The sequence below is a fragment of the Anomaloglossus baeobatrachus genome, chromosome 12 (genome assembly GCF_048569485.1).
Source record: "Anomaloglossus baeobatrachus isolate aAnoBae1 chromosome 12, aAnoBae1.hap1, whole genome shotgun sequence".
Classification (NCBI taxonomy): domain Eukaryota; kingdom Metazoa; phylum Chordata; class Amphibia; order Anura; family Aromobatidae; genus Anomaloglossus; species Anomaloglossus baeobatrachus.
In genome coordinates this window covers 127,127,567-127,199,238 of record NC_134364.1, presented here as the reverse complement: position 1 = coordinate 127,199,238, position 71,672 = coordinate 127,127,567, and the positions used below count along the sequence as shown (strand labels likewise).

The following is a 71,672-nucleotide window of genomic DNA, read 5'->3' as shown; positions in this document are numbered from 1 at the left end:
GGGAGAGAGGGGGGGGGGCGCCCACTGTCCTGGGAGAGAGGGGGGGGGCGCCCACTGTCCTGGGAGAGAGGGGGGGGTGCCCGCTGACCTGGGGGAGAGAGGGGGGAGAGGTGCCCGCTGTCCTGGGGGGGAGAGAGAGAGAGAGAGAGAGGGGGGGGGAGGAGGAGGCGCCCGCTGTCCTGGGGGAGGGAGGGAGAGAGAGAGAGAGAGAGAGAGAGAGAGAGAGAGAGAGAGAGAGAGAGGGGGGGAGGAGGCGCCAGCTGTCCTGGGGGAGAGAGAGAGAGAGAGGGGGGGGAGGAGGCGCCAGCTGTCCTGGGGAGAGAGAGAGAGAGAGAGGGGGGGAAGAGGCGCCCGCTGTCCTGAGAGAGAGAGGGGGAAAGGAAGAGCGCCCGCTGTCCTGGGGGAGAGAGAGAGAGAGAGAGAGGGGGGGGGGGAAGGAAGAGCGCCCGCTGTCCTGAGAGAGAGGGGGGGGAGGCACCCGCTGTCCTGGGAGAGAGAGGGAGGGAGAGGCGCCCACTGTCCTGGGAGGGAGGGAGAGAGAGAGAGAGAGGAAGAGGCGCCCGCTGTCCTGGGAGAGAGAGAGAGAGAGAGAGGGGGGGAAGAGGCGCCCGCTGTCCTGAGAGAGAGAGAGAGAGAGAGGGGGAGGCGCCCGCTGTCCTGGGAGAGAGAGAGAGGGAGAGGGGGGGGAGAGGTGTCCGCTGTCCTGGGAGAGAGAGAGGGGGGGGGGGAGGAAGAGGCGCCCGCTGCCCTGGGGGAGAGAGAGAGGGGGGGGGGGAAAGAGGCGCCCGCTGTCCTGAGAGAGAGAGAGAGAGGGAGGGGGGGGGGGAAGGAAGAGCGCCCGCTGTCCTGAGAGAGAGGGGGGGGAGGCACCCGCTGTCCTGGGAGAGAGAGGGAGGGAGAGAGAGAGAGGAAGAGGCGCCCGCTGTCCTGGGAGGGAGAGAGAGAGAGAGAGAGAGAGAGAGGGGGGGGGGAAGAGGCGCCCGCTGTCCTGAGAGAGAGAGAGAGAGAGAGGGGGGGAGGCACCCGCTGTCCTGGGAGAGAGGGGGGGAGGCGCCCACTGTCCTGGGAGGGAGGGAGAGAGAGAGAGAGAGGAAGAGGCGCCCGCTGTCCTGGGAGAGAGGGAGGGGGGGGGAAGAGGCGCCCGCTGTCCTGGAAGAGGGAGAGGAAGAGGCGCCCGCTGTCCTGGGAGAGAGAGAGGGGGAGGGGGGAGAGAGGCGCCCGCTGGGAGAGAGGGGGAGGGGGGAGAGAGGCGCCCGCTGTCCTGAGAGAGAGGGAGGGGGGGGAGAGGCGCCCGCTGTCCTGGGAGAGAGAGAGAGGGGGGGGGGAGAAGAGGCGCACGCTGTCCTGGGAGAGAGAGGGGGGGGAGGTGCCCGCTGTCCTGGGAGAGAGAGGGGGGGGAGGTGCCCGCTGTCCTGGGAGAGAGAGAGGGGGGGGAGGTGCCCGCTGTCCTGGGAGAGAGAGAGAGGGGGAGAGGTGCCCGCTGTCCTGGGAGAGAGAGAGAGGGGGAGAGGTGCCCGCTGTCCTGGGAGAGAGAGAGAGGGGGAGAGGTGCCCGCTGTCCTGGGAGAGAGAGAGAGGGGGAGAGGTGCCCGCTGTCCTGGGAGAGAGAGAGAGGGGGAGAGGTGCCCGCTGTCCTGGGAGAGAGAGAGAGGGGGAGAGGTGCCCGCTGTCCTGGGAGAGAGAGAGAGAGGGGGAGAGGTGCCCGCTGTCCTGGGAGAGAGAGAGAGGGGGAGAGGTGCCCGCTGTCCTGGGAGAGAGAGAGAGGGGGAGAGGTGCCCGCTGTCCTGGGAGAGAGAGAGAGGGGGAGAGGTGCCCGCTGTCCTGGGAGAGAGAGAGAGGGGGAGAGGTGCCCGCTGTCCTGGGAGAGAGAGAGAGGGGGAGAGGTGCCTGCTGTCCTGGGAGAGAGAGAGGGGGAGAGGTGCCCGCTGTCCTGGGAGAGAGAGAGGGGGGAGAGGTGCCCGCTGTCCTGGGAGAGAGAGAGGGGGAGAGGTGCCCGCTGTCCTGGGAGAGAGAGAGGGGGAGAGGTGCCCGCTGTCCTGGGAGAGAGAGAGGGGAGAGGTGCCCGCTGTCCTGGGAGAGAGAGAGAGAGAGAGAGAGAGAGGGGGGGGGGGAAAGGAAGAGCGCCCGCTGTCCTGAGAGAGAGAGAGAGAGAGAGGGGGGAGGCACCCGCTGTCCTGGGAGAGAGAGGGGGGAGGCACCCGCTGTCCTGGGAGAGAGAGGGGGGAGGCACCCGCTGTCCTGGGAGAGAGAGGGAGGGAGAGGCGCCCACTGTCCTGGGAGGGAGAGAGAGAGAGAGGAAGAGGCGCCCGCTGCCCTGGGAGAGAGAGAGAGAGGGGGGGGGAAAGGAAGAGCGCCCGCTGTCCTGAGAGAGAGAGGGGGGGAGGCACCCGCTGTCCTGGGAGAGAGGGGGGGGGGGAGGCGCCCACTGTCCTGGGAGGGAGAGAGAGAGAGAGGAAGAGGCGCCCGCTGTCCTGGGAGAGAGGGAGGGGGGGGGAAGAGGCGCCCGCTGTCCTGGGAGAGAGGGAGGGGGGGGGAGAGGCGCCCGCTGTCCTGGAAAAGGGAGAGGAAGAGGCGCCCGCTGTCCTGGGAGAGAGGGAGGGGGGGGGAGAGGCGCCCGCTGTCCTGGGAGAGAGAGAGAGGGAGGGGGGGGGAGAGGCGCCCGCTGTCCTGGGAGAGAGAGAGAGAGAGAGGGAGGGGGGGGGGAGAGGCGCCTGCTGTCCTGGGAGAGAGAGGGAGAGGAAGAGGCGCCCGCTGTCCTGGGAGAGAGAGAGGGGGAGAGGGGGGAGAGGCGCCCGCTGTCCTGGGAGAGAGAGGGGGAGGGGGGGAGAGGCGCCCGCTGGGAGAGAGGGGGAGGGGGGGGAGAGGCGCCCGCTGGGAGAGAGGGGGAGGGGGGGAGAGGCGCCCGCTGGGAGAGAGGGGGAGGGGGGAGGGAGGCGCCCGCTGTCCTGGGAGAGAGGGAGGGGGGGGAGAGGCGCCCGCTGTCCTGGGAGAGGGAGGGGGGGGGAGAGGCGCCCGCTGTCCTGGGAGAGAGAGGGAGAGGAAGAGGCGCCCGCTGTCCTGGGAGAGAGAGGGGGGGGTGCCCGCTGTCCTGGGAGAGAGAGGGGGGAAGAGGCGCCCGCTGTCCTGGGAGAGAGAGGGGGGAGAGGCGCCGCTGTCCTGGGAGAGAGAGGGGGGGAGAGGCGCCCGCTGTCCTGGAGAGAGAGAGGGGGGGGAGAGGCGCCCGCTGTCCTGGGAGAGAGAGAGGGGGAGAGGCGCCCGCTGTCCTGGGAGAGAGAGAGAGGGGGAGAGGCGCCCGCTGTCCTGGGAGAGAGAGAGGGAGAGGCGCCCGCTGTCCTGGGAGAGAGAGAGAGGGGGAGAGGCGCCCGCTGTCCTGGGAGAGAGAGAGGGGGAGAGGCGCCCGCTGTCCTGGGAGAGAGAGAGAGCGGGGGGGAGAGGCGCCCGCTGTCCTGGGAGAGAGAGAGGGGGGGAGAGGCGCCCGCTGTCCTGGGAGAGAGAGAGGGGGAGAGGCGCCCGCTGTCCTGAGAGAGAGAGAGAGGGGGGGAGGTGCCCGCTGTCCTGGAGAGAGAGAGGGGGGGAGGTGCCCGCTGTCCTGGGAGAGAGAGAGGGGGAGAGGCGCCCGCTGTCCTGGGAGAGGGAGAGGGGGAGAGGCGCCCGCTGTCCTGGGAGAGGGAGAGGGGGAGAGGCGCCCGCTGTCCTGGGAGAGAGAGAGGGGGAGAGGCGCCCGCTGTCCTGGGAGAGAGAGAGGGGGAGAGGCGCCCGCTGTCCTGGAAGAGAGAGAGAGAGAGGAAGAGGCGCCCGCTGTCCTGGGAGAGAGAGAGGGGGTGGGGAGGCGCCCGCTGTCCTGGAGAGAGAGAGGGGGTGGGGAGGCGCCCGCTGTCCTGGGAGAGAGAGGAGGGAGAGGCGCCCGCTGTCCTGGGAGAGAGAGGGGGGGAGAGGCGCCCGCTGTCCTGGGAGAGAGAGAGAGGGGGTGGGGAGGCGCTCGCTGTCCTGGGAGAGAGAGGAGGGAGAGGCGCCCGCTGTCCTGGGAGAGAGAGAGAGAGGGGGGGGGAGGCACCCGCTGTCCTGGGAGGGAGGGGGAGAGGTGCCCGCTGTCCTGGGAGGGAGGGGGAGAGGTGCCCGCTGTCCTGGGAGGGAGGGGGGAGAGGTGCCCGCTGTCCTGGGAGGAGGGGGAGAGGTGCCCGCTGTCCTGGGGGGTGGCCTCCTCGTTTCGGCCTTTGATGCCCTTTATTTTGCAGGTGGCGGTGGACATGGAGTTCGCTAAGAACATGTACGAGCTTCACAAGAAGGTGTCGTCCACGGAGCAGATCCTGGGCTGGTGAGTGCTGGGCGGCTGCTGGGGGCGGAGTCTCAGCGCTGCCTCCCCCTGCTGACCGCTCTGTGTACTGCAGGTACGCCACCGGCAACGACATCACAGAACATTCCGTGCTCATCCACGAGTATTACAGCCGCGAGGCCACCAACCCCATCCACATGACCGTGGACACCGGCATGCAGGGGTCGCGCATGAACATCAAGGCCTATATCAGGTACCCCGCAGACTATTATATCACCGACCTCTGCAGAGCATCGCTCCTCCACTTCCTGAAGATTACACCACTGCTCTTTCTGCAGAACATCGCTCCTCCAGCTCCTGCAGCTTATTACACCACTGACCTCTGCAGAGCATCGCTCCTCCACCTCCTATACACAGTGATATATCCTGCAGATTATTACACCACTGACCTCTCTGCAGAGCTTCGCTCCTCCACCTCCTATACACAGGGATATATCCTGCAGATTATTACACCATTGACCTCTCTGCAGAGCATTGCTCCTCCAACTCCTGCAGATTACACCACTGACCTCTGCAGAACATCGCTCCTCCACCCCTATACATAGTGATCTATCCTGCAGTTTATTACACCACTGATCTCTGCAGAACATCGCTCCTCCACCCATTATACAGTGATATATCCTGCAGGTTACACCACTGACCTCTGCAGAGCATCGGTCCTCCACTTCCTGAAGATTACACCACTGCTCTTTCTGCAGAACATCGCTCCTCCACCTCCTGCAGCTTATTACACCACTGACCTCTGCAGAGCATCGCTCCTCCTCCTGACAGATACACAGTGATATATCTGCAAATTATTCCTCCTCTGCAGAGTGTTGCTCCTCCGGGTACAGACCTGTGTGCCCTTTCCTTTGCAGCTCTTCGATGGGTGTCCCCGGTAAGACGATGGGAGTGATGTTCACGCCACTGACGGTGCAGTTCATATATTATGACACGGAGCGGATTGGAGGTGAGTGGGGATTGGGGCCAGGCTTGGGGTCTGTGCTGTGGTGGGATGGGAGGGGGGGGGGGCTAAAGGCCCCGTCACACACAGAGATAAATCTTTGTTGGCAGGTCTGTGGTAGATCTGTGGTAGATCTGTGGTAGATCTGTGGTAGATCTGTGGTAGATCTGTGGTAGATCTGTGGTAGATCTGTGGTAGATCTGTGGCAGATCTGTGGCAGATCTGTGGTTGCAGTGAAATCGTGGACAATCAGTGGCAGGTTTGTGGCTGTGCACAAATGGAACAATATGTCCATGATTTCACTCCAACCACAGATCTGCCAAAGATTTATCTGTGTGTGTGACGGGGCCATTAGACCCGGTCTGGGGCCAGTGATGGGGGATTCGGACCTGGGCTGCTGGGGCCAGGGTGCTCGGGATCTGAGCAGGGGCTGGTGCTGGGAGGTGGCTCGGACTTAAGCTTGTGTGTGTGTGTGTGTGTGTGTGTGTGTGTGGCTTGGGATTTAGGCAGGGGCACGTGCTGGGTGGGGGCTTGTACCTGGGCTGGTGCTGGGGGGCTTGGGATTTAGGCAGGGGCACGTGCTGGGTGGGGGCTTGTACCTGGGCTGGTGCTGGGGGGCTTGGGATCTTAGCAGAGGCCGGTGCTGGGAGGGGGCTCTGACCTGGGCTAGGACCTGTGCCTGGGGGCTCGGGATCTGAGCAGGGGCCGGTGCTGGGAGGGGGGCTTGTACTTGGGCTGTTGTCGGGGGGCTCGGGATCTGGCCTGGAGCCGGAGCTCTTGTCTGATCTGTGGTATGGGGTTACACTGCCCTCCTGTGGTCGCTCTCTGCACTGCGTCTGATCCTTTTCTCCTCCCATAGTTGACCTGATCACCAAGACCTGCTTTAACCCTAACCGCTCCATCGGTCTGACCAGCGACCTGCAGCAGGTGGGCTCGGCCGCTGTGCGCCTGCAGGACTCTCTGAGCACCGTGCTGCAGTATGCGGAGGACGTGCTGGTGAGCGGCTGCGCTGTTGGGGGGGATGCTGCGCCCCCTCCTTCTTTGTACTCATTGTCTCTTCCTCTTTCAGTCGGGTAAGTCTCTGCCGACAACAACGTGGGCCGCTTCCTGATGGACCTGGTGAACCAAGTGCCGAAAATCTCCCCCCGAGGACTTCGAGGCCATGCTGAACAGCAACATCAACGTGAGTGCCAGCGTTAACCCCTCAGAGGCCGCAGCGAGCGGTCTCACACCCCTGCATGGTGGTGCTCATTACATTAACTTACCTCTGCTCTCTCCTCAGGACCTGCTGATGGTCACGTATCTCGCCAACCTCACCCAGTCGCAGATCGCTCTCAATGAGAAGCTCCTGAACCTGTGAGACCCCTGCGCTGCCCCCTTCAGGGTGTGGACTCCCGTTACTGCTCGCAGGTGTCAGCCCCCTGCACACTGTTAATAAAGCTGTATTATTGTCACTCAGACTCTGCTTCTATCAATACGTCTGCTCGCTGTCAGTGAATGGGTGCAGCTGAGGGTTTCTTACAGTGTATCCAGTCTACACAATCCTCGCTGAGGCACTGACACACGGTAACGACCCCTCAGCAGTGAGATGTGCGCCGTGTCTGACGCTTCTGGGCATCTTGGGCGTCTGTGTAGCTTTATTTCCCAGAGCCGTAATCATAATTCTGCTGCCTTCTGGCGACTGCTGTGATTTCATTCTAGCAGATATTTGGCTTTTCGTGGCCGCCTTTCCCTTGTTGCCGCCGTCGTGCACAGACTGTGTTACACAGGAGCCGGCCCACTGACGAGATCAGCTACATGTACCGCATCCCGGGGGGCAGCGAGACGTCCACACCCAGAGGAGTCACCGCATCACCCCAGCAGTATCACACAGGATGAGATACACAGCTCAGCACGGAGTATCACATGATATGTTTAGATACAGCTTGGCAGACCGTATCACACAGGATGAGATACATTGCTGCATACTTATCACACAGGATTAGATAAACAGCTCAGCAATTGGTATCACACAGGATGAGATGCTCAGCAGACATCACACAGGATTAGATACACAGCTCAGCAGACAGTATCACACAGGATTAGATACACAGCTCAGCAGACAGTATCACACAGGATTAGATACACAGCTCAGCAGACAGTATCACACAGGATTAGATACACAGCTCAGCAGACAGTATCACACAGGATTAGGTACTGGGTTCGGCAGACAGTATCACACAGGATTAGATACTGGGTTCAGCACTCAGTAATCACAGGATTAGATGCTCAGCAGACAGTATCACAGGATTAGATACACAGCTCAGCAGACAGTATCACACAGGATTAGATACACAGCTCAGCAGACAGTATCATACAGGAGAGGATTAGATACACAGCTCAGGAGATAGTGTCACAGGATAGAATTTTTTTTTTAATGAAATGTTTTTAAAAAGTTTTACAAGTTACAACCAAATAAACCTTGGAGGCTCCTCAGCCTCTCCCCTCCCCTCCCCAGCCTCTCCCCTCCCCTCCCCAACAAACATTACACAGTCCTGTAGAAAGGAGAGATAATGTAGATCTGCAGCTCCGCACATTCCTAGACAATAGTTAAGTACCATTATTACATTTATCAATTAATCAATTAGACTTTTGTTTTTCTTTGGGTTTTTTCTTTGTTTGGCATTGTACACAGTTAGATGTCATTTTTGATGAAGAATCTAACCTGTTCCCATACTGCTCCCTTCTCCCCGTGCTGCTCTCTTCTCCCCGTGCTGCTCCCTTCTCCCCGGGCTGCTCCCTTCTCCCCGTGCTGCTCTCTTCTCCCCGGGCTGCTCCCTTCTCCCCGGGCTGCTCCCTTCTCCCCGGGCTGCTCCCTTCTCCCCGGGCTGCTCTCTTCTCCCCGTGCTGCTCCCTTCTCCCCGTGCTGCTCTCTTCTCCCCGTGCTGCTCCCTTCTCCCCGGGCTGCTCCCTTCTCCCCGTGCTGCTCTCTTCTCCCCGTGCTGCTCCCTTCTCCCCGGGCTGCTCCCTTCTCCCCGGGCTGCTCTCTTCTCCCCGTGCTGCTCCCTTCTCCCCGTGCTGCTCTCTTCTCCCCGTGCTGCTCCCTTCTCCCCGGGCTGCTCCCTTCTCCCCGTGCTGCTCTCTTCTCCCCGTGCTGCTCCCTTCTCCCCGTGCTGCTCTCTTCTCCCCGTGCTGCTCTCTTCTCCCCGTGCTGCTCCCTTCTCCCCGTGCTGCTCCCTTCTCCCCGTGCTGCTCCCTTCTCCCCGTGCTGCTCCCTTCTCCCCGTGCTGCTCCCTTCTCCCCGTGCTGCTCTCTTCTCCCCGTGCTGCTCTCTTCTCCCCGTGCTGCTCTCTTCTCCCCGTGCTGCTCTCTTCTCCCCGTGCTGGTCCCTTCTCCCCGTGCTGGTCCCTTCTCCCCGTGCTGCTCTCTTCTCCCCGTGCTGCTCTCTTCTCCCCGTGCTGGTCCCTTCTCCCCGTGCTGGTCCCTTCTCCCCGTGCTGCTCCCTTCTCCCCGTGCTGCTCTCTTCTCCCCGTGCTGGTCCCTTCTCCCCGTGCTGCTCTCTTCTCCCCGTGCTGCTCTCTTCTCCCCGTGCTGCTCTCTTCTCCCCGTGCTGCTCTTCTCTCCGTGCTGCTCTTCTCCCCGTGCTGCTCTCCTCTCCCCGTGCTACTCTCTTCTCCCCGTGCTACTCTCTTCTCCCCGTGCTGCTCTCTTCTCCCCGTGCTGCTCTTCTCCCCGTGCTGCTCTTCTCCCCGTGCTGCTCTCTTCTCCCCGTGCTGCTCTCTTCTCCCCGTGCTGCTCTCCTCTCCCCGTGCTACTCTCTTCTCCCCGTGCTGCTCTCCTCTCCCCGTGCTGCTCCCTTCTCCCCGTGCTGCTCCCTTCTCCCCGTGCTGCTCCCTTCTCCCCGTGCTGCTCCCTTCTCCCCGTGCTGCTCCCTTCTCCCCGTGCTGCTCTCTTCTCCCCGTGCTGCTCTCCTCTCCCCGTGCTGCTCTCCTTCTCCCCGTGCTGCTCTCCTCTCCCCGTGCTGCTCCCTTCTCTCCATGCTGCTCCCTTTTCCCCAAACCTCCGTCATCATTATAGATAAGTTCTACAGAAATTTCTCGCCCTTTGCCTTGTTATCAATTTAGAGTAAGCCCAATCTAAACCTAATCAGTTCCCTCGAAGCCAACCCTGACCCGTCTATCCATCCGTCTATCCATCCGTCTATCCATCCGTCTATCCACCCGTCTATCCTCCTCCCGTCTATCCTCCTCCCGTCTATCCTCCTCCCGTCTATCCTCCTCCCGTCTATCCTCCTCCCGTCTATCCTCCTCCCGTCTATCCTCCTCCCGTCTATCCTCCACCCGTCTATCCTCCACCCGTCTATCCTCCACCCGTCTATCCTCCACCCGTCTATCCTCCACCCGTCTATCCTCCTCCCGTCTATCCTCCTCCCGTCTATCCTCCACCCGTCTATCCTCCACCCGTCTATCCTCCTCCCGTCTATCCTCCTCCCGTCTATCCTCCACCCGTCTATCCTCCACCCGTCTATCCTCCTCCCGTCTATCCTCCTCCCGTCTATCCTCCTCCCGTCTATCCTCCACCCGTCTATCCTCCACCCGTCTATCCTCCACCCGTCTATCCTCCACCCGTCTATCCTCCACCCGTCTATCCTCCACCCGTCTATCCTCCACCCGTCTATCCTCCACCCGTCTATCCTCCACCCGTCTATCCTCCACCCGTCTATCCTCCACCCGTCTATCCTCCACCCGTCTATCCTCCACCCGTCTATCCTCCACCCGTCTATCCTCCACCCGTCTATCCTCCACCCGTCTATCCTCCACCCGTCTATCCTCCACCCGTCTATCCTCCACCCGTCTATCCTCCACCCGTCTTTCCTCCCGTCTATATCCACCCTGCTCATATTTTTTTCATATTTGATGACGCCATTTCTTTTCCGATATATACTTTTCTCCACATTTATCACCCAATTACCGTTTTTGACCTCTTCAGATATTGTAGGAGTGTGGTCCGAGATCCAGTGTTGAGCGATCAGTTTCCTGGCAATATATAATAGTCTAGATACGGCCACTTTGCCCTCCTCCTCCTCCAGAGGTAAATCCTCCACGTATCCCAGAATACATACAAGGGGAGTTAAGCTCGTCTCTATCGTGTATACTCTATCGATTATCTCTGTCGCCTCTCTCCAGTAATGTCCAATATCAGGACACGACCGCATCATATGTAGTAGATCTGCAGAACGTATTTTGCATCGCGGCAGAAGGGGTCGGTTCTAACTCCGATATCAGACAGGAATCTAGGAGTGCGATATACGTGGTGAATAGCGCACAGGTGTGACAGTCTGTATGCCTGCCCCAGTGATAGACTAGGAATGCTTTCTAACATTTCTACCCATTGGTTGTCCTCAATAGGTCCTATAGCTCGTTCCCATTTTTATTTACTGGACAATTCCGGTGCACCAGATCTAATAGATCCCATATAGAGGAGAGATCACTCCCGCTGAGCCTCTAGAGGTTGCTATGCGTTGCATGACTGTGTTCTGCTCCAAAGCTCTGCCCGTTATAGAGGTTTCCGCCTGATAGGCAGGTCTCAGCTGCAAGTACTTATAAAACTCCGAATTCTGGATCCCAAACTCCGCTTGTAACTGAGGGAAGCCTCTGAGCTGTCCCCTCCACAATATGTGACTATTTATCCCTCTCAAAGCCCAGCTCCCAAACCCCTCTAAACCATGCACGTTAGGAAACCCTGGCGCTCTCCATAGAGAGGTGTATTGTGCGATTCCCGGAATGTCTTGCAGTTTTTGGATTAGTAAGGCTGCTTTCACACCTCCGGTTTTTGCACTGCGGCTCAATCCGGCTGTGAAACCTATGCAAAGGATGCGGCGAAAACACTGCATCCTTTGCATAAGTTTTTACATGCGGCGGCCGGATGCGTTTTTTTCCGCATCGCGCCACATCCGGCGTCCATAGGCATGCATTGAAAAATGTGCCGCAGCGGCCGGATGCGTTTTTTTTGCCGGAGCAAAAAACGTTGCAGGCAAGGTTCCATCCGGCTGCGGCATCGGCTAAATGTGCCGCATGCGGCAAAACCGGACCGAACGCAAGCCCATGCGGCACAATACGGCACTAATGTATGTCTATGCAAAAAAAAAACCGCAACCGGCGGCAAAAAAACGGTTGCAGTTTTTCTGCAGAGCGCCGTATTGTGCCGCACAGGAAAAACTGGAGATGTGAAAGTAGCCTAATAGGGTTGGGCAACTATTAGCAGCAGCTCCGAAGCCTCTACAACCTCGTACAGACTAGTGGAGTGAAAATATCGTTGTAGAGTCGTATACTGTGCGCCCCCCCCCCCCCCCCGCTCCAGGGTCACAGGATAGAATTAGATACACATCTCAGCAGAGTATCACAGAATAGGACTAGATACACAGAGCAGCAGAGTATCACATTAAAGGTTTAGATACACGGCTCAGCAGACAGTATCACACAGGATAGGCTTAGATACATGGCTCAGCAGTCAGTATCACAGGATGGGATTAGATACACAGCTCAGCAGACAGCATTGCATGATAGACTTAAATACACAGCTCAGCAGATAGTACCGTATCACACAGGGCAGGATTAGATACACAGCTCAGCAGACAGTATCACACAGGAGAGAATTAGATACACGGCTCAGCAGATACTATCACACAGGGCAGGATTAGATACACAGCTCAGCAGATAGTATTAAACAGGGCAGGATTAGATACACAGCTCAGTAGATAGTATCACACAGGATAGGATTAGATACACAGCTCAGCAGATAGTATTAAACAGGGCAGGATTAGATACACAGCTCAGCAGATAGTATCACACAGGATGGGCTTAGATACATGGCTCAGCAGTCAGTATCACAGGATGGGATTAGATACACAGCTCAGCAGTATTAAACAGGGCAGGATTAGATACACAGCTCAGTAGATAGTATCACACAGGATAGGATTAGATACACAGCTCAGCAGATAGTATCACACAGGGCAGGATTAGATACACAGCTCAGTAGATAGTATCACACAGGATAGGATTAGATACACAGCTCAGCAGATAGTATCACACAGGATAGGATTAGATACACAGCTCAGCAGATAGTATCACACAGGATAGGATTAGATACACAGCTCAGCAGATAGTATCACACAGGGCAGGATTAGATACACAGCTCTGCACACAGATTAGGCTTAGATACATGGCTCAGCAGGCAGTATCACAGATGGTGGGCTTAGCTACACAACAGTTTTGTGCACTGGTTTTATTCAGTATGTGACCAGCGCTGATGAGGATTATATGATCCATTACAATCTCCGTTATTAATGACACTGACGGTGTGCTCAGCTCGGATACGTCCTCGGTTGGTGCATCTATACTCGGTGATGCTGGAGACTTGGGAGCCTCAATCCTGAGCTGTCCCTTTAAGTGTCTCTGGTCCATCTTGTCCCACATACCATTGTACTGGCAGGAAATCTGTGATACCGGGTGTTGGCGTCACTCGTAGATGGTCTGCGGGGAGTATTCGCTGGTCCTGCTGCTGAGGCTGGACTGCCGGTACCTGCTCCCAAACATGATCCACTTCCCCAGAACCTGGGACAGGTGTCTACGAAACTTGGTTCCCACAAAGGTGTAGAAGAAAGGGTTAATGCAGCAGTGGAAGTAGGCGATGTTACGGCAAATGAAAAAAGCGTAGTCCATGGAGTCACTGCAGTCGTCTTCCCAGAGACCCCCGGAGATCTGCCTGGCCCTGATGAAAATGATGATGTTATAGGGGGTCCAGCAGACGAAGAAGGCCAGGAGGATGAGGAAGATCAGCTTGATGGCCCTGTCCTTGTTGTGCATCTTTGTAGAGTTCAGCTTGATGACAATCAGTGAGTAACAATACAAGATGATGAAAAGTGGCACGAGGAAGAACATGACCACCTGCTGATAGAATCCCACCAGCTTCCAGTTGTTGATTTTCTCTATGGTGAACCCCGTTTCCTCACACAAAACCCCATCAAATACATTGTCTCTGGTCCCGTAAAGTATAAACTTGGGGATGGCAGAAAAAAAGCTGATGACCCAAACCAAGCAGGTGACCATGTAGACGTACAGCATCTTCCTGGTCCTGGTGGCATAGATGGCATGAACAACCGCCATGTATCGATCCACTGTCATCACGGTCAAGAATAAGATGGAGCTGTAGAACCCAATGTAGAACATGGAGGCCAACATCTGGCAAGACGTCTTCCCGAATATCCACTGGTCGTGGTGGTAGTAACCCCAGAAGGGTAGCGGAAGAGTGAACAACAAGTCGGAGAACACCAGGTTGAGGATGAAGAAGTTTGTCACAGTCTTAATGTTCTCGAACTTCAGAAGAAGGAATAGGATGAGGCCGTTGCCAACAAGACTGACCATGAAGACCACGTAGAAGAAGGCAGGCACCACCAAAGCCCCAAAATTGTGGCTATTCTCCTTCTGGCATAAGGTGACAAGCTCATCATCATAGTTGGTGGTTGTGTAAGTGGTGGTCGCCAAAGGGTTGTCCATCTGTTCCTCGTCCCCGAGAGACATTGTGGCCCAGTTCAACAAAGCCAGTGATGTGACAATCCCGTGAAGACTCCTGTGTTTTCTGCCTCCACAAAGTCCAAAAACTAGTCATCCAGTCAATGTTGGTGGGTGATGACGATGATGACGAGCACTGGCCATTTCGCAATGTGCGGTGTAAGGTGTAGATCGCTGATTTCTCTGGATCTGCAGGAAACACATTGCAGTTTGTGCAATGCCCAAAACCTCCTCCCCCAAGAAAAAAATCACAAAAATAGCTCCATATAAACGAAGATTTTGCAATCTTGACAGACTCGGCCACAGATGGAGAAGACAATGACTAAAGGGGGAAGGAAAGTGTGGAATCTGAGCAAAGGCTGAGTATTGGGGGGGGGGGAACAACCATGACCATATAGATTGTTAGGGTACATGATGGTGATACGGCAGGGCACAAAATTGACCCTTCATTTAGCCCGAGTGAAGAGACATTAATCAGCAAAAATTATGACAAGAATTATGATCAAAGTCTAGCCTTCTACACATGGCTGAGATGCAGATGATTGGTGATATACCAGGTGTCCCGCTGCCTACCTAAACATTTCACTGCGGCCCTGTCCATCAAACAACTAGTATTCAGTACTCTGCTGGCCAGATGGACCTCAAAAATGATCACCAGCCACAACAAAAGAAATGGGGATGTAAGAAAAGCTCTGGTTTAAGGAACTGGCTGATACATACAAAGAGTTGAGATCCTACAAGCTGGTCACTGGTGAGGGACGTAAGAGAACGTCCTCTCTGCAATCATCAGTCGAATGCTTTTTTTTTAAAAAAAAACCCACAAAACAACAAACCATTGTTTTATCCAACCGATCGTAGACTGATATCGTCTGTGGAGGAACCTTCGTTGAGAGAATATTCTCAGAAATCTTGTTTATTAATGGACTTGTATGGTCAAGAACAAAATGGAACTGTAAAAAACAATGTAGAACCTGGAGACCAACATTTTCCAAGATGTCCTTCCAGATATCTGATTGTGGTGGTTGTGACCTCAGAAGGGCAGTGTGAGAGTGAATGAGTTGGAGGTTGAGGATGAAAAAGTTGGTCACATTCTCAATATTCTCGGACTTCAGGAGAAGGAATAGGATGTGGCTATTAGTCAAAAAGTTGACCATGAAGACAGAATAGAAGGTGGGCTCCACCTCAGAATTATCATCGGTCACCTTGTATCAATGGACACGTAGCGACAAGAACAACATGGAGCTTTAGAACCTGGAGGCCAATGTGTCCTCCTAAATATGCACTGGTCATGGTGGTTGTAACCCCAGAAGGTCAGTGGCAGGGTGAATAATAAAGTTGGAGAGCACCAGGTTAAGGATGAAGCTGATCAAATGTCAGGAGAAGGAATACAGTGTGACCAATGGTCAGAAGACTGTCCACAAAGATGGACTATAAGAAGGTAGCCACCACCTCAGAAATATAATTTGTCACCTGGTATCAAGGGACAAGTATGATCAAGAACAACATGGAGCTGTACAACCTAGTGGCCATGTGTCCTCCTAAATATGCACTAGTCATGGTGGCCGTGACCCCAGAAGGTCAGTGGGAGGGTGAAGACGGAGTTGGAGGTTAAGGATTAAGAAGTTGGTCACAATCTCAATGTTCTTGAACTTCAGGAGAAGGAATAGGATGAGGCCATTAGTCCAAAAATTGATCATGAAGATTGAAACGAAGGTGGGAAAGAACAACATACAGTCATATGAAAAAGTTTGGGCACCCCTATTAACACTAGAACTACTGGACTCGTGACACCTATATAGAAATACATGGTGCAAAGTAGTCAAAATGACTACCTCAGTAGTTCTAGTGTTAATGTTAACCTTTTTTCTTTATAACAATTTGGGTTTTTGCTATTTCAGTGTCATATATCTAATAACTGATGGACTGAGGAATATTTCTGGATTGAAATGAGGTTTATTGTACTAACAGAAAATGTGCAATCCGCATTTAAACAAAATTTGACCCGTGCAAAAGTATGGGCACCCTTATCAATTTCTTGTTTTGAACACTCCTAACTACTTTTTACTGACTTACTAAAGCACTAAATTGGTTTTCTAACCTCATTGAGCTTTGACCTTCATAGGCAGGTGTATCCAATCATGAGAAAAGGTATTTAAGGTGGCCACTTGCAAGTTGTTCTCCTATTTGAATCTCCTATGAAGAGTGGCATCATGGGCTCCTCAAAACAACTCTCAAATGATCTGAAAACAAAGATTATTCAACATAGTTGTTCAGGGGAAGGTACAAAAAGTTGTCTGAGATTTAAACTGTCAGTTTCCACTGTGAGAAACATAGTAGGGAAATGGAAGAACACAGGTACAGTTCTTGTTAAGCCCAGAAGTGGCAGGCCAAGAAAAATATCAGAAAGGCAGAGAAGAAGAATGGTGAGAACAGTCAAGGACAATCCACAGACCACCTCCAAAGACCTGCAGCATCATCTTGCTGCAGATGGTGTCAATGTGCATCGGTCAACAATACAGCGCACGTTGCACAAGGAGAAGCTGTATGGGAGAGTGATGCGAAAGAAGCCGTTTCTGCAAGCATGCCACAAACAGAGTCGCCTGAGGTATGCAAAAGCACATTTGGACAAACCAGTTACATTTTGGAAGAAGGTCCTGTGGACTGATGAAACAAAGATTGAGTTGTTTGGTCATACAAAAAGGCGTTGTGCATGGAGGCAAAAAAACCACGGCATTCCAAGAAAAGCACTTGCTACCCACAGTAACATTTGGTGGAGGTTCCATCATGCTTTGGGGCTGTGTGGCCAATGCCGGCACCGGGAATCTTGTTAAAGTTGAGGGTCGCATGGATTCAACTCAGTATCAGCAGATTCTTGACAATAATGTGCAAGAATCAGTGACGAAGTTGAAGTTACGCAGGGGATGGATATTTCAGCAAGACAATGATCCAAAACACCGCTCCAAATCTACTCAGGCATTCATGCAGAGGAACAATCACAATGTTCTGGAATGGCCATCCCAGTCCCCAGACCTGAATATCATTGAACATCTGTGGGATGATGTGAAGCGGCTGTCCATGCTCGGCGACCATCAAAATTAACTGAGCTGGAATTGTTTTGTAAACAGGAATGGTCAAATAAACCTTCATCCAGGATCCAGGAACTCATTAACAGCTACAGGAAGCGACTAGAGACTGTGATTTCTGCAAAAGGAGGATCTACAAAATATTATTGTCACTTTTATGTTGAGGTGCCCATACTTTTGCACCGGTCAAATTTTGTTTGAATGCGGATTGCACATTTTCTGTTAGTACAATAAACCTCATTCCAATCCAGAAATATTACTCAGTCCATCAGTTATTAGATATATGACACTGAAATAGCAAAAACCCAAATTGTTATAAAGAAAAAAGCTTCACATTAATAGGGGTGCCCAAACTTTTCATATGACTATAGAGCTTTAGCACCTCGAGGCCAATGTGTGCTCCTAAATATGCACTGGTGATGGTGGCCGTGACCCCAGAAGGTCAGTAAAGGTCAGTGGGAGGGCGGAGGAGTTGGAGGTTGCGGATGAAGACGTTGGTCACAATCTCAATGTTCTTGATCGTTAGAAGGAAGGACTATGGTCTGGTCAGAATGTGACCATGAAGATGGGGTGTAAGAAGGTGGCCACCACCTCAGACACGTGGCTTGTGTGGCATCGGGTATCTCAGCTCAGGCACGGCCATGTTGGGCGACTTCTATGGTCCTTATCCCTAAACATCCCCAGGTCGGGGGCTACGACACGTGAGATATCGGCCGATCCCACCCAGCTCTGCGGGTTTATCTCATGTCTATGGCAGACACTGTGGAAACCGATACTGGCTGGTCTAGATATAAAACTCTGTGCCAATGTCCACATTTACACTTTAGGGGGCGTCTTAAATTCCCCTCCCTATCCAGAGACAAGCAAGACCCCACAAAGAGCAAATCCAGGCAAATCAACATGACTGTGTAGAGCGCCATAGCAACCAATCACAGCGCAGCTTTCATTTCAATTCCTACACGTTTAAAAATGAAAGCTTCGCCGTGATTGGTTGCTATGGGTAACACAGACGTTTAACGTCTATCAGTCGTTTACCGTTACACCACACACGTAATGACAAGACCACGTGATGTGTACTCTCCTATCAAGTCATCCCAAACACTTCCTGCTTACTGCACTCACTCCAGATGTGTGATTGGCTAATCTGTGTTAGTCACGCCCACCGCGGCTCCTTGTCGCGACCATGTGGTGGGAGGAGCTTTGTAGTGTCACCGAAGGAGCCGCAATATAAACAGCCGGTGAGTGTCCCCGAGTGTGCCCGAATCTCCCCGAGTGTGCCCGAATCTCCCCGAGTGTGCCCGAATCTCCCCGAGTGTGCCCGAACCCCTCCGGTGTAGTATCCATTATTACACCCCTGTATACCCCTGTGTGCTGTATATTATTACACCCCTGTATACCCCCGTGTACTCTATGTTATTACACCCCTGTATACCCCTGTGTGCTGTATATTATTACACCCCTGTATACCCCTGTGTGCTGTATATTATTACACCCCTGTATACCCCCGTGTACTCTATGTTATTACACCCCTGTATACCCCTGTGTACTGTATATTATTACACCCCTGTATACCCCCTGTGTACTGTATATTATTACACCCCTGTATACCCCTGTGTACTGTATATTATTACACCCCTGTATACCCCTGTGTACTGTATATTATTACACCCCTGTATACCCCTGTGTGCTGTATATTATTACACCCCTGTATACCCCTGTGTGCTGTATATTATTACACCCCTGTATACCCCTGTGTGCTGTATATTATTACACCCCTGTATACTCCTGTGTGCTGTATATTATTACACCCCTGTATACCCCTGTGTGCTGTATATTATTACACCCCTGTATACCCCAGTGTACTGTATATTATTACACCCCTGTATACCCCTGTGTACTGTATATTATTACACCCCTGTATACCCCTGTGTGCTGTATATTATTACACCCCTGTATACCCCTGTGTGCTGTATATTATTACACCCCTGTATACCCCTGTGTGCTGTATATTATTACACCCCTGTATACTCCTGTGTGCTGTATATTATTACACCCCTGTATACCCCTGTGTGCTGTATATTATTACACCCCTGTATACCCCAGTGTGCTGTATATTATTACACCCCTGTATACCCCTGTGTGCTGTATATTATTACACCCCTGTATACCCCTGTGTGCTGTATATTATTACACCCCTGTATACCCCTGTGTGCTGTATATTATTACACCCCTGTATACCCCTGTGTGCTGTATATTATTACACCCCTGTATACCCCTGTGTGCTGTATATTATTACACCCCTGTATACCCCTGTGTGCTGTATATTATTACACCCCTGTATACTCCTGTGTGCTGTATATTATTACACCCCTGTATACCCCTGTGTGCTGTATATTATTACACCCCTGTATACCCCTGTGTACTCTATATTATTACACCCCTGTATACCCCTGTGTGCTGTATATTATTACACCCCCTGTATACCCCTGTGTGCTGTATATTATCACACCCCTGTATACCCCTGTGTGCTGTATATTATCACACCCCTGTATACCCCTGTGTGCTGTATATTATCACACCCCTGTATACCCCTGTGTGCTGTATATTATTACACCCCTGTATACCCCTGTGTGCTGTATATTATTACACCCCTGTATACCCCTGTGTGCTGTATATTATTACACCCCTGTATACCCCTGTGTGCTGTATATTATCACACCCCTGTATACCCCTGTGTACTCTATATTATTACACCCCCTGTATACCCCTGTGTGCTGTATATTATTACACCCCCTGTATACCCCTGTGTGCTGTATATTATTACACCCCTGTATACTCCTGTGTGCTGTATATTATTACACCCCTGTATACCCCCTATGTACTCTATATTATTACACCCCTGTATACTCCTGTGTGCTGTATATTATTACACCCCTGTATACCCCTGTGTGCTGTATATTATCACACCCCTGTATACCCCTGTGTGCTGTATATTATTACACCCCTGTATACCCCTGTGTGCTGTATATTATCACACCCCTGTATACCCCTGTGTGCTGTATATTATCACACCCCTGTATACCCCTGTGTGCTGTATATTATCACACCCCTGTATACCCCTGTGTGCTGTATATTATTACACCCCTGTATACCCCTGTGTGCTGTATATTATTACACCCCTGTATACCCCTGTGTGCTGTATATTATTACACCCCTGTATACCCCTGTGTGCTGTATATTATCACACCCCTGTATACCCCTGTGTGCTGTATATTATTACACCCCCTGTATACCCCTGTGTGCTGTATATTATTACACCCCTGTATACCCCTGTATGCTGTATATTATTACACCCCTGTATACCCCTGTGTGCTGTATATTATCACACCCCTGTATACCCCTGTGTGCTGTATATTATTACACCCCTGTATACTGTATATTATTACACCCCTGTATACCCCTGTGTGCTGTATATTATTACACCCCTGTATACCCCTGTGTGCTGTATATTATCACACCCCTGTATACCCCTGTGTGCTGTATATTATTACACCCCTGTATACTGTATATTATTACACCCCTGTATACCCCTGTGTGCTGTATATTATCACACCCCTGTATACCCCTGTGTGCTGTATATTATTACACCCCTGTATACCCCTGTGTGCTGTATATTATTACACCCCTGTATACCCCTGTGTGCTGTATATTATTACACCCCTGTATACCCCTGTGTACTCTATATTATTACACCCCTGTATACCCCTGTGTACTCTATATTATTACACCCCTGTATACCCCTGTGTGCTGTATATTATTACACCCCTGTATACCCCTGTGTACTGTATATTATTACACCCCTGTATACCCCTGTGTGCTGTATATTATTACACCCCTGTATACCCCTGTGTGCTGTATATTATCACACCCCTGTATACCCCTGTGTGCTGTATATTATCACACCCCTGTATACCCCTGTGTGCTGTATATTATTACACCCCTGTATACCCCAGTGTGCTGTATATTATTACACCCCTGTATACTGTATATTATTACACCCCTGTATACTGTATATTATTACACCCCTGTATACCCCTGTGTGCTGTATATTATTATACCCCAGTGTGCTGTATATAATAATAATAATAATAATAATAATAATAATAATAATAATAATAATAATAATAATCTTTATTTCTATAGCGCCAACATATTCCGCAGCGCTTTACAATTCAGGAGGAACATATACATATCATATACATAAACATATACAAACAAGTAACAATTATAGAGGCTACAATATTTAAAAGGAAAAATGGCAACCCTGCTCGTGAGAGCTTACAATCTACAATGAGATGGGGGAGGGGCAAGGTACAAGTGTTTATTTAAAATGACAATCCAGCCATCTCATGGGGGATAGATGATGGCTTCCTGGACCAGTTGGCAAGAGCCTTGAGATGCATTTGGGTGCCAAGGAGTTTGACGTGGGGTTATGTTCTGAGAAGTTGTAGAGGGATTATGTGAAATTAGTTTGGCTAGGGAGTGTGATAGGCCGCCCTAAAAAGATGCGTTTTTAGGGAGCGTCTGAAGCTGAGTAAGTTGTGATTTGCCCTAACTTCTTGGGGTAGAGCATTCCAGAGGTTTGGTGCAGCTCGGAAGAAGTCTTGGATTCGGGAGTGGGAGGTTCGAATTAGTGTGGATGTTAGTCGAAAGTCATTTGCAGAGCGTAGAGAACGGGTGGGATGATAGACAGAGAGGAGGGTGGAGATGTAGGAGGGTGCTGCACTGTGGAGAGCTTTGTGGGTGAGAACAAGCATATTATTACACCCCTGTATACCCCTGTGTGCTGTATATTATTACACCCCTGTATACCCCAGTGTGCTGTATATTATTACACCCCTGTATACCGTATATTATTACACCCCTGTATACCCCTGTGTGCTGTATATTATTACACCCCTGTATACCCCTGTGTGCTGTATATTATTACACCCCTGTATACCCCCTATGTACTCTATATTATTACACCCCTGTATACCCCTGTGTGCTGTATATTATTACACCCCTGTATACCCCTGTGTGCTGTATATTATTACACCCCTGTATACCCCCTATGTACTCTATATTATTACACCCCTGTATACCCCTGTGTGCTGTATATTATTACACCCCTGTATACCCCTGTGTGCTGTATATTATTACACCCCCTGTATACCCCCTATGTACTCTATATTATTACACCCCTGTATACCCCCGTGTGCTGTATATTATTACACCCCTGTATACCCCTGTGTGCTGTATATTATTACACCCCTGTATACCCCTGTGTGCTGTATATTATCACACCCCTGTATACCCCTGTGTGCTGTATATTATTACACCCCTGTATACCCCTGTGTGCTGTATATTATTACACCCCTGTATACCCCTGTGTGCTGTATATTATTACACCCCTGTATACCCCTGTGTGCTGTATATTATCACACCCCTGTATACCCCTGTGTGCTGTATATTATTACACCCCTGTATACCCCTGTGTGCTGTATATTATTACACCCCTGTATACCCCAGTGTGCTGTATATTATTACACCCCTGTATACTGTATATTATTACACCCCTGTATACTGTATATTATTACACCCCTGTATACCCCTGTGTGCTGTATATTATTACACCCCTGTATACCCCTGTGTGCTGTATATTATTATACCCCAGTGTGCTGTATATTATTATACCCCAGTGTGCTGTATATTATTACACCCCTGTATACCCCAGTGTGCTGTATATTATTACACCCCTGTATACCCCAGTGTGCTGTATATTATTACACCCCTGTATACCCCAGTGTGCTGTATATTATTACACCCCTGTATACCCCCTATGTACTCTATGTTATTACACCCCTGTATACCCCAGTGTGCTGTATATTATTACACCCCTGTATACCCCAGTGTGCTGTATATTATTACACCCCTGTATACCCCAGTGTGCTGTATATTATTACACCCCTGTATACCCCAGTGTGCTGTATATTATTACACCCCTGTATACCCCTGTGTGCTGTATATTATTACACCCCTGTATACCCCAGTGTGCTGTATATTATTACACCCCTGTATACCCCTGTGTGCTGTATATTATTACACCCCTGTATACCCCTGTGTGCTGTATATTATTACACCCCTGTATACCCCTGTGTGCTGTATATTATTACACCCCTGTATACCCCTGTGTGCTGTATATTATTACACCCCTGTATACCCCTATGTGCTGTATATTATTACACCCCTGTATACCCCTGTGTGCTGTATATTATTACACCCCTGTATACCCCAGTGTGCTGTATATTATTACACCCCTGTATACTGTATATTATTACACCCCTGTATACTGTATATTATTACACCCCTGTATACTGTATATTATTACACCCCTGTATACCCCTGTGTGCTGTATATTATTACACCCCTGTATACCCCTGTGTGCTGTATATTATTATACCCCAGTGTGCTGTATATTATTATACCCCAGTGTGCTGTATATTATTACACCCCTGTATACCCCTGTCTGCTGTATATTATTACACCCCCTGTATACCCCAGTGTGCTGTATATTATTACACCCCTGTATACCCCTGTGTGCTGTATATTATTACACCCCTGTATACCCCTGTGTGCTGTATATTATTACACCCCTGTATACCCCTGTGTGCTGTATATTATTACACCCCTGTATACCCCTGTGTGCTGTATATTATTACACCCCTGTATACCCCTGTGTGCTGTATATTATTACACCCCTGTATACCCCAGTGTGCTGTATATTATTACACCCCTGTATACCGTATATTATTACACCCCTGTATACCCCTGTGTGCTGTATATTATTACACCCCTGTATACCCCTGTGTGCTGTATATTATTACACCCCTGTATACCCCTGTGTGCTGTATATTATTACACCCCTGTATACACCTGTGTGCTGTATATTATTACACCCCTGTATACCCCTGTGTGCTGTATATTATTACACCCCTGTATACACCCGTGTGCTGTATATTATTACACCCCCTGTATACCCCTGTGTGCTGTATATTATTACACCCCTGTGTGCTGTATATTATTACACCCCTGTATACCCCAGTGTGCTGTATATTATTACACCCCTGTATACCCCTGTGTGCTGTATATTATTACACCCCTGTATACCCCTGTGTGCTGTATATTATTACACCCCTGTATACCCCTGTGTGCTGTATATTATTACACCCCCTGTATACCCCTGTGTGCTGTATATTATCACACCCCTGTATACCCCTGTGTGCTGTATATTATCACACCCCTGTATACCCCTGTGTGCTGTATATTATTACACCCCTGTATACCCCTGTGTGCTGTATATTATTACACCCCTGTATACACCCGTGTGCTGTATATTATTACACCCCCTGTATACCCCTGTGTGCTGTATATTATTACACCCCTGTATACCCCAGTGTGCTGTATATTATTACACCCCTGTATACCCCTGTGTGCTGTATATTATTACACCCCTGTGTGCTGTATATTATTACACCCCTGTATACCCCTGTGTGCTGTATATTATTACACCCCTGTATACCCCTGTGTGCTGTATATTATTACACCCCTGTATACCCCTGTGTGCTGTATATTATTACACCCCTGTATACCCCTATGTGCTGTATATTATTACACCCCTGTATACCCCTGTGTGCTGTATATTATTACACCCCTGTATACCCCAGTGTGCTGTATATTATTACACCCCTGTATACTGTATATTATTACACCCCTGTATACTGTATATTATTACACCCCTGTATACTGTATATTATTACACCCCTGTATACCCCTGTGTGCTGTATATTATTACACCCCTGTATACCCCTGTGTGCTGTATATTATTATACCCCAGTGTGCTGTATATTATTATACCCCAGTGTGCTGTATATTATTACACCCCTGTATACCCCTGTCTGCTGTATATTATTACACCCCCTGTATACCCCAGTGTGCTGTATATTATTACACCCCTGTATACCCCTGTGTGCTGTATATTATTACACCCCTGTATACCCCTGTGTGCTGTATATTATTACACCCCTGTATACCCCTGTGTGCTGTATATTATTACACCCCTGTATACCCCTGTGTGCTGTATATTATTACACCCCTGTATACCCCTGTGTGCTGTATATTATTACACCCCTGTATACCCCAGTGTGCTGTATATTATTACACCCCTGTATACCGTATATTATTACACCCCTGTATACCCCTGTGTGCTGTATATTATTACACCCCTGTATACCCCTGTGTGCTGTATATTATTACACCCCTGTATACCCCTGTGTGCTGTATATTATTACACCCCTGTATACACCTGTGTGCTGTATATTATTACACCCCTGTATACCCCTGTGTGCTGTATATTATTACACCCCTGTATACACCCGTGTGCTGTATATTATTACACCCCCTGTATACCCCTGTGTGCTGTATATTATTACACCCCTGTGTGCTGTATATTATTACACCCCTGTATACCCCAGTGTGCTGTATATTATTACACCCCTGTATACCCCTGTGTGCTGTATATTATTACACCCCTGTATACCCCTGTGTGCTGTATATTATTACACCCCTGTATACCCCTGTGTGCTGTATATTATTACACCCCCTGTATACCCCTGTGTGCTGTATATTATCACACCCCTGTATACCCCTGTGTGCTGTATATTATCACACCCCTGTATACCCCTGTGTGCTGTATATTATTACACCCCTGTATACCCCTGTGTGCTGTATATTATTACACCCCTGTATACACCCGTGTGCTGTATATTATTACACCCCCTGTATACCCCTGTGTGCTGTATATTATTACACCCCTGTATACCCCAGTGTGCTGTATATTATTACACCCCTGTATACCCCTGTGTGCTGTATATTATTACACCCCTGTGTGCTGTATATTATTACACCCCTGTATACCCCAGTGTGCTGTATATTATTACACCCCTGTATACCCCTGTGTGCTGTATATTATTACACCCCTGTATACCCCTGTGTGCTGTATATTATTATACCCCAGTGTGCTGTATATTATTATACCCCAGTGTGCTGTATATTATTACACCCCTGTATACCCCTGTCTGCTGTATATTATTACACCCCTGTATACCCCTTTTGTGCTGTATATTATTACACCCCTGTATACCCCAGTGTGCTGTATATTATTACACCCCTGTATACCCCAGTGTGCTGTATATTATTACACCCCTGTATACCCCAGTGTGCTGTATATTATTACACCCCCTGTATACCCCAGTGTGCTGTATATTATTACACCCCCTGTATACCCCAGTGTGCTGTATATTATTACACCCCCTGTATACCCCAGTGTGCTGTATATTATTACACCCCTGTATACCCCAGTGTGCTGTATATTATTACACCCCTGTATACTGTATATTATTACACCCCTGTATACCCCTATGTGCTGTATATTATTACACCCCTGTATACCCCTGTGTGCTGTATATTATTACACCCCCTGTATACCCCAGTGTGCTGTATATTATTATACCCCTGTGTGCTGTATATTATTACACCCCTGTGTGCTGTATATTATTACACCCCTGTATACCCCTGTGTGCTGTATATTATTACACCCCTGTATACCCCTGTGTGCTGTATATTATTACACCCCTGTATACCCCAGTGTGCTGTATATTATTACACCCCTGTATACCCCAGTGTGCTGTATATTATTACACCCCCTGTATACCCCTGTGTGCTGTATATTATTACACCCCTGTATACCCCTGTGTGCTGTATATTATCACACCCCTGTATACCCCTGTGTGCTGTATATTATCACACCCCTGTATACCCCTGTGTGCTGTATATTATTACACCCCTGTATACCCCTGTGTGCTGTATATTATTACACCCCTGTATACCCCAGTGTGCTGTATATTATTACACCCCTGTATACCCCTGTGTGCTGTATATTATTACACCCCTGTATACCCCTGTGTGCTGTATATTATTACACCCCTGTATACCCCAGTGTGCTGTATATTATTACACCCCCTGTATACCCCTGTGTGCTGTATATTATTACACCCCTGTATACACCCGTGTGCTGTATATTATTACACCCCCTGTATACCCCTGTGTGCTGTATATTATTACACCCCTGTATATCCCTGTGTGCTGTATATTATTACACCCCTGTGTGCTGTATATTATTACACCCCTGTATACCCCAGTGTGCTGTATATTATTACACCCCCTGTATACCCCAGTGTGCTGTATATTATTACACCCCCTGTATACCCCAGTGTGCTGTATATTATTACACCCCCTGTATACCCCAGTGTGCTGTATATTATTACACCCCCTGTATACCCCAGTGTGCTGTATATTATTACACCCCCTGTATACCCCAGTGTGCTGTATATTATTACACCCCCTGTATACCCCAGTGTGCTGTATATTATTATACCCCTGTGTGCTGTATATTATTACACCCCTGTATACCCCCTGTGTGCTGTATATTATTACACCCCTGTACACCCACGTGTGCTGTATATTATTACACCCCTGTACACCCACGTGTGCTGTATATTATTACACCCCTGTATACCCCTGTGTGCTGTATATTATTACACCCCTGTATACCCCTGTGTGCTGTATATTATTACACCCCTGTATACCCCAGTGTGCTGTATATTATTACACCCCTGTATACCCCAGTGTGCTGTATATTATTACACCCCTGTATACCCCAGTGTGCTGTATATTATTACACCCCTGTATACCCCCTGTGTGCTGTATATTATTACACCCCTGTATACCCCAGTGTGCTGTATATTATTACACCCCTGTATACCCCCTGTGTGCTGTATATTATTACACCCCTGTATACCCCAGTGTGCTGTATATTATTACACCCCTGTATACCCCAGTGTGCTGTATATTATTACACCCCTGTATACCCCAGTGTGCTGTATATTATTACACCCCTGTACACCCACGTGTGCTGTATATTATTACACCCCTGTATACCCCCTGTGTGCTGTATATTATTACACCCCTGTATACCCCAGTGTGCTGTATATTATTACACCCCTGTATACCCCAGTGTGCTGTATATTATTACACCCCTGTATACCCCTGTGTGCTGTATATTATTACACCCCTGTACACCCACGTGTGCTGTATATTATTACACCCCTGTATACCCCCTGTGTGCTGTGTATTATTACACCCCCTGTGTCCCGTAGATTTGTGGATGCAGAGGACGGTGGTGGTCGCGGGTGGTGGGATCAGTGGACTGGCCGCCTGTTACCACCTGGTTAAGGATGGCGGCGTGTGTAAGGTGAGTGTGGGTCGGGGCGTCTTGGCGTTCTCCCCCCTGTCCCCCTGATGACTGTGTGTTGCCCCATAGGTGATCTTACTGGAGGGCAGCGGCAGGCTTGGCGGGTGGATGCGCTCTACGCGGACTGAAGATGGCGCTGTGTTTGAACACGGACCCCGCGGGATGCGGCCGGGCGGAGTGGTGGGGAGAAACACCCTGTGTATGGTGAGAGCATCAATATGGCGGCCAGGCCAGTCCTCAGCCACACGTGCCTCCTTGTCTGCTCCACTGTGGCCCTCCACCTCTTATAGCGCCCCCATGTGTGATATCTCATACCCCGCAGATCTCAGAGCTGGGACTAGAAGCAGATCTCCTTCCCGTGCTTAGGAGTCAACCGGCCGCCAAGGACCGCTACCTCTACGTCAACCAGTCGTTACACAGGCTGCCATCCAGTATAGGGTGAGCCCCCCCGTGTCCGAATACAACGGGGCATCACAGGGACCGCTGTATTCACCGTCCTGTGTAATTCTAGGGGCGTCCTGCGGACCATCCCCCCATTCTCAAAACCGCTTTTCTTATGCGGCCTCCGGGACCTGACTGCTCCTCGAGGAACAAAGGAAGACGAGACCATCCACGACTTCTTCTCACGCCGGTTTGGAAAAGAGGTGACAATCATAAATATAGACAGTGGTGTTATAGCAGTTATATTCCTGTATATAGGGGCAGTATTATAGTAGTTATATTCTTGTACATAGGGGCAGTATTATAGTAGTTATATTCTTGTACATAGGGGCAGTATTATAGTAGATATATTCTTGTACATAGGAGCAGTATTATAGTAGTTATATTCTTGTACATAGGGGGCAGTATTATAGTAGTTATATTCTTGTACATAGGGGCAGTATTATAGTAGATATATTCTTGTACATAGGAGCAGTATTATAGTAGTTATATTCTTGTACATAGGGGGCAGTATTATAGTAGTTATATTCTTGTACATAGGGGGCAGTATTATAGTAGTTATATTCTTGTACATAGGGGCAGTATTATAGTAGTTATATTCTTGTACATAGGAGCAGTATTATAGTAGTTATATTCCTGTATATAGGGGCAGTATTATAGTAGTTATATTCTTGTACATAGGGGGCAGTATTATAGTAGTTATATTCTTGTACATAGGGGCAGTATTATAGTAGTTATATTCTTGTACATAGGAGCAGTATTATAGTAGTTATATTCTTGTACATAGGGGCAGTATTATAGTAGTTATATTCCTGTACATAGGGGCAGTATTATAGTAGTTATATTCTTGTACATAGGGGCAGTATTATAGTAGTTATATTCTTGTACATAGGGGCAGTATTATAGTAGTTATATTCTTGTATATAGGGGCAGTATTATAGTAGTTATATTCTTGTACATAGGGGCAGTATTATAGTAGTTATATTCTTGTACATGGGGGCAGTATTATAGTAGTTATATTCCTGTACACGGGGGCAGTATTATAGTAGTTATATTCTTGTACATAGGGGACAGTATTATAGTAGTTATATTCTTGTACATAGGAGCAGTATTATAGTAGTTATATTCTTGTACATAGGGGGCAGTATTATAGTAGTTATATTCCTGTACATATGGGGCAGTATTATAGTAGCTATAGTCTTGTATATAGGGGCAGTATTATAGTAGTTATATTCCTGTATATAGGGGGCAGTATAATAGTAGTTATATTCTTGTATATAGGGGCAGTATTATAGTAGTTATATTCTTGTACATAGGGGGCAGTATTATAGTAGTTATATTCTTGTATATAGGGGGCAGTATTATAGTAGTTATATTCTGGTACATAGGGGCAGTATAATAGTAGTTATATTCTTGTACATAGGGGCAGTATTATAGTAGTTATATTCTTGTACATAGGGGCAGTATTATAGTAGTTATATTCTTGTACATAGGGGCAGTATTATAGTAGTTATATTCTTGTATATAGGAGCAGTATTATAGTAGTTATATTCTTGTACATAGGGGCAGTATTATAGTAGTTATATTCTTGTACATAGGGGGCAGTATTATAGTAGTTATATTCTTGTACATAGGGGGCAGTATTATAGTAGTTATATTCTTGTACATAGGAGGCAGTATTATAGTAGTTATATTCTTGTACATAGGAGCAGTATTATAGTAGTTATAGTCTTGTACATAGGAGCAGTATTATAGTAGTTATATTCTTGTACATAGGGGCAGTATTATAGTAGTTATATTCTTGTATATAGGGACAGTATTATAGTAGTTATATTCCTGTATATAGGGGCAGTATTATAGTAGTTATATTCCTGTACATATGGGGCAGTATTATAGTAGCTATAGTCTTGTATATAGGGGCAGTATTATAGTAGTTATATTCCTGTACATAGGGGGCAGTATTATAGTAGCTATAGTCTTGTATATAGGGGCAGTATTATAGTAGTTATATTCTTGAACATAGGGGGCAGTATTATAGTAGTTATATTCTTGTATATAGGAGCAGTATTATAGTAGTTATATTCTTGTACATAGGAGCAGTATTATAGTAGTTATATTCTTGTACATAGGGGGCAGTATTATAGTAGTTATATTCTTGTACATAGGGGCAGTATTATAGTAGTTATATTCTTGTACATAGGGGGCAGTATTATAGTAGTTGTATTCTTGTACATAGGAGCAGTATTATAGTAGTTATATTCTTGTATATAGGGGCACCGTCCCTTTTGAACTAGTACAGACATGAGTCTTCTTGGGATCCTCGGCCATTCTTCCTTGCAGATCCTCTCCAGTTACGTCAGGTTGGATGGTGAACGTTGGTGGACGCCATTTTCAGGTCTCCCCAGAGATGCTCAGTTGGGTTTAGGTCAGGGCTCTGGCTGGGCCGGTCAGGAATGGTCACAGATTTGTCCCGAAGCCACTTCTTTATTATTTTAGCTGTGTGCTTAGGGTCATTGTCTTGTTGGAAGGTGAACCTTAAGCCACGTCTGAGGTCCAGAGCACTCTGGAAGAAGTTTTCTTCCAGGATATCTCTGTACTTGTCCGCTTACATCTTTACTTCAATTGCAGCCAGTCATCCTGTCCCTGCTCCCATAGCATGATTCTGCCACCACCATGCTTCACTGTGGGGATTGTATTGGGCAGGTGATGAGCAGTGCCTGGTTTTCTCCACTCATACTGCTTAGAATTTTCACCAGAAAGTTCTATCTTCGTCTCATTAGACCAGAGGATCTTATTTCTCATGGTCTGCGAGTCCTTCATGTGCTTTTTGTAAACTCTCTGCGGCTTTCATATGTCTTGCACTGAGGAGAGGCTTCCGTCGGCCACTCTGCCATAAAGGCCCGACTGGTGGAGGCTGCAGTGATAGGTGACTTTGTGGAACTTTCTCCCATCTCCCTACTGCATCTCTGGAGCTCGGCCGCAGTGATCTTGGGGTTCTTCTTTACCTCTCACCAAGGCTCTTCTCCCACGATTGCTCAGTTTGGCTGGACGGCCGGGTCTAGGAAGAGTTCTGCTGGTCCCAGATATCTTCCATTTAAGGATAATGGAGGCCACTGTGCTCTTAGGAACCTTGAGTATTGCAGAAATTCTTTTGTAACCTTGGCCAGGTCTGTGCCTTCCCACAATTCTGTCTCTGAGCTCCTTGGGCAGTTCCTTTTGACCTCATGATCCTCATTTGGTGTGACCTGCAGTGTGCGCTGTGAGGTGTTATATACACAGGTGTGCGCCTTTCCAAATCACCTCCTATCAGTGTAATTACACACAGCTGCACTCCAATGAAGGAACCATCTCAAGGAGGATCACAAGGAAATGGACAGATGGGACTTACATATGAGTGTCTGAGCAAAGGGGCTGAATACTTATGACCATGGGATATTTCAGTTTTTATTGTTTAATAAATTGGCAAAAATTTCTATATTTATGTTTTTTCTGATAAGATGGGGGCAGAGTGCACATTAATGAGAATTTACCAAATGGCTGCAATGAAACAGAGTGAAAAATGTAAAGGGCGTGAATACTTTCTGTACCCATGATATATATTCTTGTACTCACTTCTATTACGCCCTTCGTTCCTCCTCTGGTTCCCTGCACAGATGGTTGCGATGCTCTGCAGGCTGCGGTCCTTATCTTCTTGTTCCCAGTCCTGTTTATTGCTGCAGATATCTTGGTGCGGGGTGTGAGGACTTACGCCCCACGCTCGCTGATGCTGACTCTTCTCCTGCAGATAACGCCTTTATATCGTACTTTGGATTGTCAGCTCTGTGGTCGGCCGGCTTTTTGTTATCTCTGTATTATTATGCTCCTATATGATAAACCTTCGGTTATTGTACCTTTGGGGTACGTTAATGCCGCCCCCAGTCCCCACCCCGGATTCTGCTCCTCTGCAGATATATATGAGAGATCCTTGCCATAAAGTGCTGAAGCTTACAGTGTATGACGTATTTACCTCCTGATATACTCTATGCTGCTGTTTACCCTGCTTTTTCGGCCATGTTGCTCCATCCATAGCTCCCATTTATCATGTGCCGCTGCCTTCAGGGGGCAGTAACCCCGCGCCTTTCTCTCGGCAGCTCGCTGATATAGTGATTGACAGCCTGTGCCGGGGGGTGTTTGCCGGTGACAGCCGTCAGCTCAGCTTGCGCTCCTGCTTCCCCTTCCTGTACGAAGCTGAACGTCAGAAGAGATCGGTGGTCCTGGGGATGGTCGCCGCCGGAGGTAAGGGCCTCCATCTCTGGGAGCACCGGGCACATCCCACCCTCAGCTCTGCCGCTCATCCCGATCTCTCTATCGTTGGGACAGATAAGATGCCGCCGCTGGACTCGCCTCTCATCCAGAGGTCCAAGAAGGAGAAGTGGAGTCAGTGGTCGCTCCGCGGGGGCATGCAGACCCTCTCAGACGCCCTCGAGGGCTACATTAAGGATAGAGGAGTGCAGATACAAAGAGACACCCCAGTGGAGGCGCTACAAAGGCAGGCGGACGGTAGCTGGAAGGTATTGGGGGTCACATACTGCTCTGCCCCTCGAGGTCACTGCCCCCACATCATCTGTGATGTTTCCTTCTAGATCAAGGTTCCTGGCGGCAATGTGTCAGCAGATCATGTGATCAGCGCCGTTCCTGCAGCAGGTACCGCCCCCGACTACAGACAGCCAAGGGGTCCTTGTATGACAGGTCACATGACTGACTACCCCCATTATGTATCCTCAGTATTGAGCAAACTGCTGACCCCAATCGCCGAGCCAATGGCAAACACCCTGCGTGAAATGAGGACCGCCACCGTGGCCGTGGTAAACCTAGAGTATGACGGAGATGTGCTGCCTGTATCAGTGAGTGACCCCAAAACTACAGGACCCGTCCTATGAGTGTCATTGTCCTGCACCCTCAGTATCAGTGTCCTGTGTCCCCCAACTGTCAGGTTCATGTCCTGTTCCCCGAGGGTCTGGGTCCTTCTCTCGTGCCCCCAGTGTCTGGTTCCTTCTCCCGCGCCCCCGAGTGTCTGGTTCCTTCTCCCGCGCCCCCGAGTGTCTGGTTCCTTCTCCCGCGCCCCCGAGTGTCTGGTTCCTTCTCCCGCGCCCCCGAGTGTCTGGTTCCTTCTCCCGAGCCCCCGAGTGTCTGGTTCCTTCTCCCGCGCCCCCGAGTGTCTGGTTCCTTCTCCCGCGCCCCCGAGTGTCTGGTTCCTTCTCCCGCGCCCCCGAGTGTCTGGTTCCTTCTCCCGCGCCCCCGAGTGTCTGGTTCCTTCTCCCGCGCCCCCGAGTGTCTGGTTCCTTCTCCCGCGCCCCCGAGTGTCTGGTTCCTTCTCCCGCGCCCCCGAGTGTCAGGTTCCTTCTCCCGCGCCCCCGAGTGTCAGGTTCCTTCTCCCGCGCCCCCGAGTGTCAGGTTCCTTCTCCCGCGCCCCCGAGTGTCAGGTTCCTTCTCCCGCGCCCCCGAGTGTCAGGTTCCTTCTCCCGCGCCCCCGAGTGTCAGGTTCCTTCTCCCTTGCCCCCGAGTGTCAGGTTCCTTCTCCCTTGCCCCCGAGTGTCAGGTTCCTTCTCCCTTGCCCCCGAGTGTCAGGTTCCTTCTCCCTTGCCCCCGAGTGTCAGGTTCCTTCTCCCTTGCCCCCGAGTGTCAGGTTCCTTCTCCCTTGCCCCCGAGTGTCAGGTTCCTTCTCCCTTGCCCCCGAGTGTCAGGTTCCTTCTCCCTTGCCCCCGAGTGTCAGGTTCCTTCTCCCTTGCCCCCGAGTGTCAGGTTCCTTCTCCCTTGCCCCCGAGTGTCAGGTTCCTTCTCCCTTGCCCCCGAGTGTCAGGTTCCTTCTCCCTTGCCCCCGAGTGTCAGGTTCCTTCTCCCTTGCCCCCGAGTGTCAGGTTCCTTCTCCCTTGCCCCCGAGTGTCAGGTTCCTTCTCCCTTGCCCCCGAGTGTCAGGTTCCTTCTCCCTTGCCCCCGAGTGTCAGGTTCCTTCTCCCTTGCCCCCGAGTGTCAGGTTCCTTCTCCCTTGCCCCCGAGTGTCAGGTTCCTTCTCCCTTGCCCCCGAGTGTCAGGTTCCTTCTCCCTTGCCCCCGAGTGTCAGGTTCCTTCTCCCTTGCCCCCGAGTGTCTGGTTCCTTCTCCCGTGCCCCCGAGTGTCAGGTTCCTTCTCCCGTGCCCCCGAGTGTCAGGTTCCTTCTCCCGTGCCCCCGAGTGTCAGGTTCCTTCTCCCTTGCCCCCGAGTGTCAGGTTCCTTCTCCCTTGCCCCCGAGTGTCAGGTTCCTTCTCCCTTGCCCCCGAGTGTCAGGTTCCTTCTCCCTTGCCCCCGAGTGTCAGGTTCCTTCTCCCTTGCCCCCGAGTGTCAGGTTCCTTCTCCCTTGCCCCCGAGTGTCAGGTTCCTTCTCCCTTGCCCCCGAGTGTCAGGTTCCTTCTCCCTTGCCCCCGAGTGTCAGGTTCCTTCTCCCTTGCCCCCGAGTGTCAGGTTCCTTCTCCCTTGCCCCCGAGTGTCAGGTTCCTTCTCCCTTGCCCCCGAGTGTCAGGTTCCTTCTCCCTTGCCCCCGAGTGTCAGGTTCCTTCTCCCTTGCCCCCGAGTGTCAGGTTCCTTCTCCCTTGCCCCCGAGTGTCAGGTTCCTTCTCCCTTGCCCCCGAGTGTCAGGTTCCTTCTCCCTTGCCCCCGAGTGTCAGGTTCCTTCTCCCTTGCCCCCGAGTGTCAGGTTCCTTCTCCCTTGCCCCCGAGTGTCAGGTTCCTTCTCCCTTGCCCCCGAGTGTCAGGTTCCTTCTCCCTTGCCCCCGAGTGTCAGGTTCCTTCTCCCTTGCCCCCGAGTGTCAGGTTCCTTCTCCCTTGCCCCCGAGTGTCAGGTTCCTTCTCCCTTGCCCCCGAGTGTCAGGTTCCTTCTCCCTTGCCCCCGAGTGTCTGGCTCCTTCTCCCTTGCCCCCGAGTGTCTGGCTCCTTCTCCCGCGCCCCCGAGTGTCTGGCTCCTTCTCCCGCGCCCCCGAGTGTCTGGCTCCTTCTCCCGCGCCCCCGAGTGTCTGGCTCCTTCTCCCGCGCCCCCGAGTGTCTGGCTCCTTCTCCCGCGCCCCCGAGTGTCTGGCTCCTTCTCCCGCGCCCCCGAGTGTCTGGCTCCTTCTCCAGCGCCCCCGAGTGTCTGGCTCCTTCTCCAGCGCCCCCGAGTGTCTGGCTCCTTCTCCAGCGCCCCCGAGTGTCTGGCTCCTTCTCCAGCGCCCCCGAGTGTCTGGCTCCTTCTCCAGCGCCCCCGAGTGTCTGGCTCCTTCTCCAGCGCCCCCGAGTGTCTGGCTCCTTCTCCCGAGTGTCTGGTTCCTTCTCCCGAGTGTCTGGTTCCTTCTCCCGAGTGTCTGGTTCCTTCTCCCGAGTGTCTGGTTCCTTCTCCCGAGTGTCTGGTTCCTTCTCCCGAGTGTCTGGTTCCTTCTCCCGAGTGTCTGGTTCCTTCTCCCGAGTGTCTGGTTCCTTCTCCCGAGTGTCTGGCTCCTTCTCCCGAGTGTCTGGTTCCTTCTCCCGAGTGTCTGGTTCCTTCTCCCGAGTGTCTGGTTCCTTCTCCCGAGTGTCTGGCTCCTTCTCCAGCGCCCCCGAGTGTCTGGCTCCTTCTCCAGCGCCCCCGAGTGTCTGGCTCCTTCTCCAGCGCCCCCGAGTGTCTGGCTCCTTCTCCAGCGCCCCCGAGTGTCTGGCTCCTTCTCCAGCGCCCCCGAGTGTCTGGCTCCTTCTCCAGCGCCCCCGAGTGTCTGGCTCCTTCTCCAGCGCCCCCGAGTGTCTGGTTCCTTCTCCCGAGTGTCTGGTTCCTTCTCCCGAGTGTCTGGTTCCTTCTCCCGTGCCCCCGAGTGTCTGGTTCCTTCTCCCGAGTGTCTGGTTCCTTCTCCAGTGCCCCCGAGTGTCTGGTTCCTTCTCCAGTGCCCCCGAGTGTCTGGTTCCTTCTCCAGTGTCCCCGAGTGTCTGGTTCCTTCTCCAGTGCCCCCGAGTGTCTGGCTCCTTCTCCAGTGCCCCCGAGTGTCTGGCTCCTTCTCCAGTGCCCCCGAGTGTCTGGCTCCTTCTCCCGTGCCCCCGAGTGTCTGATTCATTCTCCCGCGCCCCCAAGTGTCTGGTTCCTTCTCCTGAGGGTCCGGTTCCTTCTCGCAGTAGATGTGAATTGACTGAAGGCACACGTGTCTGGTCGGCACCTTACCGTACGCTGGCACAGGCAATACCAGGGAATCACGCCAGCGTTCGCACCGTATGATGTCACACAAAGTGACAGTGGACTTTGCTCACGATCCTGGACAACCCCTTTAACTCGTCACCTTTTTCTAGTACCTTCATGACCTCTGCCTGATGGGGGTCACTAACTTCCTCTCTCCTCCAGGGTTTCGGACATCTCATCCCCTCCTATGAGGACGGCGCCATGTTGGGGATCGTATACGACTCCCTTGCCTTCCCGGAACACAACAGACAAGGCGGCAGCTCCACCAGACTGACGGTAATGGCGGCCGATGTGGAGGGAGGGGGGTGTCCTGATCTACAGGGGACTGTACCCTGAGGCTGACGGTCTACTGCAGCGATAAAATGTATGGGATATCTCAGCTGGCACATTAGGGCCTGTCGCTGAGTGTTCGTCACAATGTGTCAGTGCTGTCGCCTTCACTGCAGGTGATGCTCGGAGGAGCGTGGTTTGAGCGCAGTCTGGGTGACCCGGACACTGTATCTAAGGAAACGCTGTTGAGCCTGGCGTCCGCGGCGGCTGCCACGCAGCTGGGGGTGAAGGAGACGCCGCGCCGCGCCATCGTGACCCTGAACAAGGTAACAAACCCACTGTCACCACACCGCCGTGATGTGACCACTAGGGGGCACAGCTCCTCTGACATCTATGGCCTTGTTTCTTCACAGAACTGCATCCCCCAGTACACGCTGGGTCACTGGAAGCGGATCGGTAAGGAGGCGACCCCCGCGTACCCGAGTGGTCACCCTGCTGTCCATTCACTGACCTCAGCCTTCTCTCCCCTTCCCTGCAGACCACCTCTTCTCCTACATCGGTCAGCACTCTCTGCCCCTCAGCCTCATCGGCGCCTCCTACGAGGGCGTATCGGTCAACGACTGCATCTACAACGCCAAGAGATCTGTGACGCGCCTGCTGCAAAGCTCGGAGTGAGATCCCCGCGGGAGCGGAGCGGGGGTTATGTCTCTAAAAGAAGAATAAAGATAAAAGTATTCATTTTTTCAAAAACTTTGAAGAATTTTTGTATAAATTGTTTAAATGTGTAATGATGATATGTCAGACTCTCGTGCGGGTCTGACATCCCCGTCACAGCCTGCCACTGTCTGAACATGAGCGTGCATGTACCTAGAAACACATGCACGCTCCGGTCAGATGTGTGTGCGGCTGTGCTGCGATGTCACACTTGTGGGAGTCCCTCGCAAGTGTGACTGCTGCCTAAGATAAACCGCGTGGTTCTCTTTTTTTTTTTTAATTGAAATAAATAATTTAAAAAAAAAACGACGTGTGGTCCCCCGGACTTTTCATCCTCAGCCATGATAACGCCGGCCGGGGGCTGGTATATCCTCAGCCTGCAGCTGCCCGGTATAGCCGCATCTGTTAGATGTGACCATTACGATGCGATATCAGCTCATCTTGATTGCCCTGGTGTGGTGGCAATCAAGGTAATAGCAGGGGTTAATAACAGCGCATGGCTGCTACTAAACCCTAGATAAGTGATGGCACGGGCATCTATCAGATACCCGCATCACAAACCTATAAATGACAGTAAATAAACAAGACACAGAGAAATCCTTTATTTGGAATAAATTACACACGCAGCCTCCTCCTTCACCACTTTATTACCCCAACACCCTGCAGCTCCAGCGTAATCCACACGAGATCCAGCAAAGACACATCCAGCTCTGCTACATGTCACAGCGAGCAGCCATAGAGCACGACTGCCCATTACTGAGCTGCGATAAGCGATGACTGCACAGCAGAGCTGTCACAGGCTGGGGGAGCGTCAGTCTGCAACCAATCACAGCTGAGAGGATGGCCGGTGGGCTGGGAAAACACAGAAAGCTGTGTGATTGCGTGCACAGCACAGGAAGTGAAAGCGCGACCCGGAAGCAGTATGCCGCCATGACAGTCTCGGTAAGTATGAAACGCTCATTTATTTATTGTTGTTTTTTTTCATTTTTATTAATTGCCGATTCTGGATCGTGCACTCGGAATCCCGCGTCCAGGTCCGGCCCGGAGATAGTGCTGAAACGGTGCGGATCCGGATGTTTACAGTCCAGGTCCTCTCAGCGCTAGTAATAAGCAGAAAATGGGGGTGGGGGGCGCTGTTGTATTGGTTCTTATGGTGATAATGCAATGCGGATAGTGGTGAACTGCGGTACTGCAGGTGATCTCATCACAGCGGCTCAGTGGTTAGCACTGATATTTCCAGACATTGAGGACCTCGCTTCCAGTCTCCTTGAAGATGACACCTACAATGAAGTTGTATCGTTACATCTTACATTCTTAGGGAAGACTTGAGCGGTCAATGATTGGCTGGCTTGTGTTTCTTAGCAAGTGCTAACCACTGAGCCACCATGCTGCTATGTTGCAGTTCCCATATCCTGTGATCTTGTTGCAATCATAAACAAGAATATTTCTGAAAAGAAAACTCAATCCTTGACTATTTTACCATTCATGTCTTCCTAAGTTGTTCTATAGTATATAGAAATGAAAGGTACGTAGGGTGGCTCAGTGGTCAACATTTCAGCTTTGCAATCTTGGAATCCTGGGTTTGAAGGACAATATCTGCAGGGAGTTTGTATGATGAACAGCAGGACCCTGGGAGAGAGCAGTGGGGGGCAGAGGGGATGTTCAAATGCTGATGTCCATTCTCTCTGACAGCACCATGAAAACTGATACCGGGGGGATAAGAGTAACAGCTGGACCCCCTCATCCATGTACTATGGAGACGAGACGTGTGTGACCGCAGAATAGGACAGGAGGCGGGATGGATCAGGGTGGGGAATGACCGCAGAAGAGGGCAGGAGGCCGGATGGATCAGGGTGGGGAATGACCGCAGAAGAGGGCAGGAGGCCGGATGGATCAGGGTGGGGAATGACCGCAGAAGAGGGCAGGAGGCCGGATGGATCAGGGTGGGGAATGACCGCAGAAGAGGACAGGAGGCCGGATGGATCAGGGTGGGGAATGACCGCAGAAGAGGGCAGGAGGCCGGATGGATCAGGGTGGGGAATGACCGCAGAAGAGGGCAGGAGGCCGGATGGATCAGGGTGGGGAATGACCGCAGAAGAGGACAGGAGGCCGGATGGATCAGGGTGGGGAATGACCGCAGAAGAGGGCAGAAGGCCAGATGGATCAGGGTGGGGAATGACTGCAGAAGAGGACAGGAGGCCGGATGGATCAGGGTGAGGATTGACCGCAGAAGAGGACAGGAGGCCGGATGGATCAGGGTGAGGAATGACCGCAGAAGAGGACAGGAGGCCGGATGGATCAGGGTGGGCAATGACCGCAGAAGAGGACAGGAGGCCGGATGGATCAGGGTGGGGAATGACCGCAGAAGAGGACAGGAGGCCGGATGGATCAGGGTGGGCAATGACCGCAGAAGAGGACAGGAGGCCGGATGGATCAGGGTGGGGAATGACCGCAGAAGAGGACAGGAGGCCGGATGGATCAGGGTGGGCAATGACCGCAGAAGAGGACAGGAGGCCGGATGGATCAGACACAAGGCACATTCTTCAACTTTTACCAAACAGCCTCAGAAAACAAAATTTCTTTTAATTACTATATATTAGGGTGTCATATATACTGTACACACTATATATATATATATATATATATATATATATATATATATATATATATAATTTCTTTTTTCCTAACATACCGTATTGCATTAGACTGTACACTAGTAATCCTAGCTTTTTATTTATATTACACCTTTCACTCTAATAATATTAATTTATGCTTTTTAAATTAAGAATTACTTATATTGAATTAGACTTTATACTGTGTATGTAATTTTATATATATATATATTTGTGTGTGTGAACAACGGCAGAGCAGTGTCCAGCAATAACGTGAGATATCCAGGATGCTGTTAAAAATTCCTTCACTTTATTCATGAATCCATAAAAATACAATGGTCCGAGCGATTCAGAGCAGCATTAACGCAGGAAAGTAGCGCAGATAGGACCACGCGTTTCAGCGGTGACACTCGCCTCCTCATGGTCCGAAATCTAACCTGCCCTCTGGACATAGAGCCTTGTATATACCACTCCCATTGACATAATTATATACAGATGTGAGTTAAAAACAAAAATAGTTTATACATCGGATCTGCTTGTCATATTTGTTTTGTGTGTGTGTGTATATAATATATAAATATTCAGACTTAACTTTATTGCATATGTATACAGATGACATCATTTTATATATTACTCATATTATATTATTAATATTTATCATTACACTCCAACACCTCAGAGGATTTGAACCCAGGCATCCCATGTCAGCTAACCACTAGCCCACCATGGTACCTGATGTTCATAGATTTTCTTTTTGGGTGGTCTGGAGCACCAGGGGCTTCACTTTCCTCACACACTCCAAAGACATACAGATTGGTAGGCAGTGATCACTTCCCATGAGTAACCCACTGGCTCCCTGTTATAGTTTTGCTGGGGTGGGGGGGGGGGGTACTTGGGTGCTAACATTTAGATGCTGCTGTCTCTTTTCAGCATCTATATGATTACCAGCAGGAATGGTCCTGGAAGTTATAGATCCCAGAGGATTTTGCTACCTAAGAATCTGAAGTGTGAGATCTGTCTCATATGGGACTATATGAGAGCTATCAATCTGAAAAAGAAATATATAATATTTTGTATATACAGTGTCTCCACCCATATCCTGTATACACCGCCATTAACATGCGAACGGTGGCAGCTATAGGCATAGAAGTGGTGTCTAGGTATAGTAAAGTAGCCATGCGCTGCGCAATGAAACCACCTATAGCGCCACCTGGTGGAAAACAACGGAGTTAGCATTTTTATCATGAAAACGGAACGAGAGAGAAAAAAGTGAATTACAAAGTTTTAGGGCATCATCAATTCAATACAAATCGACACCTTGCATACAAAAATGCTATCATATGAAACCCATGACCCCCCCCAAAACATTGAATGCTGGTCACACATATGGCACTCATTAGTGGCCCCCATCAGCTGCAATGCACATCTGGGCTCTGCACAGCATACTGTATCTTGCTGCAATGCACATCTGGCCTCTGCACAGCATACTGTATCTTGCTGCAATACACATCTGGGCTCTGCACAGCATACTGTATCTTGCTGCAATGCACATCTGGCCTCTGCACAGCATACTGTATCTTGCTGCAATACACATCTGGGCTCTGCACAGCATACTGTATCTGGCTGCAATGCACATCTGGCCTCTGCACAGCATACTGTATCTTGCTGCAATACACATCTGGCCTCTGCACAGCATACTGTATCTTGCTGCAATGCACATCTGGCCTCTGCACAGCATACTGTATCTTGCTGCAATGCACATCTGGCCTCTGCACAGCATACTGTATCTTGCTGCAATGCACATCTGGCCTCTGCACAGCATACTGTATCTTGCTGCAATGCACATCTGGGCTCTGCACAGCATACTGTATCTGGCTGCACTGCACATCTGGCCTCTGCACAGCATACTGTATCTTGCTGCAATGCACATCTGGCCTCTGCACAGCGTACTGTATCTTGCTGCAGTGCACATCTGGCCTCTGCACAGCATACTGTATCTTGCTGCAATGCACATCTGGCCTCTGCACAGCATACTGTATCTGGCTGTAATGCACATCTGGCCTCTGCACAGCATACTGTATCTTGCTGTAATGCACATCTGGACTCTGCACAGCATACTGTATCTTGCTGCAATGCACATCTGGCCTCTGCACAGCATACTGTATCTTGCTGTAATGCACATCTGGCCTCTGCACAGCATACTGTATCTTGCTGCAATGCACATCTGGCCTCTGCACAGCATACTGTATCCTGCTGCAATGCACATCTGGCCTCTGCACAGCATACTGTATCTTGCTGCAATACACATCTGGCCTCTGCACAGCATACTGTATCTTGCTGCAGTGCACATCTGGCCTCTGCACAGCATACTGTATCTTGCTGCAGTGCACATCTGGCCTCTGCACAGCATACTGTATCTTGCTGCAATGCACATCTGGCCTCTGCACAGCATACTGTATCTTGCTGCAATGCACATCTGGCCTCTGCACAGCATACTGTATCTTGCTGCAATGCACATCTGGCCTCTGCACAGCATACTGTATCTTGCTGCAATGCACATCTGGCCTCTGCACAGCATACTGTGTCTTGCTGCAATACACATCTGGCCTCTGCACAGCATACTGTATCTTGCTGCAGTGCACATCTGGCCTCTGCACAGCATACTGTATCTTGCTGCAATACACATCTGGCCTCTGCACAGCATACTGTATCTGGCTGCAATGCACATCTGGCCTCTGCACAGCATACTGTATCTTGCTGCAATGCACATCTGGCCTCTGCACAGCATACTGTATCTTGCTGCAATGCACATCTGGCCTCTGCACAGCATACTGTATCCTGCTGCAATGCACATCTGGGCTCTGCACAGCATACTGTATCCTGCTGCAATGCACATCTGGCCTCTGCACAGCATACTGTATCCTGCTGCAATGCACATCTGGGCTCTGCACAGCATACTGTATCCTGCTGCAATGCACATCTGGCCTCTGCACAGCACACTGTATCTTGCTGCACGTTGTGCAATATGGCAGGTGACACGTTTGCACACATCTGTGATACGTGGTCGTAGGTCCTGCAATGTTGGGGGAGGGGTCGCATACACCTGCTGTTTGATGTGACCTCACAGAAAGAAGTGCAATGGGGTCAGGTCAGGAGAGCGGAGACCACTCCACACAGCCACCATCCCCAATGACTTGTAGGAAGGTCTCCATGAGGTATCGCTTCACGTCCGCAGCCTTGTGAGTGTTACACGTTCTAATCATAGCATTTCTGTATGCAAGGTGTGGATTCGGATTGAATTGATGATGCCCAAAACTTTGTAATTCACTTTTTTTCCCTCTATCTCGTTCCGTTTTCGAGATAAAAATGCTAACGCCATTGTTTTCCACCAGGTGGCGCTATAGGTGGACATTGCGTAGAGCATGGCATGGCTACTTTACTATACCTAGACACCACTTCTATGCCTATAGCTGCTGTTGTTGTCAAGTTAATGGCGGTGGACAGGATATGGGTGGACACACTGTATATATGTAGAATGTAGTATGTGACTGGGCCCATAAAAGAGCAGCGTGCATGAGGAATGCAGCGTGCATGAGGAATGCAGCGTGCATGAGGAATGCAGCGTGCATGAGGAATGCAGCGTGTGAATGGGCCCATAGACAGCAGTGTATATTGTGTGACTGGGCTAACGAAAGAGAAAAAACCCTCCAAATCTTCAGAGATTTGCCCCCCACACTGCAGCACAGGTCAGCTAACCCCTAGCCCACCATGGTACCTGAACATATGGTTGGCTATTTCTTATATCTATTTCACAATAAAGAAACAATAATCAAATTACAGCTGAAGTCACATCTCCAGGTCCGTATAGACACTGTCCTAGGCTTTGGACCCGTTTCCTTCTCTGCACACAAACATTACTAACCCCTGAGCACCGTGCCACGCTGAGCAGGAGATGGTCATTTCTTCTGTATATTTAAATATATATGAATAATTAGCACAAAGGGTTCAGCCGCTGATTGAGAAGCAACATACCGGTATGGAGAGGGAGCCGAGCGGTCCCGGGGCTTGTGCCGCACAGGGTGACAGGAGTGGGAGAACGTTTAGATGCTGCTGGCTCTTTTCGGGAGAAGCATCTAAACCGGGCGACTCAGACAACGCACCAAGGAGGTCAATGATTTTTTTTTCTTAAAAGTTCTTTAATAATCTTGCAAAGGAAATCCAAACAATGCCAATATTTCTTCTACACATCCCGAAATCATGTTACAGCGGGATGATCGGATGCGAGCGGGCGGTCTATAATTGTACACCCTCTTCACATGCGCAGAAGACATCATAATGGCTGTCCCAGACGGAGGCCCTGCAGCCAGGGGAGCACATTTTGGCCATGCCTTGAAGACTGCGGAGCCCTTAGGTGCAGGAGTGGGAAGAGGGCAGGTGGGGGGGGGGGGGGGATAGAGGACAGCACCGACAATGTTTTATCACAAGCGGTTACAAAGCACAGGTATGCCACCAAACAGGACTCCAATAACACCCAAAATATAAAAAAGATATAGACACAGGAGGTTAAAGGCTGATGTTGAGAGTCCGGACGCCTCTAATAAAGGAGACGGGATTCTGCACAGTAGAAATATGTGTGGAAATGGGAAAATATTGACATCACACAGCAGAGAAATGACTTTCTATAGTAAGGGAGGACAATAGCAATAAATAAGGGAGGGCACTGTCATAATAAATACTTACACCGTGTGACTTACCAGTGACACCTTAGTACTTCTGGGGTCTTCTCCCTCTGGTATTTTCCCTCTCTGCAGTTTGCCATACAGAACACCTGGTCACATACACCTCAGAAATGTTAAAAAATATACTGATAATACACCATTATGTGTGATTACCACTGTACCCCGCATTACAAATATTAATGAGCAATGTATAAATCAGGCCGTGTCACACAGTGTAATCCCTCCCGTGTGTGACTGGTGGGCAGCAGCTGGACTACACGCTACAAACATTACAATGAGAGGGCTCCTCCGGACACGAGGGAAGGGCGACTGCGCTCCTACAGAACATGGAGAACACTTTGGGACGGTAAGTCAGGTCAGGCTTTAATACTACTCCATTTTTCAGAAATGGAAGAACTGCTAAAACCTGAAAATCACTGTGAGCTGAAGTTAAGACCACCATTATGAGTTGTGACGACATGGACTGTCAGTGCCTAGCAGGGGTTAATTACCCGATGTGTACTCCAGCTATGTGTGCAGAGAGCAGGAGCCGGCACTGACAGCTGAGAGCGGGGACGCTGGTAACGAAGGTAAATATTGGGTAACCAAGGGAAGGGCTTCTTGGTTACCCGCTGTTTACCGTGGTTACCAGCGTCCGCAGAAGCCGGCTCCTGCTGCCTGCACATTTAGTTGTTGCTGTCTCGCTGTCACACACAGCGATCTGTGCTTCACAGCAGGACAGCAACAACTAAAAAATGGCCCAGGACATTCAGCAACAACCAACGACCTCACAGCAGGGGCCAGGTTGTTGCTGGATGTCACACACAGCAACATCGCTAGCAACGTCACAAAAGTTGTTCGTTAGCAGCGATGTTGCTAGCGATGTTACTTAGTGTGACGTGGCCTTTAGGAGTCTAGTGTTAAAGTTCTTGTTGACTCATTTGATTGCCTGTGTTTTAATACATGGTATGTCAATTCCTTCATCCTGCTTTTCCAATATATCTGACCTGTTCCCTCTTTGCTTCAATATCTCCCTGGCATGCTCCAGCATCTGTGACCTCCCCCCCACGTTCCCCCACCTTCCTTTTATGACCTTTGTTTATTTTGCCTATGTGATGCTGTATCTGGCTTCTTTGATTGAGTGATCAAGGGGTTCTTGTTGCACCCCACCCCTTCACAGCTGAATGCACTTGTATGTGTATATAATGGGACAGGCCAAAGTCTGCCCAAAGACTTTGTCTGCCCCATGACAAGTCTGCACCATATAAGTATGATGCATTGAATTAGGCCAGAATTGGAAGGGACCGGAAGGTAATAGACCACATAGTCAATGTAAACAATGTTCGTGTGTCTATTAACTTTCACCTCTATAATACTTCACTTTCTACTGCCCCCTTTGATCCATGAAGTAGTGAAGATGGCCACACGCTGGACCTCATCTTCACTCACCTCTGTTCCCTATCTAACCTCTCTAACTCACCTCTCCCCCTGTCTGACCACAACCTACTCACATTCTCTTCCCTCTCTTCTCCAACTACGCAACCCCCCCTCCACAAACTCTCACACCCTCGCAGAAATATCAAACACCTTGATTTACACGCCCTTTCTCAGTCCCTTCTCCCTCTCACAGACATTGCATTTCTACACGATGCAGATGCTGCTGCAACTTTATACAACACTACAGCCTCTGCAGCTCTCGAATCAGCCGCCCCCCTCACACACACCAAAACCCGCACAATCAACAGGCAACCCTGGCACACCAGTCAGACTAAAGAACTGAGACTGGCTTCCAGAATTGCTGAGCGCAGATGGAAGAGGTCTCATTCCACTGAGCACTTCATTGCATATAAAGAGTCCCTCACCACTTTCAAGTCCACACTCACTGCTGCAAAACAAACCTACTTCTCATCCCTCATATCCTCTCTCTCTCACAACCCTAAACAGCTATTCAACACTTTTAACTCTCTCCTCCGTCCTCCAGCACCACCTCCCTCTCCTCTCCTCTCAGCTGAAGACTTTGCCTCTTTCTTCAAGCAGAAGGTTGACAACATCAGAGCAAGCTTTGGCCCACAATCACCACAGCCCCTCATCATAGCTACTCATCCCTCTTCCTCCAAATCCAGCTTCTCCACCATGACAGAAAACAATCTCTCCACTCTACTCTCAAGATCACATCTAACCACCTGTGCACTGGACCCCCTCCCATCGCACCTCATCCCCAACATCACCGCAGTCCTCATCCCAGCCCTAACCCATCTCTTCAACCTATCACTAACAACTGGTGTATTCCCTTCATGCTTTAAACATGCCTCCATTACACCCATCCTCAAAAAGCCCTCCCTTGACCCATCCTCTGTGTCAAACTTTCGCCCCATATCCCTTCTCCCCTATGCCTCAAAACTACTAGAACAGCATGTCCATCTTGAACTGTCCTCATACCTCTCCTCCTGCTCTCTCTTTGACCAGCTACAATCTGGCTTCCGACCGCATCATTCCACTGAAACTGCCCTAACTAAAGTCACTAACGACCTACTAACCGCCAAAGCCAAGCGACACTACTCTGTCCTCCTCCTCCTGGACCTGTCCTCTGCATTCGACACAGTAGACCATTCCCTCCTACTACAGATTCTCTGATCTCTGGGCATCACAGACTTGGCCCTATCTTGGGTATCCTCATACCTAACCGACCGAACTTTCAGCGTCTCCCATTCTCACACCACTTCCTCATCTCGCCCCCTATCTGTCGGTGTTCCCCAAGGCTCAGTTCTTGGACCCCTGCTGTTCTCCATCTACACCTTCGGCTTGGGACAGCTCATTGAGTCCTACGGCTTCCAGTATCATCTCTATGCCGATGACACACAGATCTACCTCTCTGGACCTGACATTACCTCTCTACTAACCAGAATCCCACAATGTCTGTCTGCTATTTCATCCTTCTTCTCTGTGCGATTCCTAAAACTTAACATGGAAAAAACAGAATTCATTGTCTTTCCTCCTCCTCACTCATCTCCTCCAACAAGCCTTTCCATCAAACTCGATGGTTGCTCACTCTCCCCAGTCTCACAAGCTCGTTGCCTTGGAGTGACCCTCGACTCTGCTCTATCCTTCAAGCCACACATCCAAGCCCTCTTCACCTCATGCCGATTACAACTCAAAAACAACTCCCGTATCGGTGCTTTCGTTAACCAAGAATCAGCAAAAACATTAGTGCATGCCCTCATCATCTCCCGCCTCGACTACTGCAACCTCCTGCTCTCTGGCCTCCCTTCCAACACTCTTGCACCCCTGCAATCTATCCTAAACTCTGCGGCCTGCCTAATCCACCTCTCCCCTCGCTACTCCCCAGCCTCGCCACTCTGCCAATCCCTTCACTGGCTTCCCATCACCCAACGACTCCAGTTCAAAACACTAACCATGACATACAAAGCCATGCACAACCTGTCTCCTCCCTACATCTGTGACCTAGTCTCCCGGTACCTACCTGCACGCAACCTCAGATCCTCACAAGATCTCCTTCTCTGCTCCTCCCTTATCTCCTCTTCCCACAATCGCGTACAAGATTTCTCCCGTGCATCCCCCATACTCTGGAACGCTCTACCTCAGCACATCAGACTCTCCCCTACCGTGGAATGCTTCAAGAGGAACCTCAAGACCCACCTCTTCCGACAAGCCTACAACCTACAATAGCCCTCAGTCCAGTAGATCACTGTGCAACCAGCTCTGTCCTCACCTATTGTACCATCACCCATTCCCTGTAGACTGTGAGCCCTCGCGGGCAGGGTCCTCTCTCCTCCTGTACCAGTCTGTTATGTACTGTTAATGATTGTTGTACGTATACCCTTTCACTTGTAAAGCGCCATGGAATAAATGGCGCTATAATAATAAATAATAATAATAATAATAATTGCCTTGGCCAGTGAAGGACAGACACCCAGACAAATTAATTATGCGAACCTCCCATTGTATCACTATGTGTATTGCTAGATGTGATGTAACTTAAGCTGTCCCTCCCTAGTCTCTGCCAGAGACCATTACTGCTGGGGATATTGTGTATACGGCTTGAAATCTAGCCAATGAGAGCCCAGTCTTATCCACCAATCGTGAAGCCCTCAATGGTCTGAATGGAGAGCTCAGGGGTATAAAAAGGAGGACTGTCCATTGCCCGGCTAGACTCTTGCTACCAAACTAGGATCTGCGGATCCGATTGGCCAGCCATAAATGAACCTGGATTATAACACTACATGGACTTCTGCATCGAATGCAAGGATTTGGCTGAGCTATCAAGGAGTACCTAATCAAGGAATCCAGCTTCGGGCAATCCAGTCACCTGACTACAGGCTTTGCGGTCCTCGGCCAGCTTCCTAAATCTGGTGTTATTCCATTCTCTGTGGGTGCCCACCGAAAGCGGGGTGCTGCTGGATTGGAGTAAGTAGCCCTGGAAGCTCTGAGGCAAGGACATTCTAATCCCTGGTGAGCAGCGGAAGGGTGAGACTCTGTTGCCGGTTATATTCTGTGGTTTTGCTGGTTATGTGTTATGTGCCGTTAATTGTTTGGGGATCCAATAAAGTCTAATTATTGTGGTTCCCTCACCCTGTGTTGTCTGAGTAGTGTTACGCCCACGGTTAAGGAGGCCGGCGTTCAGTTGTGTTGAGCCCTGGGCCACGCTGTCTTTCTAAAGGCGGCCGGATCAGCGGACAAGAGCACCCACTGACCCCCGTGTCTCCACAGGAGAGCACCCACTGACCCCCGTGTCTCCACAGGAGAGCACCCACTGACCCCCGTGTCTCCACAGGAGAGCACCCACTGACCCCCGTGTCTCCACAGGAGAGCACCCACTGACCCCCGTGTCTCCACAGGAGAGCACCCACTGACCCCCGTGTCTCCACAGGAGAGCACCCACTGACCCCCGTGTCTCCACAGGAGAGCACCCACTGACCCCCGTGTCTCCACAGGAGAGCACCCACTGACCCCCGTGTCTCCACAAGAGAGCACCCACTGACCCCAGTGTCTCCACAAGAGAGCACCCACTGACCCCAGTGTCTCCACAAGAGAGCACCCACTGACCCCCGTGTCTCCACAAGAGAGCACCCACTGACCCCCGTGTCTCCACAAGAGAGCACCCACTGACCCCCGTGTCTCCACAAGAGAGCACCCACTGACCCCCGTGTCTCCACAAGAGAGCACCCACTGACCCCCGTGTCTCCACAGGAGAGCACCCACTGACCCCCGTGTCTCCACAGGAGAGCACCCACTGACCCCCGTGTCTCCACAAGAGAGCACCCACTGACCCCAGTGTCTCCACAAGAGAGCACCCACTGACCCCCGTGTCTCCACAGGAGAGCACCCACTGACCCCCGTGTCTCCACAAGAGAGCACCCACTGACCCCAGTGTCTCCACAAGAGAGCACCCACTGACCCCAGTGTCTCCACAGGAGAGCACCCACTGACCCCAGTGTCTCCACAAGAGAGCACCCACTGACCCCAGTGTCTCCACAGGAGAGCACCCACTGACCCCAGTGTCTCCACAGGAGAGCACCCACTGACCCCAGTGTCTCCACAGGAGAGCACCCACTGACCCCAGTGTCTCCACAGGAGAGCACCCACTGACCCCAGTGTCTCCACAGGAGAGCACCCACTGACCCCAGTGTCTCCACAGGAGAGCACCCACTGACCCCAGTGTCTCCACAGAGCACCCACTGACCCCAGTGTCTCCACAGGAGAGCACCCACTGACCCCAGTGTCTCCACAGGAGAGCACCCACTGACCCCAGTGTCTCCACAGGAGAGCACCCACTGACCCCAGTGTCTCCACAGGAGAGCACCCACTGAGCCCCGTGTCTCCACTATTGGTGACAGCAGTGAGATGAGTGCCTTCAAGGGATTCGGTCATCAACCCAAAAATTTTTCCCGTGGGGTTCAGTTTAGACTACGGGACAGTGTAGAGAAGGAGCAGTGTGTGGGGGCACTGAAGCTAGGACAGCAGCCGGTGAACCTTCCAGTAAGGAGGAAGCAGAAGTAGTGACATTGTGGAGATTATAGGTCATAAGGAAGGACACTGTAGGTCAGGGGTGGGGAACCTTTTTTTCTGTCGGGGGCTATTTGGAAATTTCTACCAACCTTTGGGGGCCGCTAAAAATTAGCTTGAAAATGACCCTAATATATTTGCTCAAACAATGAATTCCCCCTCACTGTGGTGGCTGGAGCTTGTCCCTGCTGCGGCTGTGATGCGGCTTCTCACAATGGCTTTTCCAGGTCTGTCCTGGCCTGGAGCGCATCAACTGATTGTCTATTCTTCACCAGAACATTTTTATCTGTACATTTGAAGCCTGAAATGTGAGAAAAGGCTGAAAAATTCAAGGGGGCCAAATACTTTCACAAGGCACTGTATATATATATATAGAGAGAGAGATATAGATAGATCGATAGATACACACATACATATATACAGGGTGCTCCAAAAGTAGGTGGACAGTGTGTGTAAGGGTTATGGAGGGGGTGATTTATCAAACATGGTGGAAAGTGAAACTGACTCAGTTACCCTTAGCAACCAATTAGATTCCACTTTTCATTGTTCACAGACTCTTTTGGAAAATGAAAGGTGGAATCTGATTGGTTGCTAAGGGCGACTGAGCCAGTTTCACTTTATACCATGTTGTTATTCTCTGTCCACCTACTTTTGAACCACCCTGCACACACACGCACACACACACACGCACACACACACGCGCACACGCACGCACGCACGCACACACACACACGCACACACACACGCGCACACACACACGCGCACACACACACACGCACGCACGCACACACACACACACACACACACGAGGGGCTGGGGCTCGGACGTCACAGGGGGGGGACAAACAGTACTGCTGGGCATGGACAGCCTTGGCGATTGCATAGACAACACTAGAGGGGCATGAACAGGACTGGGGGAGCACAGAGAGCACTGGGTGGGGGGTGGTACGCACAGCACTGGGAGGGAATCAAGCACAGCACTGGGAGGGGAGGCACACACAGCACTGGGAGGGGAGGCGCGCACAGCACTGGGAGGGAATCAAGCACAGCACTGGGAGGGGAGGCACACACAGCACTGGGAGGGGAGGCGTGCACAGCACTGGGAGGGGAGGCACACACAGCACTGGGAGGGGAGGCGCGCACAGCACTGGGAGGGGAGGCACACACAGCACTGGGAGGGGAGGCGCGCACAGCACTGGGAGGGGAGGCACACACAGCACTGGGAGGGAATCAAGCACAGCACTGGGAGGGAATCAAGCACAGCACTAGGGGGGGAGGCACACACAGCACTGGGAGGGAATCAAGCACAGCACTGGGAGGGAATCAAGCACAGCACTGGGAGGGGAGGCACACAGCACTGGGAGGGGAGGCACACACAGCACTAGGGGGGGAGGCACACACAGCACTAGGGGGGGAGGCACACACAGCACTAGGGGGGGAGGCACACACAGCACTAGGGGGGGAGGCACACACAGCACTAGGGGGGGAGGCACACACAGCACTAGGGGGGGAGGCACACACAGCACTAGGGGGGGAGGCACACACAGCACTGGGGGGGAGGCACACACAGCACTGGGGGGGAGGCACACACAGCACTGGGGGGGGAGGCACACACAGCACTGGGGGGGAGGCACACACAGCACTGGGGGGGAGGCACACACAGCACTGGGGGGGAGGCACACACAGCACTGGGGGGGAGGCACACACAGCACTGGGGGGGAGGCACACACAGCACTGGGGGGGAGGCACACAGCACTGGGGGGGAGGCACACACAGCACTGGGGGGAGGCACACACAGCACTGGGGGGGGGAGGCACACACAGCACTAGGGGGGGGCACATACAGCACTGGGGGGGAGGCACACACAGCACTGGGGGGGGAGGCATACAGAGCAGCGGGAGGCAGGAGGCTCACAGCACTTACAGCTGGGAGGCCAGTAAACCTGCCGTTCCTCTTCTTCTGTGGGACGGGAACGCAGCACATCTCATGCGTACCCCGCCCACAACCTACGTCCTCAGCACGCTGACACAGGCCACACATTGTCATTTAAAGGGTCGGCAGCCGACAACCGTGGTTACCGTACTGCAGTCTCCGAGAATGTGCCCAGGGGCCGCATAAAAAGTCTTCGGGGGCCGCATGCGGTCGCGGGCGGGAGGTTCCTCACCCCTGCTGTAGAGGATATAGTTCATAAGGAAGGACACTGTTGCATTTATGAACTATACCCTCTACAAAGTGGAGGTCATATTCTGTGTAGATTTCATTATCCTGTACACGGAGCGTCAGTGACACTGAGCGTCAGTGACACTGAGCGTCAGTGACACTGAGCGTCAGTGACACTGAGCGTCAGTGTCCTGTTACTTTTTCCTCCAGGGTTTTGGACATCTCATCCACGTCTGAGGACAGCACCATGGTGAGGATCGTACACGATTCTGCCACCTTCCCAGAACAGAGCTGCACCCGCCATGATATGACCACTAGGGGCAGAGCACATCATCTTCTACATCTTGCAAGGGCGGTTGAGTAACACTCTCACTTCTTTAGTGAGATCTCTCACTTTAATGTGACTACAACTCCCAGCATGCCATGGGGGACCATTTTGGGAATAAGAGACGATGCAAATCTCATGTAATAATTTAATGAAACTGCACACAAAAAACACAACCAGTGTCCGGCGACCCTGAGCGGTCACATCCCGCCGTCCCGCCACTCATCCAGCGTCTCCGAGTTCATAAATAGAATAATAATAAAATATTTGTGGTGGACGATCACATGAGGCAATGAAAGCGGCGGCGGGCACCAGAAACACTTGGAAGAAATACTGTCACTCACAGCAATGGCGAGAGTCTGTCAGCAGCACGAGAGGAGCGGTACACCCCAGGCACTGTCAGCAGCACGGGAGGAGCGGTACACCCCAGGCACTGTCAGCAGCACGGGAGGAGCGGTACACCCCAGGCACTGTCAGCAGCACGAGAGGAGCGGTACACCCCAGATACTGTCAGCAGCACGAGAGGAGCGGTACACCCCAGGCACTGTCAGCAGCACGAGAGGAGCGGTACACCCCAGGCACTGTCAGCAGCACGAGAGGAGCGGTACACCCCAGGCACTGTCAGCAGCACGGGAGGAGCGGTACACCCCAGGCACTGTCAGCAGCACGGGAGGAGCGGTACACCCCAGGCACTGTCAGCAGCACGGGAGGAGCGGTACACCCCAGGCACTGTCAGCAGCACGGGAGGAGCGGTACACCCCAGGCACTGTCAGCAGCACGAGAGGAGCGGTACACCCCAGATACTGTCAGCAGCACGAGAGGAGCGGTACACCCCAGGCACTGTCAGCAGCACGAGAGGAGCGGTACACCCCAGGCACTGTCAGCAGCACGAGAGGAGCGGTACACCCCAGGCACTGTCAGCAGCACGAGAGGAGCGGTACACTCCAGGCACTGTTAGCAGCACGGGACGAGCGGTACACCCCAGGCACTGTCAGCAGCACTGGAGGAGCGGTACACCCCAGGCACTGTCAGCAGCACGAGAGGAGCGGTACACTCCAGGCACTGTTAGCAGCACGGGACGAGCGGTACACCCCAGGCACTGTCAGCAGCACCGGAGGAGCGGTACACCCCAGGCACTGTCAGCAGCACGGGAGGAACGGTACACCCCAGGTACTGTCAGCAGCACGGGAGGAGCGGTACACCCCAGGCACTGTCAGCAGCACGAGAGGAGCGGTACACCCCAGGCACTGTCAGCAGCACGGGAGGAGCGGTACACCCCAGGCACTGTCAGCAGCACCGGAGGAGCGGTACACCCCAGGCACTGTCAGCAGCACGAGAGGAGCGGTACACCCCAGGTACTGTCAGCAGCACGAGAGGAGCGGTACACCCCAGGTACTGTCAGCAGCACCGGAGGAGCGGTACACCCCAGGCACTGTCAGCAGCACGAGAGGAGCGGTACACCCCAGATACTGTCAGCAGCACGAGAGGAGCGGTACACCCCAGATACTGTCAGCAGCACGAGAGGAGCGGTACACCCCAGGCACTGTCAGCAGCACCGGAGGAGCGGTACATCCCAGGTACTGTCAGCAGCACCGGAGGAGCGGTACACCCCAGGCACTGTCAGCAGCACCGGATTAGCGGTACATCCCAGGTACTGTCAGCAGCACCGGAGGAGCAGTACACCCCAGGCACTGTCAGCAGCACAGGGAGGAGCGGTACACCCCAGGCACTGTCAGCAGCACAGGGAGGAGCGGTACACCCCAGGCACTGTCAGCAGCACAGGGAGGAGCGGTACACCCCAGGCACTGTCAGCTACACGGGAGGAGCGGTACACCCCAGGCACTGTCAGCAGCACGAGAGGAGCGGTACACCCCAGGCACTGTCAGCAGCACGGGAGGAGCGGTACACCCCAGGCACTGTCAGCAGCACGGGAGGAGCGGTCCACCCCAGGCACTGTCAGCAGCACGGAGGAGTGGCACACCCCAGGCACTGTCAGCAGCACGGAGGAGTGGCACACCCCAGGCACTGTCAGCAGCACGGAGGAGTGGTACACCACTGGCACACGAATATACAGCAGCTGACGTCACAGTGAATTCTGATTCTCCTTGTGCAATGAGGCACTCAGTGGGGGAGGGGAATCACAGGACAGTAGCCCCCTGGGCCGGGGCTGATGGCCACATTCTCCCGGAGGGTGAGACTGACCGCGTGTAGCTTCTGTCACAATGTTATCTGCACCAGTGCATACACTGGAAATCCCTGTACGTAATGTGTCCTGTGCACCAGCACAGAGGTGGAGGGTAATGGCGCTCAGAGATGAGGGGCCGCGGAGGGTCTGCTCCGAGCAGTCTGGTTGTGCGGCCTCCTCTGGACGTCGGCCTGCTCGCTGACTGTCGTCTTGGTTGTGTTTTTCCGGCTCCTCAGTCGCCTCCGTTTCGGGAATTCTGTAGCTGAGGGGTTCTGTCCCCGGGGGGCAGCAGAGGCTTTACTCTCCCTTACCTCCTGCCGGACCTTGGAGGGGACTGTTGCCTGGGCAGTGGCCGCCGCCGCGGAATTGTTGATGGAAGACTGGACAGATACAGTTAATCTTCCCCGGGTGGAGCCACCACTGCCGCCGGCGCTGCTGTTACTGTGCGTCCTCACCGGTGGGGGGGTGGGGCCCCTGGTTCTCAGGGGCTTCTGGGATCTGGGGTCCATGCCGATGTCCACCGTCAGGTTTGTGTACAGGGCTTCCAGCTCTCTGGACAGGAGCGTGTAGGTCAGCGAGTTCATCCCGTCCTGAGTCCACATCCTCTGCGTGCGGATGAGAAGGTCGAACCTGCGGGGAAAGGGGCAACACGGATGAGACATAATACTGGGGTACCGGCCCTTTAAGCGGAATCATATTATGCCAAAGCCTATGTTGTCACTCCAGAGCTGCACTCCCTATGCTAGAGCCAGGTTAATACATCTTATACATCCAGAGCTGTAGTTCCTTAAAGGGAAGGTGTCGCGTTTTTTATTTCTGTAATAATAATAGTGATTATGAAATCAAGTATTTTTAATAAAAAATTAAACTCACTGTTTATTTAGTTATTTAATTCTAGTGTTACTGAAGCCCTGGGGGCGGCCATCTTGGCTTTGCTGTGAGTAATGACACTTGCTCACCTCCTTTATGGCAGCGCCCTGTGCATAGAAGACCGTGGTCAGGCTGCGACCCTATACTTAATACAGGACAGCTCCAGATCACAGCAGAGGGAGGAGATCAGCGCCATTGTTGTGGAGCTCACAACGTATGCTGTGTGCTGCACCTTCCCCCGTCACCTGCCGGGCAGCGGTGATTGCACCAAAACTGATCCTGGCGTGCTGCTCCCCACTCTGCCGCTCCCCCTCCCCATACTCTGCCGCTCCCCCTCCCCCCACTCTGCCGCTCCCCCTCCCCCCACTCTGATGCTCAATCACCCCGCACTCTGACGCTCCCCCTCCCCCCACTCTGACGCTCACCCCCCTTCCCGCGTGTGCTCACCTTGGGCCTCCGCTGTTCGCCGATATGTACTGTGATCGTTGACCGGACAGGCTGCCGGGGTCGCAAGTCTGAGGAGAGTGCATGCGGCTTGGAACGGTAATCACGGCTGACATCTACAGCCTGAGCGGCACTGCACTACAGCGCACCCCTCCTCGTCGCATGTCACCTCAGACCTCCGATCCCGGCTGGCAGCACAGTATATGGGGGCACGGGATACAGTGAGGCGTAGGGAGACAGTCAGTGGGGCATTGGGATACAGTGTGGTGCAGTATACAGTGGGGCACTCTGCAGCGGGCCTTGGTGACACTTTAGACATTAGGATCACTTTGCTGTCACCAACAACATGGCTCCGCACTGTGATCCTCAACTTCATTCTCTCTTAACCCCCAGATTGGGAGGGGGAGGTGACATCACACACAGGAGAGCAGACTCCGCCCACTTTACTGCAGCTGTAATGTGAGCTGGTTCTACAGTAGCTCTACAGCAGGATTTCAGCAGCTGCTGCCCCTAGTGTTTAAGAGTGGAAAATATCAAACTTTTAGGTTTTTTTTTATATTTTTCTCAATTAAAAACAAATATTATTTAAACAAAACATTAATACTTTTTTTTTTTTTTACCACACCTTCCCTTTAATAACCACAGTCCTGCTGCTTCGCTGATAGCTGTCATGCTGCAGAGCATTGTGGGAGCTGTAGTGCGGCACCAGTGCATTATGGGATGTCGGTGCACAGCCGGCCCCTCCGCGCTGATGTCAGGCTCAGGATCCCTCTGATCCGGATCATCCCTCCATTCTTCCCTTTCACTCTCTGATCTCATTACAGACTTTCGTGCTCGCTATCCCCGGAGCCTCCTCAGAGACTCCACAGAACATGTCCTATCACCGCTCTGCTTGCTGTCAATGAATGGAAACCTTGTTTACAGCCCCTGACCTAATATGTCTCACAGCTGAAGGTCTGTTACAGTGTATTGGTGTCAGGAACACCATCAGCGCCGGTCTATGGGTGTGATGAAGGGAACGCATATGTAGAGGAGGAGGATGGGAGTTGTGCTCCTCACCGGTGAGGGTTCTCCTCATTTCCCCTGTCGCCCTTGTGCTTCACCATCTTGTAATGGCCCACGGACACGGGAGGGCGGCCGATCTTCATTCCTGCCAGACGGACCCTGCGCAGAGACACAGCGGATCAGAACCGCAGAGTAAGAGTGACACCTGCAGGAGGGGTACGGCACTGCACCTACAGGGAACGCCACACTGTACTGCCCCTACCGGGAAAGGGGCCGGGCCTGGAGGAGGAGACACACAGCTCAGCCACAGTATCACACAGGAAAAAAGCAGAGAGAACGAGACCGCGAGAGAGAACGAGACAGCGAGAGAGGAAAGGAGAGAACGAGACAGCGACAGGAAACGAGACCGCGAGAGAGAACAAGACAGCGAGAGAGAACAAGACAGCGAGAGAGAACGAGACAGCGAGAGAGAACGAGACCGCGAGAGAGAACGAGACCGCGAGAGAGAACGAGACCGCGAGAGAGAACGAGACCGCGAGAGAGAACGAGACCGCGAGAGAGAACGAGACCGCGAGAGAGAACGAGACCGCGAGAGAGAACGAGACAGCGAGAGAGAACGAGACCGCGAGAGAGAACGAGACCGCGAGAGAGAACGAGACCGCGAGAGAGAACGAGACAGCGAGAGAGAACGAGACCGCGAGAGAGAACGAGACAGCGAGAGAGGACGAGACAGCGAGAGAGAACGAGACCGCGAGAGAGAACGAGACCGCGAGAGAGAACGAGACAGCGAGAGAGAACGAGACCGCGAGAGAGAACGAGAGAACGAGAGAGAACGAGACCGCGAGAGAGAACGAGACCGCGAGAGAGAACGAGACCGCGAGAGAGAACGAGACAGCGAGAGAGAACGAGACAGCGAGAGAGAACGAGACCGCGAGAGAGAACGAGACAGCGAGAGAGAACGAGACAGCGAGAGAGAACGAGACCGCGAGAGAGAACGAGACCGCGAGAGAGAACGAGACAGCAAGAGGAAAGGAGAGAACAAGACAGCAAGAGGAAAGGAGAGAACAAGACAGCAAGAGGAAACGAGAGAACGAGACAGCGAGAGGAAACGAGAGAACGAGACAGCGAGAGGAAACGAGAGAACGAGACAGCGAGAGGAAACGAGACCGCGAGAGAGAACAAGACAGCGAGAGAGAACAAGACAGCGAGAGGAAACGAGAGAACGAGACAGCGAGAGGAAAGGAGAGAACGAGACCGCGAGAGAGAACAAGACAGCGAGAGGAAACGAGACAGCGAGAGGAAACGAGACCGCGAGAGGAAACGAGAGAACGAGAGAGGAAAGGAGAGAACGAGACAGCGAGAGAGAACGAGACCGCGAGAGAGAACGAGACAGCGAGAGAGAACAAGACAGCGAGAGGAAACGAGACAGCGAGAGGAAACGAGAGAACGAGAGAGGAAAGGAGAGAACGAGACAGCGAGAGGAAAGGAGAGAACGAGACAGCGAGAGGAAAGGAGAGAACGAGACAGCGAGAGGAAAGGAGAGAACGAGACAGCAAGAGGAAAGGAGAGAACAAGACATCGAGAGGAAAGGAGAGAACGAGACAGCGAGAGGAAAGGAGACCGCGAGAGAGAACAAGACAGCGAGAGAGAACGAGACAGCAAGAGGAAGAGAGAACGAGACCGCGAGAGGAAAAGAGAGAACGAGACAGCAAGAGGAAAGGAGAGAACAAGACATCGAGAGGAAAGGAGAGAACTAGACAGCGAGAGGAAAGGAGAGAACGAGACAGCAAGAGAAAAGGAGAGAACGAGACAGCAAGAGAAAAGGAGAGAACGAGACAGCAAGAGAAAAGGAGAGAACGAGACAGCGAGAGAAAAGGAGAGAACAAGACAGCGAGAGAAAAGGAGAGAACGAGAGAGCGAGAGAGGAAAGGAGAGAACGAGACAGCGAGAGAGGTAAGGAGAGAACGAGACAGCGAGAGAGGAAAGGAGAGAACGAGACAGCGAGAGGAAAGGAGAGAACGAGACAGCGAGAGGAAAGGAGAGAACGAGACAGCGAGAGAGGAAAGGAGAGAACGAGACAGCGAGAGAGGAAAGGAGAGAACGAGACAGCGAGAGAGGAAAGGAGAGAACGAGACAGCGAGAGAGGAAAGGAGAGAACGAGACAGCGAGAGAGGAAAGGAGAGAACGAGAGAGGAAAGGAGAGAACGAGACAGCAAGAGAGGAAAGGAGAGAATGAGACAGCAAGAGAGGAAAGGAGAGAACGAGACAGCGAGAGAAAAGGAGAGAACAAGACAGCGAGAGAAAAGGAGAGAACGAGAGAGCGAGAGAGGAAAGGAGAGAACGAGAGAGCGAGAGAGGAAAGGAGAGAACGAGACAGCGAGAGGAAAGGAGAGAACGAGACAGCGAGAGGAAAGGAGAGAACGAGACAGCGAGAGAGGAAAGGAGAGAACGAGACAGCGAGAGAGGAAAGGAGAGAACGAGACAGCGAGAGAGGAAAGGAGAGAACGAGAGAGGAAAGGAGAGAACGAGACAGCAAGAGAGGAAAGGAGAGAATGAGACAGCAAGAGAGGAAAGGAGAGAACGAGAGAGCGAGAGAGGAAAGGAGAGAACGAGAGAGCGAGAGAGGAAAGGAGAGAACGAGACAGCGAGAGAGGAAAGGAGAGAACGAGACAGCGAGAGGAAAGGAGAGAACGAGACAGCGAGAGGAAAGGAGAGAACGAGACAGCGAGAGAGGAAAGGAGAGAACGAGACAGCAAGAGGAAAGGAGAGAACGAGACAGCGAGAGAGGAAAGGAGAGAACGAGACAGCGAGAGAGGAAAGGAGAGAACGAGACAGCGAGAGAGGAAAGGAGAGAACGAGACAGCGAGAGAGGAAAGGAGAGAACGAGACAGCGAGAGAGGAAAGGAGAGAACGAGACAGCGAGAGAGGAAAGGAGAGAACGAGACAGCGAGAGAGGAAAGGAGAGAACGAGACAGCGAGAGAGGAAAGGAGAGAACGAGACAGCGAGAGAGGAAAGGAGAGAACGAGACAGCGAGAGAGGAAAGGAGAGAACGAGACAGCGAGAGAGGAAAGGAGAGAACGAGACAGCGAGAGAGGAAAGGAGAGAACGAGAGAGGAAAGGAGAGAACGAGACAGCAAGAGAGGAAAGGAGAGAATGAGACAGCAAGAGAGGAAAGGAGAGAACGAGAGAGCGAGAGAGGAAAGGAGAGAACGAGAGAGCGAGAGAGGAAAGGAGAGAACGAGACAGCGAGAGAGGAAAGGAGAGAACGAGACAGCGAGAGGAAAGGAGAGAACGAGACAGCGAGAGGAAAGGAGAGAACGAGACAGCGAGAGAGGAAAGGAGAGAACGAGACAGCAAGAGGAAAGGAGAGAACGAGACAGCGAGAGAGGAAAGGAGAGAACGAGACAGCGAGAGAGGAAAGGAGAGAACGAGACAGCGAGAGAGGAAAGGAGAGAACGAGACAGCGAGAGAGGAAAGGAGAGAACGAGACAGCGAGAGAGGAAAGGAGAGAACGAGACAGCGAGAGAGGAAAGGAGAGAACGAGACAGCGAGAGAGGAAAGGAGAGAACGAGACAGCGAGAGAGGAAAGGAGAGAACGAGACAGCGAGAGAGGAAAGGAGAGAACGAGACAGCGAGAGAGGAAAGGAGAGAACGAGACAGCGAGAGAGGAAAGGAGAGAACGAGACAGCGAGAGAGGAAAGGAGAGAACGAGACAGCGAGAGAGGAAAGGAGAGAACGAGACAGCGAGAGAGGAAAGGAGAGAACGAGACAGCAAGAGGAAAGGAGAGAACGAGAGAGGAAAGGAGAGAACGAGACAGCAAGAGAGGAAAGGAGAGAACGAGACAGCAAGAGAGGAAAGGAGAGAACAAGACAGCGAGAGAGGAAAGGAGAGAACGAGAGAGGAAAGGAGAGAACGAGACAGCGAGAGAGGAAAGGAGAGAACGAGACAGCGAGAGGAAAAGAGAGAACGAGACCGCGAGAGAGAACAAGACAGCGAGAGGAAACGAGACAGCGAGAGGAAACGAGAGAACGAGAGAGGAAAGGAGAGAACGAGACAGCGAGAGGAAAAGAGAGAACGAGAGAGGAAAGGAGAGAACAAGACAGAGAGAGAAAAGGAGAGAACGAGACAGCGAGAGAAAAGGAGAGAACGAGAGAGCGAGAGAGGAAAGGAGAGAACAAGACAGAGAGAGAAAAGGAGAGAACGAGACAGCAAGAGAAAAGGAGAGAACGAGACAGCAAGAGGAAAGGAGAGAACGAGACAGCGAGAGAGGTAAGGAGAGAACGAGACAGCGAGAGAGGTAAGGAGAGAACGAGACAGCGAGAGGAAAAGAGAGAACGAGACAGCGAGAGAGGAAAGGAGAGAACGAGACAGCGAGAGAGGAAAGGAGAGAACGAGACAGCGAGAGAGGAAAGGAGAGAACGAGACAGCGAGAGAGGAAAGGAGAGAACGAGACAGCGAGAGGAAAAGAGAGAACGAGACAGCGAGAGGAAAAGAGAGAACGAGACAGCGAGAGGAAAAGAGAGAACGAGACAGCGAGAGGAAAAGAGAGAACGAGACAGCGAGAGGAAAAGAGAGAACGAGACAGCGAGAGAGGAAAGGAGAGAACGAGACAGCGAGAGAGGAAAGGAGAGAACGAGACAGCGAGAGAGGAAAGGAGAGAACGAGACAGCGAGAGAGGTAAGGAGAGAACGAGACAGCGAGAGAGGTAAGGAGAGAACGAGACAGCGAGAGAGGTAAGGAGAGAACGAGACAGCGAGAGAGGTAAGGAGAGAACGAGACAGCGAGAGGAAAAGAGAGAACGAGACAGCGAGAGAGGAAAGGAGAGAACGAGACAGCGAGAGAGGAAAGGAGAGAACGAGACAGCGAGAGAGGAAAGGAGAGGACGAGACAGCGAGAGAGGAAAGGAGAGAACGAGACAGCGAGAGAGGAAAGGAGAGAACGAGACAGCGAGAGAGGTAAGGAGAGAACGAGACAGCGAGAGAGGTAAGGAGAGAACGAGACAGCGAGAGAGGTAAGGAGAGAACGAGACAGCGAGAGAGGAAAGGAGAGAACGAGACAGCGAGAGAGGAAAGGAGAGAACGAGACAGCGAGAGAGGAAAGGAGAGAACGAGACAGCGAGAGAGGAAAGGAGAGAACGAGACAGCGAGAGAGGTAAGGAGAGAACGAGACAGCGAGAGAGGTAAGGAGAGAACGAGACAGCGAGAGGAAAAGAGAGAACGAGACAGCGAGAGAGGAAAGGAGAGAACGAGACAGCGAGAGAGGAAAGGAGAGAACGAGACAGCGAGAGAGGAAAGGAGAGAACGAGACAGCGAGAGAGGAAAGGAGAGAACGAGACAGCGAGAGAGGAAAGGAGAGAACGAGACAGCGAGAGAGGAAAGGAGAGAACGAGACAGCGAGAGGAAAAGAGAGAACGAGACAGCGAGAGAGGAAAGGAGAGAACGAGACAGCGAGAGAGGAAAGGAGAGAACGAGACAGCGAGAGAGGAAAGGAGAGAACGAGACAGCGAGAGAGGAAAGGAGAGAACGAGACAGCGAGAGAGGAAAGGAGAGAACGAGACAGCGAGAGAGGAAAGGAGAGAACGAGACAGCGAGAGAGGAAAGGAGAGAACGAGACAGCGAGAGAGGAAAGGAGAGAACGAGACAGCGAGAGAGGAAAGGAGAGAACGAGACAGCAAGAGGAAAGGAGAGAACGAGACAGCAAGAGGAAAGGAGAGAACGAGACAGCAAGAGGAAAGGAGAGAACGAGACAGCAAGAGGAAAGGAGAGAACGAGACAGCGAGAGAGGAAAGGAGAGAACGAGACAGCGAGAGAGGAAAGGAGAGAACGAGACAGCGAGAGAGGAAAGGAGAGAACGAGACAGCGAGAGGAAAAGAGAGAACGAGACAGCGAGAGAGGAAAGGAGAGAACGAGACAGCGAGAGAGGAAAGGAGAGAACGAGACAGCAAGAGAGGAAAGGAGAGAACGAGACAGCGAGAAAGACAGAGCAAGAGTAACTACAGTGCAGCGTGGATATTTTGGTGGTGAGACACTTGAATACATCACTTTGAAAGCAACTCACTTCATTAAAACAGTCCCAAAAAAGCCCCACGTGGAGCCAAGCTTGTGATTCGGAGGTAAAGCCGAAAATGTCTCCTAAGTTTGATATCATGAGGAAGATTAAATCTCTACGTGATAATACAAGAAGCCAAGAGATAATACATATTAACCCTTACGATCACCGCACTGTGGAGATCCCCTTCTTATTTCCTATTTGGTAATAACTTATATGTAAATCAATGTGGAACCGCGATGGGTGCGAACATGATGCCTGCACATGCCAATATTGTTATGGCATCCTTGGAGGAGGATTTTGTCTATGTACCCCACCATTTCTGACATGTCTTGGGGTTGTGAAGGTATATAGAAAACATCCTTCTCCTCTGACATAGTTTCAAAGCCCAATTATATGAATATCTGAATCAACTTGACAAGGATATAAAATTTCCATTGGCTTATCTAAAAGCGATCATGTTATGGTCATTACCATATAGTCAGTATCTTCGTGTTACACATATTGCGAGGGATGACATCTTAAAGGATTGTCTCACCAAGATGACTGACAAATTTCAAAATAGGGGCTATCCTGAGGCATAATACATACTTGTAGGGTGAAAGCCTGTACACACTACTTTACCAATATTCTAGACCCTCGGAAGAGAATATTACACAATATGATAAGATACTCTGATGTGTGCGCCTACCTGGTGGCGATATCATCGTCCTCGCCTCCCCACCCCCAGTACTCATTGGGGAAGCCATTCATCTTCATGTATTGTTCAGGGGTTAGAGCGGACACTCCCCCAAAATACTGTGGATACGGGAGGCTGTGGGGTGAAGCAGATGATGAATATGGGGCTGATATCAGGGTAGAGGTGGTGATGTAGTCAGTGCAGATGGCAGAGCAGCGCACTTATCCACACCCCTCACCCTACCAATGATTACATCCGTACCTCCCCCGGAGCAGCACAGCATGGATATGCTCGGAAGACATGCAGCCACTATTAGTCTCAAGACAAACTCTAAAGGAAGCCTCATATCAAATTCAACAAGCGCCCCTCCGGAGTTGGCCGCGCTCCTCACCTGTAGCTAAACTTGTTCATGGCGATGGAGGCATGCTTGGGGCTCCAGGGGTCACATACATACAGGTTGTGGTCATTCTCCGGGACCAGATCCACATCATGGAGGAAGAGGCAGTCCCAGTCCTCATCCTTCATGGCCTCCTTCACCCCAACGTTAAGGAGCTTAGCCCGATTGAAGGTTGAGTTCCCGGACTACAAAACAAGGGGGATGTGAGGCGCGAGGCACAAAAACACGGAACGTTGGAGGAACGCGAAAGCGGGAGCTCCTACCTGGTGTATGATGTAGATGCCATACTGGAGCTGCTGGCGCTGCAAGAACGGGTGCAGGTAGTAGAGCAGGTGCCGCAGGTGCTTCTCCCGGTTCCGGTGAGGGATGATCACAGCGGTTTTATGTCGCGACTCACAGTTCGGTGGTTGGTACCTCCCACCCACTGTCACCAAGGGATTCTTCTCCTGTATCCGTCGGGAGCTGGGAACCCGACTAAAGGTGACGGTTATAGGACCCACTGGGGGGAAACACCATCAACTCATGTACACACGGGCAGTATAGTAGTTATATTCTTGTATATAGGGGGCAGTATTATAGCAGTTATATTCTTGTACATAGGGGGCAGTATTATAGTAGTTATATTCCTGTACATAGGGGCAGTATTATAGTAGTTATATTCTTGTATATAGGGGCAGTATTATAGTAGTTATATTCCTGTACATAGGGGCAGTATTATAGTAGTTATATTCTTGTACATAGGGGCAGTATTATAGTAGTTATATTCTTGTACATAGGGGCAGTATTATAGTAGTTATATTCTTGTACATAAGGGCAGTATTATAGTAGTTATATTCTTGTACATAGGGGCAGTATTATAGTAGTTATATTCTTGTACATAGTGGGCAGCATTATAGTAGTTATATTCTTGTACATAGGGGCAGTATTATAGTAGTTATATTCTTGTACATAGGGGCAGTATTATAGTAGTTATATTCTTGTACATAGGGGGCAGTATTATAGTAGTTATATTCTTGTACATAGGGGCAGTATTATAGTAGTTATATTCTTGTACATAGGGGGCAGTATTATAGTAGTTATATTCTTGTACATAGAGGCAGTATTATAGTAGTTATATTCTTGTACATAGGGGGCAGTATTATAGTAGTTATATTCTTTTATATAGGAGCAGTATTGTAGTAGTTCTATTCTTGTACATAGGGGCAGTATTATAGTAGTTATATTATTGTATATAGGGGCAGTATTATAGTAGTTATATTTTTGTACATAGGAGCAGTATTATAGTAGTTATATTCTTGTACATAGGGGGCAGTATTATAGTAGCTATATTCTTGTACATAGGGGGCAGTATTATAGTAGTTATATTCTTGTACATAGGGGGCAGTATTATAGTAGTTATATTCTTTTACACAGGGGGCAGTATTATAGTAGTTTTATTCTTGTACATAGGGGGCAGTATTATAGTAGTTATATTCTTTTACACAGGGGGCAGTATTATAGTAGTTTTATTCTTGTACATAGGGGGCAGTATTATAGTAGTTATATTCTTGTACATAAGGGGCAGTATTATAGTAGATATATTCTTGTACATAGGAGCAGTATTATAGTAGTTATATTCTTGTACATAGGAGCAGTATTATAGTAGTTATATTCTTGTACATAGGAGCAGTATTATAGCAGTTATATTCTTGTACATAGGAGCAGTATTATAGTAGTTATATTATCGTACATAGGAGCAGTATTATAGTAGTTATATTCTTGTACATAGGAGCAGTATTATAGTAGTTATATTCTTGTACATAGGGGCAGTATTATAGTAGTTATATTCTTTTACATAGGGGGCAGTATTATAGTAGTTATATTCTTTTACATAGGGGGCAGTATTATAGTAGTTATATTCTTTTACATAGGGGGCAGTATTATAGTAGTTATATTCTTTTACATAGGGGGCAGTATTATAGTAGTTATATTCTTTTACATAGGGGGCAGTATTATAGTAGTTATATTCTTTTACATAGGGGGCAGTATTATAGTAGTTATATTCTTGTACTTGGAGCAGTATTATAGTATTTATATTCTTTTACATAGGGGCAGTATTATAGTAGTTATATTCTTGTATATAGGGGCAGTATTATAGTAGTTATATTCTTGTATATAGGGGCAGTATTATAGTAGTTATATTCTTTTACATAGGGGGCAGTATTATAGTAGTTATATTCTTGTACTTGGAGCAGTATTATAGTATTTATATTCTTTTACATAGGGGCAGTATTATAGTAGTTATATTCTTGTATATAGGGGCAGTATTATAGTAGTTATATTCTTGTATATAGGGGCAGTATTATAGTAGTTATATTCTTTTACATAGGGGGCAGTATTATAGTAGTTATATTCTTGTACATAAGGGGCAGTATTATAGTAGATATATTCTTGTATATAGGGGCAGTATTATAGTAGTTATATTCTTGTACATAGGGGCAGTATTATAGTAGTTATATTCTTTTACATAGGGGGCAGTATTATAGTAGTTATATTCTTGTACTTGGAGCAGTATTATAGTATTTATATTCTTTTACATAGGGGGCAGTATTATAGTAGTTATATTCTTGTATATAGGGGCAGTATTATAGTAGTTATATTCTTTTACATAGGGGGCAGTATTATAGTAGTTATATTCTTTTACATAGGGGGCAGTATTATAGTAGTTATATTCTTATACATAGGGGGCAGTATTATAGTATTTATATTCTTTTACATAGGGGCAGTATTATAGTAGTTATATTCTTGTACATAGGGGGCAGTATTATAGCAGTTATATTCCTTTCTCTAGGGGCAGTATTATAGCAGTTATATTGTAGGTGTAGATTTCTGTTACTCACACAAGTATGGTGATTTTTCGGGGCACCATGGCAGTAGTCCTCCCGCGTGTGTCCTGGGGTGGTGTGTGGATTGCAGGCGGGTGAGGTTGGTGTACACATCGTGGGTTCGGGTATAGTCAAATGTTGGCTCTGAAGATCGTCCAAAGATGGATGCCAGGCTGCGCAGACCACCGAATGAGAAATACACCATGAAAGCAAATTGGAAGCCGATCAGCATGGCCAGCGTGCAGGGTCGCTCCAGGACACGGCGGATCATATTCCTCTACAGGACACAGACATGAAGCAGAGCGCACTGATATCAGCACAATACACACACTTTACTGACACATTTATGGATTGCAACAGCATTACCACCTGGCGGCAATATTTACTGACGGATTATATAGCATTGCGCAACATGGAGAGAAGGAGCAGGATCCACAGCTGACGACTCCGGAGGTGAGCGGCATTAACCCCTAATTATACTGTACAGGAAGTGGTGGGGAAAGGTAAGAGGTTCTGCAGCAGCTGAGGTCAAAACCGACCATGTCTAAGAGTGACAGACCCCGCACTACACATGGAGGACAGGTAGAGAGTGACAGACCCCACACTACACATGGAGGACAGGTAGAGAGTGACAGACCCCGCACTACACATGGAGGACAGGTAGAGAGCGACAGACCCCACACTACACATGGAGGACAGGTAGAGAGTGACAGACCCCACACTACACATGGAGGACAGGTAGAGAGCGACAGACCCCGCACTACACATGGAGGACAGGTAGAGAGCGACAGACCCCGCACTACACATGGAGGACAGGTAGAGAGTGACAGACCCCACACTACACATGGAGGACAGGTAGAGAGTGACAGACCCCACACTACACATGGAGGACAGGTAGAGAGTGACAGACCCCGCACTACACATGGAGGACAGGTAGAGAGTGACAGACCCCACACTACACATGGAGGACAGGTAGAGAGTGACAGACCCCGCACTACACATGGAGGACAGGTAGAGAGCGACAGACCCCACACTACACATGGAGGACAGGTAGAGAGTGACAGACCCCACACTACACATGGAGGACAGGTAGAGAGTGACAGACCCCACACTACACATGGAGGACAGGTAGAGAGCGACAGACCCCACACTACACATGGAGGACAGGTAGAGAGCGACAGACCCCGCACTACACATGGAGGACAGGTAGAGAGTGACAGACCCCACACTACACATGGAGGACAGGTAGAGAGTGACAGACCCCACACTACACATGGAGGACAGGTAGAGAGTGACAGACCCCACAGTGCACATGGAGGACAGGTAGAGAGTGACAGACCCCACACTACACATGGAGGACAGGTAGAGAGCGACAGATCCCACACTACACATGGAGGACAGGTAGAGAGTGACAGACCCCGCACTACACATGGAGGAGAGGTAGAGAGTGACAGACCCCGCACTACACATGGAGGAGAGGTAGAGAGTGACAGACCCCACACTACACATGGAGGACAGGTAGAGAGTGACAGACCCCGCACTACACATGGAGGAGAGGTAGAGAGTGACAGACCCCGCACTACACATGGAGGAGAGGTAGAGAGTGACAGACCCCGCACTACACATGGAGGAGAGGTAGAGAGTGACAGACCCCGCACTACACATGGAGGACAGGTAGAGAGTGACAGACCCCGCACTACACATGGAGGAGAGGTAGAGAGTGACAGACCCCGCACTACACATGGAGGAGAGGTAGAGAGTGACAGACCCCACACTACACATGGAGGACAGGTAGAGAGTGACAGACCCCACAGTGCACATGGAGGACAGGTAGAGAGTGACAGACCCCACAGTGCACATGGAGGACAGGTAGAGAGTGACAGACTCCACACTACACATGGAGGAGAGGTAGAGAGTGACAGACCCCACACTACACATGGAGGACAGGTAGAGAGTGACAGACCCCACAGTGCACATGGAGGACAGGTAGAGAGTGACAGACCCCACAGTGCACATGGAGGACAGGTAGAGAGTGACAGACTCCACACTACACATGGAGGAGAGGTAGAGAGTGACAGACCCCACACTACACATGGAGGACAGGTAGAGAGTGACAGACTCCACACTACACATGGAGGAGAGGTAGAGAGTGACAGACCCCGCACTACACATGGAGGACAGGTAGAGAGTGACAGACCCCACAGTGCACATGGAGGACAGGGAGAGAGCGACAGACCCCACACTACACATGGAGGACAGGTAGAGAGTGACAGACCCCACAGTGCACATGGAGGACAGGTAGAGAGTGACAGACCCCACACTACACATGGAGGACAGGTAGAGAGTGACAGACCCCACAGTGCACATGGAGGACAGGGAGAGAGCGACAGACCCCACACTACACATGGAGGACAGGTAGAGAGTGACAGACCCCGCACTACACATGGAGGACAGGTAGAGAGTGACAGACCCCGCACTACACATGGAGGACAGGTAGAGAGTGACAGACCCCGCACTACACATGGAGGACAGGTAGAGAGTGACAGACCCCACAGTGCACATGGAGGACAGGGAGAGAGCGACAGATCCCACACTACACATGGAGGACAGGGAGAGAGCGACAGACCCCGCACTACACATGGAGGACAGGTAGAGAGTGACAGACCCCACACTACACATGGAGGACAGGTAGAGAGTGACAGATCCCACACTACACATGGAGGACAGGTAGAGAGTGACCGACCCTGCACTACACATGGAGGACAGGTAGAGAGCGACAGACCCCACACTACATATGGAGGACAGGTAGAGAGTGACCGACCCCACACTACACATGGAGGACAGGTAGAGAGTGACCGACCCCACACTACACATGGAGGACAGGTAGAGAGTGACAGACCCCACACTACACATGGAGGACAGGTAGAGAGTGACAGACCCCACACTACACATGGAGGACAGGTAGAGAGCGACAGACCCCACACTACACATGGAGGACAGGTAGAGAGTGACAGATCCCACACTACACATGGAGGACAGGTAGAGAGTGACAGACCCCACACTACACATGGAGGACAGGTAGAGAGCGACAGACCCCACACTACATATGGAGGACAGGTAGAGAGTGACCGACCCCACACTACACATGGAGGACAGGTAGAGAGTGACCGACCCCACACTACACATGGAGGACAGGTAGAGAGTGACAGACCCCACACTACACATGGAGGACAGGTAGAGAGTGACAGACCCCACACTACACATGGAGGACAGGTAGAGAGCGACAGACCCCACACTACACATGGAGGACAGGTAGAGAGTGACAGATCCCACACTACACATGGAGGACAGGTAGAGAGTGACAGACCCCACACTACACATGGAGGACAGGTAGAGAGCGACAGACCCCACAC

At 50.9% G+C, this 71,672-nt stretch overlaps 4 protein-coding genes across 5 annotated transcripts in view; 2 read left to right on the top strand and 2 right to left on the bottom strand.

Annotated features, from left to right (window-relative positions):
* Window positions 1-4,203: 4,203 nt before the first annotated feature.
* On the top strand, window positions 4,204-6,729 carry LOC142257700 (eukaryotic translation initiation factor 3 subunit F-like). The gene is given in 7 exon segments (XM_075329833.1): window positions 4,204-4,314; window positions 4,388-4,525; window positions 5,190-5,281; window positions 6,135-6,281; window positions 6,354-6,418; window positions 6,420-6,458; window positions 6,558-6,729. Coding segments are annotated over 7 exon segments (657 nt in total). The 5' UTR covers window positions 4,204-4,216; the 3' UTR covers window positions 6,636-6,729.
* A 5,082-nt stretch (window positions 6,730-11,811) lies between these two features.
* LOC142257514 (C-C chemokine receptor type 3-like) lies at window positions 11,812-14,057 on the bottom strand. The gene has a single exon (XM_075329658.1). It carries the CDS (start codon window positions 13,831-13,833, stop codon window positions 12,772-12,774), a length of 1,062 nt encoding a protein of 353 aa, XP_075185773.1. The 5' UTR covers window positions 13,834-14,057; the 3' UTR covers window positions 11,812-12,771.
* A 3,991-nt stretch (window positions 14,058-18,048) lies between these two features.
* PPOX (protoporphyrinogen oxidase) lies at window positions 18,049-38,184 on the top strand. Its single transcript, XM_075330871.1, has 13 exons — window positions 18,049-18,145; window positions 28,223-28,317; window positions 28,387-28,521; window positions 28,640-28,755; window positions 28,829-28,961; window positions 32,889-33,033; window positions 33,118-33,308; window positions 33,381-33,441; window positions 33,523-33,641; window positions 37,106-37,219; window positions 37,390-37,539; window positions 37,627-37,669; window positions 37,752-38,184. The coding sequence occupies exons 2-13, from the start codon at window positions 28,231-28,233 to the stop codon at window positions 37,886-37,888; spliced, it is 1,431 nt and encodes a 476-aa protein (XP_075186986.1). The 5' UTR covers window positions 18,049-18,145; window positions 28,223-28,230; the 3' UTR covers window positions 37,889-38,184.
* Window positions 38,185-53,899: 15,715 nt separating this feature from the next.
* Window positions 53,900-71,672, bottom strand: part of B4GALT3 (beta-1,4-galactosyltransferase 3) — a 41,291-nt gene continuing 23,518 nt past the window's right edge. For both annotated transcript variants that reach the window (XM_075330200.1, XM_075330201.1), the window contains 6 exons: window positions 68,275-68,536; window positions 65,659-65,894; window positions 65,390-65,580; window positions 65,011-65,133; window positions 58,324-58,428; window positions 53,900-56,580 (listed from right to left, as the gene is read on the bottom strand). In XM_075330200.1, coding sequence (XP_075186315.1) covers window positions 56,073-56,580; window positions 58,324-58,428; window positions 65,011-65,133; window positions 65,390-65,580; window positions 65,659-65,894; window positions 68,275-68,536 — 1,425 coding nt within the window. In that variant the 3' untranslated portion in view covers window positions 53,900-56,072. The remainder of the gene's footprint in view (window positions 56,581-58,323; window positions 58,429-65,010; window positions 65,134-65,389; window positions 65,581-65,658; window positions 65,895-68,274; window positions 68,537-71,672) is intronic.

What these genes read in the sequence shown, in the direction of transcription:
- PPOX (XM_075330871.1), top strand. Translation starts at nt 28,231, where the DNA reads ATGCAGAGGACGGTGGTGGTCGCGGGTGGTGGGATCAGTGGACTGGCC. An exon ending in AGGATGGCGGCGTGTGTAAG is followed by an intron (nt 28,318 to 28,386) that starts GTGAGTGTGGGT and finishes GTTGCCCCATAG; the next exon opens with GTGATCTTACTGGAGGGCAG. An exon ending in GGGTCACTGGAAGCGGATCG is followed by an intron (nt 37,670 to 37,751) that starts GTAAGGAGGCGA and finishes CCTTCCCTGCAG; the next exon opens with ACCACCTCTTCTCCTACATC.
- LOC142257514 (XM_075329658.1), bottom strand. Translation starts at nt 13,833, where the DNA reads ATGTCTCTCGGGGACGAGGAACAGATGGACAACCCTTTGGCGACCACC.